The sequence below is a fragment of the Leptodactylus fuscus genome, chromosome 2 (genome assembly GCF_031893055.1).
Source record: "Leptodactylus fuscus isolate aLepFus1 chromosome 2, aLepFus1.hap2, whole genome shotgun sequence".
NCBI lineage: Eukaryota > Metazoa > Chordata > Amphibia > Anura > Leptodactylidae > Leptodactylus > Leptodactylus fuscus.
Genome location: NC_134266.1, coordinates 161,576,588 through 161,648,676, shown reverse-complemented (window position 1 = coordinate 161,648,676; position 72,089 = coordinate 161,576,588).

Sequence of the window (72,089 nt, the reverse complement as noted above, 5' to 3'; positions counted from 1 at the left end):
AGACAATGGCACTATATAGCAGTAGCAAGAAATGAGGGTATTTGTAACCCCAATATATTCTTTGAATTCCCAGTCAGAAACTGGCACTATATGACAGTAGCAAGAAATGAGGGTATTTGTAAACCCAATATATTCTTGGAATTCCCAGTCAGACAATGGCACTATATGGCAGTAACAAGAAATGAGGGTATTTGTAAACCCAATATATTCTTGGAATTCCCAGTCAGACAATGGCACTATATGGCAGTAGCAAGAAATGAGGGTATTTGTAACCCCAATATATTCTTTGAATTCCCAGTCAGAAACTGGCACTATATGGCAGTAGCAAGAAATGAGGGTATTTGTAACCCCAATATATTCTTTGAATTCCCAGTCAGAAACTGGCACTATATGGCAGTAGCAAGAAATGAGGGTATTTGTAACCCAAATATATTATTAGAATTCCCAGTCAGACAATGGCACTATATAGCAGTAGCAAGAAATGAGGGTATTTGTAACCCCAATATATTATTGGAATTCCCAGTCAGACAATGGCACTATATGGCAGTAGCAAGAAATGAGGGTATTTGTAAACCCAATATATTCTTGGAATTCCCAGTCAGACAATGGCACTATATGGCAGTAGCAAGAAATGAGGGTATTTGTAACCCCAATATATTCTTGGAATTCCCAGTCAGACAATGGCACTATATAGCAGTAGCAAGAAATGAGGGTATTTGTAAACCCAATATATTCTTGGAATTCCCAGTCAGACAATGGCACTATATGGCAGTAGCAAAAATAGTGGGTGTATATAGCCCCAATTCTATTGCTAGGGGACTTGCAGGGTATTTCTGGGGTGAAGGTGGGGGGGCACACTGTTGGAACGGGGATTTGGGGTGTATATATAGGGTATACGGGAATACACTGTCAGTGTATTCCATTCAGGATGCTGGGAAAGCTGGGTTGCGGCGATTGAGCCCGTCAGTGCCACGTTACACTGACAAGCTTCTCCCTGGAATTTAGCTCTTACAAGAGCTGTTGGTTGTCTTCTTCTTCCTATCTAGCCTGTCCCTGCCTACCCAGAATCTAAGCCCTAGCTAGCTGGACGGAAACCTGCGTCCCCGGTGAATTGCAAGCTCAGAATAACGCGAACCTGGGCGGCGCTGTTCTTTTAAATCAGAGGTCACATGTTTTCGGCAGCCAATGGGTTTTTCCTACTTTTTTCAACGTCACCGGTGTCGTAGTTCCTGTCCCACCTACCCTGCGCTGTTATTGGAGCAAAAAAGGCGCCAGGGAAGGTGGGAGGGGAATCGAGTAATGGCGCACTTTACCACGCGGTGTTCGATTCGATTTGAACATGCCGAACAGCCTAATATCCGATCGAACATGAGTTCGATAGAACACTGTTCGCTCATCTCTAGTTAGTAGCAATCTTCATTCATTCTCCGACTCTCTAATATTCAGTCTGCTGCCTGATGTTTGAAACAGCAGAAACTGATTGAAATCCCTTTATAAACTTGTTTTACCTGTGCCAATACAGACAATAATGTGTGTGTGTGTGTGTGTGTGTGTGTGTGTGTGTGTGTTTTATTCCCATTCAGGTTTTGTCGTGGTTTCTTTGTTTTTTTTCTCTACACTAGAAAAACATGAGTAATTCCCACCAACCTGAAGACTATTCATTTGATACACCTAAAATGTATCGCTATTTTTCATTTTGACCAATGCCATTCTGATTTTACATCTCCCATGAAAGGTACATTATTTCTGACTGCTTTTTATTTTAGAAAGCCACTTCTTCATCACTTTTCAACTAGGCACACAGCCACAAATTTGTCTACCAAATAACAAGACTGTAGAACTTACAGAGTTATCAAAATGGGCAAATTTTTCTTTTTGCAATATAACTTCCATGTGTGTCTTAAAAAAAATCAATAGTGAGCACCTTTCCCCAAAAGAAGGGCAATGTTTGCTACGTTTTAAATGTTAAAATGCATAAAAGCAGGTAGTACAGTGTATACTGTAGTTAAACCAGGAGTTTGTATCAACTGATAGATATGATCATTTTAATCTTTTTATTTAATAATCAATTACTAATATATTGTAATCCCATGGGATATTTGTATACTGCTACGGCACACAGACTACATAGAAGTACATACAGATCATCTCAACAGGCGTTACCTGATGTTGGAGACCTGGAGAATAGGAATCATTGCTGCAATGTCAGAATCTGAGGACTCCCAGAAAAATATTCCTCTGATGCCTTGCACAAAGTCACCAATGCCATCTTTATATCAATATTGGGGAAGAACAAGGCAGCTGTTCAACCCAAACCAGCTGTCACCAACCCGCCAAAAGATATCATCTGCGGTATGCTTGCTTGTGCTCACACAACTGAAATTTTGAGGGCTACTAGAGAACACCTCAACCTCACTTTTGAGGACATGAACATTCAGGTCTTCCATGATCTAGTACCTTCAACACTACTTAAATGTCGCATGATGGGTCCATGGCTGAAAACTTTATGGGCCAAGTCTGTTCCCAAATGGACTCTGGATCCATGAAAATGGTCATTGAGTGAACTTATATACTCTGAGAAACTTAGACACTGCCTGGATGATGCTGGAGATCCTTTCTGTACAAGTACCATCATGGCTGTCCATCCTAGAAGAGGTGATCTTCATGCAGATAGAGCAGAGGACAAACTCTCCCCATGCTTCAAGACGCTTCAAGTATGTCACTGAAAGGGAAGATGATATCAATGAAACAGATGGAGATGACGTGTAGAGACCGTTGATACTCTAGGTTCGACTTTAGTTTATGTGGTTCACCCACTACAGTAGCCTTTTTTTTTTTACTTTTCTTTATTGACATATCCCATGGTTAGTCCAACAACCTAGTTTCACATGCATTTACCTCTCTTGGTAATTAGTTTAATGTTCATTACTGTTCTCCTTAACAGAACCTTATATTAGTTGGCTTTAGTCTATTCATTGTTGGCCACGACTGTCCTCATTCCTGACCACTCTGGGTAGCAGATAGCTCATATGGTTCTTATTAGCACTCTTTTTGGTGGACATGGTGGACCTCCCATAGTTTCATATATCCTTTTTCTGTATGGCCTTGATACCAGATTGGGAACAATTGTGTTATATTATTCTTTACTTGCCTGATCCTCTGAATAAAGAATTAGAAAATACTCAGATGGCGTTTTGTGAGTAATCTTGTCCAGATCTCTTTCTTGGAAACTTCTTCCATAACGGGATCCCTGCTTTATTTACATGCAACCACTGCCATATACTGGCCCATCTGCATCATGGCTGATGCGCTGTTTCCCCTATACTCCAGGAGTACTGAGAGTCTGAGGAAGGTCTATAAGACCAAAAGTGTTTACATTACTCTACATATTATATATAATTAACTGATACTGTGCATTACATGTGCAACTTAAACAGTGGTGTTGTTCACATTTTCTCTACACACTGACTTGGTGAATAATAAAAATTCTGAATATTGCACTATGAGTGTGAAGTCTCTACACTTGAAAGCTGTTTTCCTGGTACAAAACAGACACTTTCAATTACAGAAGTACTACAGGCCTGCCCTTCCTGTTTCCCAAATATCAGGATCTTGATAACTTCCTCCTGAAATTGAAGGAATGTTCCTGTCCTGCCTGTGTGGTAACACATACAATTATACAGTACCAGCTAAATAATACACATGGTCAGTTTTTGTGCTAAATCCTTGTTTCCTCATTGCACTATACAGGTTCAGTATTTGGTCAGTTAGATCAACCCCTCAAATGTACCAAATATAGGCAGGGGTGCTGTCATTATCATGAATTGGATTCAGTACAAGGGCATCCCTTTTGTACTTATACTTGACCAGCAACATGTTTTCATTATATAGCGCCCTGCTCTCACCCCTTCTGGTGGGTTTTGCAGGCCTTTTTATTTTTTTTACTGTTTTTGCAGTCTTCCACAAGTTGCAGTTCCAATTAAATTGAGGCACCTAAAAAGTGGGATGCTGGAACGTAGCCGCCACGCAGGGGGATTAAGCGGCCGGCTGCCGGCAAAGTCTGTGTACCGGCCGCTTCCTTTCATTTCTATGGGAGCGTCCTATTCAAAACAGCTGTTTCGAATAGTGTTCGCTCATCTCTAGTAATGAGTCAACTCGCAGCACTGGAGGCGGTCCCCAGCACTCAAACAGAACTGGGGGCATCCCCTGTGCTGCGAGAAAACTCTCCAGCACCACCTTCTTGTTGTTCTCCGCCTCTTCTCTCCTGCCACAGGAAAATGGCTGACTGCGCATGTCCATTGGCCATTTTCCTGTGGTCTCTCCAGTTCTATTCCGACGTGGGTTTAGTTAAAAATAGGATTCTAATGATAGAATCCCTTTAATCAGTATTCTGAGTCAAAGACAAAATTGGATTCTGCATAATGGAGAAGTAAAAGTTTGTTTCCTTCAGACTAGTGCCCAAGTTTTCACGTCATCTATAATTATATTCACTTTATTGTAAGAAAGGCCAGTCTTGCATTAACAATATCTTTAAAATTTTATTTGTTCATAATTGAATGAGCTATACATACGTAAAGGGATTATACTGAAATTTAATACCAATACATATCTTGCATTTTGTATATGAAACATGAAAAAGGAAAAAAAATAAAAAAGAAGAAAAAACATATTGTTCAAAAACATTTAATAAAAAATTCACTGCGCTAGAAAATGGATGTGACCTTAAGGGAGAAACTTCTGTATTATTACTGTATGTAGTTAGTAATAAAAACCACATTACAATTAAAGACTATTTTTTATGGCTAAACCCATAGCTGCAGCATTCTACAAAAATGTTAAAAGCAAAAATGTCACAAAATACTAGCTTATTTTAATAGAACATATTTCAAGTACATTACTTAGTGATTTTTTTGTCCATATTTTCCATTTCTCCAGCGTAATATACTCTACCCCAAATTACATCGAACAAACAAAAAGACATATGAGCACTATTCAGTGTTTTTTTCAGTGAAATTTTTCTGAAATACAGGTGATTGAAGTCAATTTTATAAATTATTGCCTTATGTGAACCAAATAAATACATATAACAAGATTATCCATACACAGCTACAGCCCTAGCAGAACTTGGATTCTTACATGGGTCACAATGACCTACTGCATCTGTCATTTTCTAAAGCAATGCAGTAAAATAACATAATACATTTACTTCCGTTTATTTTTGCATCTATACTCACACCGAAGCACATACATGAATGAGGACCAAGGGCTAGGTCCACAAGTTCAGCGGGTGCACGATGCCACACAGACACACACAGCATTTTAATTCCCAGGCAGCGCCGCACCTCCCATGAGGCGACCTGAAGCGACCGCTTCAGGCGGCGCTATGCCAGGGCCCCAGGGAGGGCGGCATGATTTCTTACCTAAGCCAGTCCAGGACAAGCTGTCCTGGACTGGCTTAGCACCGAGCGGTGGATTAGGGATTCCACTGGAGCAGCGCTGCTCCAGCAGCCTCCCCTCACGCTCAGGCAGAGAGTAGGTCTTCTCCGTGCCTGTTCTCTGCCTGTGAACGACACTAAGCCCCGCCCCCTTCGCTAAGCCCCCCCCCCATCCGCTCCACCACGCCCCCTCCTCCCCGGGGGAAGGGGGCGGCTTTCTATCGTTTGCTTCGGGCGGCAAAAGGGGCAGGTTCACCCCTGTTCCCAGGACAAAGTTTACTGAATGAATCAATGAAGAGAGATATGGTAAAATATGTAACAAGGTATAAACAGATAAGAAATACTAAATAATATGGAACAGATTATTGCAGCAAACTAACACTATACTCCTAGTATCCACAGTTACTTAAAGGGATTCTACCATTAAAACCGCTTTGTTTGTGGATAAGACGTCGGAATAGCCTTTAGAAAGGCTTTTCGTCTCTTAACTTTAGATGTGATTTCCGCCGCACTGTTCCTTAGAAATACCGTTTTTTACCGGTATGTAAATTAGCTTGCTGGCAGCGATTTCTAAGGAACAGCACGGCGGAGATCACATTTAAAGGTAAGAGACGAATAGCCTTTCTAAAGGCTATTCCGATGTCTTAGCCACAAAAAATGAGGTTATAATGGTAGAATCACTTTAACAGGTAACAGATACAAGTCCTTTAAGAACACGGTTTTCCTGGATTGGTCCCTCGTTGGGGTGCACCCTAAGTATTGCGTAATACTATTTGTAATCCACAGGAAAATGGTGTCTTCACTTAAGAGTACAGTTATATCCTTTGCTTCAGCTCTCCACTTAACAGACATCCTAATTTTTCGGATGATAAGGTGTCAGCGAAAGAGTCCCTTATATATCACCACAGGAAACACATAGATGCGGCCAAGCCATACTTACAAGTCCTTCAGGCCTTTCTCTCATGTGGTCTCCTTTACCTTCTAAGCTTCAGAGGTTTCCAGACTCAGTCCCAAAACTTGCACCCCAGTCACTGTGTCCCCAGACTCTGTCCACAACCAGCATGTCAGCATGTCAGCTTCTCCAGCAGCTCAGCACAGCACAGCTCAGGCCTCCATCCAGCACATAGCCTTTACTCTCTGCACAGCACATTCACTCACTTTCTGTTCCCTGCTAAGTGATGATGCAGTTGCCTATCTCCAGTGAGAGGCATTAAAACTGCAATCCCAGCACACTGCCAGGCTTGTCGGAGTCCAAAATGTTCCAGTAATTACCTGTAATCAGACTTTGCAACCTAGAACAATATTTACATTCACAAGAATTAATTGCATTAATTCCCTATAGGCATTTATCAATTTGCTGCCACCTACTGACCAAAGTTAGTTACTGGCGATTTATTACTTCACACCCTTACATACACACAGTAGTAAAATGCCCCCTACCAGAAGAAACCACCCTAGCTACTTTGCATATGGAGTCTCTGCTTTCTAAAGCAATGTACACTCCCAAATGCACATAACGGTGATACAGAGATGGGTGAGCTTCTCAGGATTTCAATATGAAACACACCTTAAAATGGCTTAAACCATAGTGTAGAACACTCTTAGGGTGCGTTCACACGGAGTAATGTGCCACGTGAAGTGGCACGTATACAGCGTGTGAGACTTTGCGCGCCGTAAAAGCTCCCATTGACTTCAATGGGAGCCAGGATCGTATATGCCGCGTTATTTTGCGGCCGTGATTTTGTGGCCGCAAAATCACGGCCGCAAATTAATGCGGCATATACGATCCTGACTCCAATTGAAATCTATGGGAGCTTTTAAGGCCCGCAAAGTCTCACACGCCGTATATGTGCCACATCACATGGCACGTTACTCCTTGTGAATGGACCCTTAGGGAGCCTTCACACGATGTAACGCTGCACTCATTCTGATCGTAAAAACACGTTCAGAATGAGCGCGTAAAAAGCAGCTCCCATTGACTTGAATGGGAGCCGGCATACGTGCGCTCCCATTGAAATCAATGGGAGGCTTTTTTCCCTATTGCTTTCAATGTATTACACGAGTATCACATTGAAAGCAATAGGGAAAAAAGCCTCCCATTGATTTCAATGGGGAGCGCACTTATGCCGGCACCCATTCAGATAAAGCCCAACTCGATATGAGACAGCTCACCTACCTCTATAAACCACATACCTTTGTTATGTATGTTACTTTTGTAGATGTGGAGAAAAATAATTTTAACCGGTTAAGGACCAGGCCCAAAAGTATGTTAAAGACCAGGCCTTTTTTTTCAAAACTGACATGTGTCACTTTAAATGGCAATAACTTTGAGACGGTTTAACTTACACAAATGATTTTGAGATTGTTTTTTTCGTAACACATTATACTTCATGTTAGTGGTAAATATTAATCAATATTTTTGTATTTATTTATAAAAAAACTAGGAAATTTGATGGAAATTTGGAAAAAATTGCAATTTTCAAAATGTGAAATTCTCTGCTTTTCAGGCAGATAGTCAATACCACCCAAATACATGAATAAATATTATCTCCCATATCTCTGCTTTATATCGGCATCATCTTTTGATTGTCTTTTAATTTATTTTGGACGTTACAAGGCTTACAAGTGTAACAGCGATTTTCTAGATTTGCAAGAAAATTCTCCAAACCAATTTTTTAGGGACCGCTTCAGTTCTGTAAGGAATTATAAAGGCCTATATAATAGAAACCCCCATAAATCACCCCATTTTCAAAACTACACCCCTCAAATTATTCAAAACAGCATTTGGGATGTTTGTTAACCCTTTAAGTTTTTCATAAGAATAAACATAATATGGAAGTGAAATTTAGACATTTCATTTTTTTTCATTAATACATTCATTTAGACCTAAAATTAACACATTCACAAAGGGTTAAAGGAGAAAATGCATCTCACATTTTGTTATGCAATTTCTCCCGTACACAGAAATACCCCACATGTGGGCGTAAACTGATTTTTGGGTACACAGCAGTGCATGGAAGGGAAGGAGCGACACTGGGTGTTTGAACAGCAGATTTTGCTGGAATAATTTTCAGGCACCATGCCTCATTTGCAGAGCCCCTAGAGTACCAAAACAATGGAAACCCTCCAAAAGTGACCCCATTTTAGAATCTACACCCCTCACAGAATTCATCAAGGGGTATAGTCAGCATTTTGACCCTACAGTTGTTCCACAGATTTTACTAACATTGGGATGTGTAAATGAAAAATTACTAAAATGTCACTTTATCCCCAAAGTTTTAATTTTCACAAGGGGATAAAGGAGTAAAAGCCCCCCACAGTTTGTTAAACAATTTCTCCTGAACACGGCAATACCCCATATGTGGCTATAGTATGCTGTATGGGTACATTGCGGGGTTCAGAATGGAAGGAGCGCTATTTTGCTTTTGGATGGCAGATTTTGCTGGAATTATTTTTAGGTGCCATGTCGCATTAGCAGAGCCCCTAGAGTACCAATACAGTGGAAACCCCCTAAAAGTGACCCCATTTTGGAAACTACACCCCCCACAGAACATATGAAAGGGTATAGTGAGCATTTTGACCCTACAGCTGTTTCACAGATTTTATTAACATTGGGGCATGAAAATGAAAAATTACTTTTTTTCCAATAAACTGTCAATTTAGCCCCAAATTTTTCATTTTCACAAGAGGATAAAGGGGAAAAAGCTCCATAAAGTTCGTTAAACAATTTCTCCTGAACACGGAAATGCCCCATATGTGGTAATAGTCTGCTGTATGGGAACATGGCGGGGCTCAGAATGGAAAGAGCGCTATTTGGCTTTTGAAGGACAGATTTTGCTGGAATATTTTTCAAGTCCCATGTCGCATTTGCAGAGCCCCTAAAATATCAATATAGTGGAAACCCCCTAAAAGTGACCCCATTTTGGAAACTACACCCCTCATAGAATTTATCTAGGGGTTTGGTGAGCATTTTGGCCTCACAGCTGTTTCACAGATTTTATTAACATTGGGACGTAAAAATGAAAAATTTCTTTTTTTTCACAATGTATCGTCCATTTAGCGCCATATTTTTAATTTTGCAAGTAGTTAAAGAATTAAAAGCCCCCCACAGTTTGTTACAAATTTTCTCCTGAACACGGCAATACCCCATATGTGGCCATAATCTGCTGTATGGGTACATGGTGAGGCTCAGAATGGAAAGAGAGGTATTTGGATTTTGGAGGGCAGATGTGGCTGGAATAGTTTTGAGGGGCCATGTCACATTTGCTGAGCCCCTAAAGTACCAATACAATGGAAACCCCTCAAAAGTGACCCCATTTTATAAACTACACCTGTCATGGAATGAATCAAGGGGTATTATCATTTTGTGCCTAAAATGCTTCCAAAAAATGAATGTCCAAAATGAAAATTGAAATTTTGAAAGAAATATGCCATTTCGGTGCCCAATACGTTGCACCCACTTTGTGTTGTCAGAGACCTGCACTCCTAAAACTATTAAGGGGCCATCCCGAGGGGCAAAAAAATATATATGTGGGTGTAAACTGCTGCTTGGGTACACAGCAGGGCTCAGAAGGGAAGGAGCACTGCGCTTTTTAGCTTTTGGGGTACAGATTTAGAAGGACTTTCTGGGGGCCATGTTCCTTTTGGAGAGACCTGGAGGTAACTGTAAACCCCATTTTGTAGGGGCAAGTTTAGGGTCTCTGCAAAAGTGTCATGGCATCCAAAAACCAAACCATCTGTGCTCCATAAACCCAATAACCCTTCTGTGTCCGTCTGTGCCCTAATATCAGTTTATAACCACTTATGACATTACGTACGTTATCCCGGGTACACCAGTGTCATACATGTGCCCTAATATCAGTTTATACCCACATATGACATTACGTCCGTTATCCCGGGTACACCAGTGTCATACATGTGTCATAAACTGTAGTTTGGGCACACAGCAGGGCGCAGAAGGGAAGGAGCGCTATTTTGGTTTCTGGAGCACAGTTTGGTTTTTGGACGTCACTTTTGCAAAGCCCCTGAATTGTCAATAAAGTGGAATCCGCAGACATGTCACCCTATTTTGGACACTAGCCCACTGATGGGATTTATCAAATGGAGTAGCGAGAATTTTTAACCCTTGAGTGTTGCATTTATTTAGTTTCCAGAAATGAAATCGCAACTGATAATGAGAAGTTAAAAATGAAAAATTTCCAGAGATTCGCCATTTCAGTACCCGATATGTTGTGCCCAACTTATGTCAGCAGAGACACTCCAAAAACTGGTAAGCGGGTGGTATCCCGGGCACAACAGCTTTCAGAGCGTTCATCTCTGATACAAGTCGGACACAACATATTACGCACTGAAATGACGGGTTCCTGGAAAAATGGTCATTTTCACCTCTCACAATCAGCTTCGTATTCATTTATGGATAATAAGTTATAGCAAAACTTGGGGGTTAAAAATGCTGTCTGTACCCCTGGATAAATCCTTCAGGGGTGTAGTTTCCAAAATAAGGTCACATATCAGGGGATTCCATTTTACTGGCGTTTCAGCTGTGCAAAAGTGTCATGGCATCCAAAAACCAAACCGTCTGCGCTCCAAAAACCCAATAACCCTTCTTCCCTTCTGTGTCTGGCTGTGCCCTAATATCAGTTTATTCCCACATATGACATTACGTCCGTTATCCAGGGTACACCAGTGTCATACATGTGGCATAAACTGCAGTTTGGGCACACAGCAGGGCGCAGAAGGGAAGGAGCGCGATGAGGCTTTTGGAGTACAGATTCAGATGTTTGGTATCTGGACGCCATGTCATGTTTGTAGAGCCTGTAAGGTACCAAAAAAGTGGATTCCCCAAAGGAGTGACCCCATTTTGAAAACTGCACCCCTCAAAGAATTTCTCAGGGGGTGTAGTGAGTATTAGTATCCGGACGTGACTGCACAGCGGATGGCGAAGAGGGAATGTATAAGCGGTGCGGAGGACATTGCAGACACCAAATTCCCTACTATGTCCCAGTAGCTCCTATGATTGGGGGAGTCACTCTGGGGGTCACTTTGGGGGTCACTTCTGGTGTCTGTTCCCTCATAAGCTGTAAATCTGGGGTGTCCACTGATATTCGCTCACACAGCTTATATATTCCCTTCCTGACGCACCCAGTTGTATTCTAATAATTTGGCGATTTTGGGGTTTTTTGTCTTCACATTGGTAGATGCTATATTTTCTTTATTCTTTTGGTGACGTGGCCATATAAGGGCTTGTTGTTTGCGGGATGAGATGTATTTTGTAATGACACCATTTTTGGGTGCCTACAACATACTGAATACATTTTATTAACTCTTTCTTGCTGGATTTAAAAAAAAATAAATCAATCCTGGCATTGAGTTGTACCCTTTAAATTTTGCGCCATGCAGCGTACAGTATAAGTAACATGTAGCCTTTATTCTGTGGGTCAGTACGGTTACGGCGATACCTCATTTATAGTATTTTTTATGCGATACTAATTCTGTAGAATAAAAACACATTTGGGGACATAAATCAGTGATTTTTGCATCGCCATCTTCTGAGAGGCGTAACATTTTTATTTTTCGGTTGACAGTGTTGGTTGAGGGCTTATTTTTTGCGGGACAACCTGCGCTTTTTATTGGTACTGTTGTGGGGTGCATATGATTTTTTGATCACTTTTTATAGCATATTTTGTAAGGTGATATGGTGAAAAATCATTACTTCCGGCGGGTTTTTTCCGTTTTTTTTTTCAGATGTACACCGTATACATTAAATATTATTTCAGTTTTATTGTACAGGTTGTTACGGACGCGGCGATACCAAATATGCATTGTTTTTATTAATTTTTAGTACTTTTTTTTATATAATTCATTTTGTATAGAGAAAAAGGGATTTTTGGGCTTTATAACTTTATTACTTTTTTCATACACTTTATTTTTTTTAACTTTTTTTTTTTTTTTAACTTTTTCATGTGTCCATTTAGGACACTTGAATCAGTTGATGCTTTGATGAAAGCACCAACTGATTCTGTATAGTAGCTTGCAAGACACGAGCAGGACATGAGCCTGCTCGTGTCCTGCAAGCTGCAGAGGAAGTGAGACACATCGCTCACTTCCTCCATCGGTCGGCAGGATCAACCAGGTATGTGGGGGCTCCGGTAGTCTGGGGTCACTGGCCAGACCCCAGACTACCTTCTACTGACATCGGCACCCCCCGTTCTCGCCGCGGGGGGTGCCGATCACCTTCAATCTGCGGCGGATCCCTTTCGATCGCGCCGTGATGTTTCACGGCAGGATCGAAAGGGTTAAAACGTTCAGTCGGAACTGAGTCCGACTGAACGTTGTTGAGGGGGTGGTTAGGTGTCAGTAACACCTAACCCCTGCCCTCCCCCCGCCCCACCCCCTGCCTAGTGAGTCTCTGAAGACCGGCCGTAAATTTACTATCGGCTGGTCTTAGAGACCAGGACTGCTGGCCGTAAATTTACGGCCAGCGGTCCTTAACCGGTTAAAGACCTATTTAATTGAGGCAGTTGGTGCACTGATTTAGGCCTTCAGCTCCCTGCAACACTGCTTTTGCCACCCAGGCTACTTCCATCTTCCGCTTACACCACTCCACGCAGTGATATTTGATCCTTCCACTGTTATGACACCATCCTGCTTGAACAGCAAGAGCAGCGCTCCCATGCTGAAAGTCTGCTCCCACTGTACCAATTGCTTCATCTGTATATCATGTTAAAGTTGTTTTTATCAAAATCTATAAAAATGACATCCATAAATGTATGGTGTTTATCAATGTAATGTGCTCTATAATGAATATGTTAGGGGGAGGTAATAAACTCCCTTTAAGAACCAGTCTATTTTGAGCCTTCAAGGTCCAAAACACAATGCAGGGAAATGACCATTTCTTCTACGCCAGAAAACTGATGTGCAATTTTGGGCACGGACACCTCAATCCGACTTATTTACAAAAACTCATGCCAGTATATCCTACCTGCTGTATATTGCCATTATGGTGCTAGGACATGCGACAGATTTGAGAACAGGATGCAGCCGTATGTTCACACGGAAACAGGAATTCCTCTTCATTTTCGCTGCGGTCTATCCACGACGGGATGTTGATAAAGTGCTTCAGAATTCCGTCGCAGCATGCATCTACTAGATTCGGACTATTCAAGATGGAGTCTTGAGCCATGGCAAGGTCGAGCAATACGCTTCTTTTTTAAGTGTTCTGTTTAATGGGAGGTGGATTCAAGGAGGAATCTGCTCTATCCTGTGGCCTGAGTGTAAAATAACAATGGTACCACACACTCCCGTGTAGAAATGGAGGTGCAAGCAAAAATGCTTGGACATAAAGGCAACTTATATTACCTGTATATTTTGTGTATTGTACGTAACCCCCAAATGTAAAGCACCATAGAATTAATGGTGCTATACAAATAAACAATAATAATAATAATAATAATAATAATAACTGGATGACAGAGATGATAATAATGAACGAAAATGTTATGATGACCATGTGCTAGGTATGAAATGAATATGGCTTATCCACAGAGACATTTACAGGAAGCAATGAAACAGTCTTTCCACGCTTGCCTTAAATCTACCCCAAGCAGGTCTTTTGGATGTTGGGGCTTTACATTGGGTGGAACTAAGGCATCTGACACCATACGCTTCCTACAATGTCACCTTGTCACCATGACTCTGTTGCCCAGACTTATCTGTAATAGAATCCTCATCAGACACACATTTGTAGTCAATATGACATTAGCACTGTAAGGTCCACCTACCACTGGCTATTGGCTGAGAGAATGTCAGGTGGTGCTACAATGTCAGACACTCTCTGTGTCATAAACATGTATCTACTCTGTATTTCCTGTTCAAACATTTAGCGATGGCCTTTTTTCATAGCCGGGGCCATTTTTGTTAGTCGGAGACTAATTGCCATTTGTTCAGTTTTGTTTAAAAAAATCAAACAATTTGGAATATTTGGGAAGAACCCGGCTTGTTACAAAGTTGTTCGCCCATCTCTTCTCCCAATGTATAGTTTGTGTACCAAGTAAATGGTACATCTGCCTTTAAAGAAAGGGAATAAAACAAAATGGAAGCAATGTATCATTTATAGTCCAGACATTAACCTAAGTGTTTAAACAACAGGATGTTTTCTCATAAACTAACAATGTTGTATTTCACCCATTCTCTGTCTTTCATAAAAAATAAACCTTCACAGGATTCATGGTAGAATCTACAAACGTTGCATTCAAATGACACTCACTTATCTTTCCAAACAGAGAAACATAAAAATGACATCTGTTCATCACCATGACAAATGTGCAATGGCTGCAGCAGGTCCATAAAGGATCCCATTAAACAAAATAATCTAAGGACTTAATGTTTCACACTTAGAAGTTTTTAAAGTTATATGATCAAGATTCAATTGCCTTTCATCTCCCCAAAGAATAAACATATTGAGCAGCAGAAAGATTTGCTATATTTGTTTCAAGGAAATACTACGCCAATTTAAAGCTAATGTGAAAAGTGAGCCTATTTGACCTAAGCCTCATCTGCTATGAATCAGGATCATCCTGTCTTGTTGTCTGTGAAGAGATACCCTTGTGTGATTATAATGATGTATTGCAGATGTACAAACTTCCAGTTTCCTTCCTAAAAATTAGATAAAGCTGCATTCTTAACTGTGGTAAGTATCCACTGGAAAATAATGACTCTGAAATATTATTCTCAAGTATTATTGCCTAAAGCATTTGCTGCTACTGATTTCTACCTTTGTTCTGTAAACAAAACATAATGTTCTTATTGTAGATCACTCAGGAAATGTCATTTTGAATTCTTATCCATTGTAAAAAAAATAATAAAATGTTTCATTATGCTTTATATCAAATAGCAGCCTCCTATTTGAATCCGGTTTTTTTTTTATTTATGTGTATTTTGTCAGCTTTAAATGCACCACGGAGCACAAGCTATTTATAATGTTCGTTCTGGACAGAAAGTTCAGTAAAAGCACTTTTATTTTATATCCTGCACATAAGAATAATTCAAAGACACAAATATGGGTATATGTAATGCATACCATTCAATGGAAGACAATATATATCAGGTCAAGTTTTTTTAAAGCTTTACGGAACTTGAGATACAGTGTTAATAACAATAATTGTCCATAAAAAAATAATAGCGTTTTATAGAATATAATTTATACAGATCATTGTTTTGATAATTGCTTTCTAACTGTCTAAAATACAAGAGGAGACAGCATTACATCTTAAAAAGCTTCTTTTGGAGTCAAAAGTGCATACAGGGATAATGAGGACAGATCTGAAGGTTTTTTTTCCTCTTACAACTGTCATGCTGTTTTTTACTCTTTGGGAACCTGAAATAAATATTGAATTTTGTTTTTACCAAGGAGTACCTGCCAAATTTCTTTGTTTGCACATTCACACTTTTTGTTGGAGCGGAGAATTGGATTCACCCAGAGGTCTGGCACCCGGAGGTGAGCTCCATACTTTGTCTCTTTCTAATCAATCTATAGGGAGCTACCTGCCAAAAGGTGGTGCTAGAGCAAGTTTTTCTTTTTCTATCAGGGAGAAGTTATTTGAATATTCCTTTCTCTGTTATCCTGTATGTGTATTTGGTTCCAAAAAATAGAATAAAGAAACCTTTTATTCTGGAATGCTTTCACTACATATTGTATTCTGCTTCATTTATTCCTATGGGTGGTCCTTAATTCCTTGAGAGAAAGAGTCTATGCTGTATCTACCTTTCTTGCTATTGTAAGTTATCTTGTAAAGGCCTGTATATCAGTAAATGTATATTAAAATGCTATACCATATGCCACAAAAACTGTCAAGAATGTATCACTAAGGGGGTGTTCACATTTGCCCCCGTGTCCGCCCGACGGGCCTTTGTCCTATTCCCCAGAGAAACTGCATTGGGGATGGCTTCCAGGCAGTCAGTTTTAAAACCCATTCATTTGAATGGGTTTGAAAAGCAAACCACCAGTGTCTGTCTGTATGCAGCCTCTCATGGGGAAACCTTTTTTTTTTTGGCCTGGACACAAAGTTGGACATGCAGGACTTTGTGTCCAGCCTAAAAAAAATAGCCCTGACGCAGTTTCTCTTGGGAATAGAATGGAGACCCAGCGGGCGGACACAGGCTTCAGGAAGGAGAAAAACTTCAGACTTTCCTATGTTGACTGTTCTGCCCACTGGATAAGAATCTGATGCTAAAAGTGTTATCATCTCATTGTACAGGTTGTATTAATGGTTTATTCTAATTAGAGAGGTTATAGCACCAGGTAGTGGTCCTTTAGTTATATTGCCTGTTGAATTCCCCTTATGAAGCACTTGCATTATGGAAGCCACAATGCACTCTGGGTAAAGCAAGGCATTCTGGGACATTTGGATGCCATCTCTTACTTACTCTTAAACTTCATTATCCCTTCATTATATCTGGTAGGAATTATCTCTTATTTCTGTGTTCCTGTATTTATTGTCCAGAACTATTAGTGAGCCCGGTACAGCTTAGTTAGTAAGTTTTACCATGTTAAACCATTAGTTTAACATTTTACCATGTGCTCTTCACCGTTGATTATAAGTGTCATGGCTATGTTATTCATGCTCTGTGCTTATACCTGTACTATTTGTATTCTTATAGTTTTAACACAAATGATCACAAATTACCATTACATTATTATCATCATCATTATCATATCTACATCTTGTTGACCAAGACTACAGAAAAAACTGTCTGTTTATTTGGAAGACAGAAAAAGTTAATGCTGTATGTCATTGTGAGAACATGTAAGAAGACAGAACATTGACTTTAAAGTTGGATAAAGATTGTAGAAATTGAACAGGCACATTTATGGCCAGATACATCAATATTTTTTTCATATCAGATGTCAAACACCCGGTGAGGTACATGAAAGTGTGCATCATGGGAACAAAGTAAGCTTGCTGTAGTGAGCCCCGAACTAGCACCAAGTTCAGGTTGGCAAGCGCTGGGATAAAAAAAATTGCCGTATCTGAATAGCTACATTGAAACAACTGGAGGGACTCAATGCTTAAATATTGAGAATACTTGAATATTTTGTTAGCCTTCATGTTTCATCTGAAGGTAAGTTATTGATACCTGTCTATACCCTTTATATTATTTTTTTTTGTTCAGTCAGTTTGTCCCCTGATGATTCTTCTAAGTAGGAGCGAAACATATTCATGCCGGGACAGGACATATTGGGGGTAGTCTTGTGTGTTTTTAGGGAACTTGAGATCAAGTAGAAGTTCCCTAGGGTATCCATACCAGGGTAAGGACGTCACACTTGTGTTGTGCTTTGAAGTATTGCTTAATTTATGCACAAAGTAGAATACTCTACTTTGTGAATAAATTAAGCAATACTTCAAAGCACAACACAAGTGTGACGTCCTTTTCTTCAAGTATATTACGGGTTGGACCCTACGTTCACAAACCAAGATCCTCCTACTGCATCTCTCTATACCCATACCAGGGTAAGGTTCCAGTCGGTGTAACAGTTCTATAGAGCTGTGGCTCTGAGATAGCCACTAGGGACTGTGTAATGTCTTTAGGGACTTCTAGGATCAGTACAAGGTCCCTGTTTTTTTTTATATTTTTTACCCATGCTCTATTACATCCCAGGTCCTATTTGAATGTTCACAAAAGACTGTGATAACAGCAGCATACCCTTGTACCCAGGGCCAGTATCACACAGTGTAGCCTAGGGCAAAATTAAAAGCAGGGCCCCTGCTATACAAACAACATCATTTTCTTCCAGTGGGAACCCCTTTACTAATTCCTCTTTTCTGCCTCTAAAACAGTAATAACAAGCCTCATTTTCCCTCATACAATTTAAATGACCACCTTTGTACTGACTAATAGATTTTTGCACCCAGTCATTTGTCATAATAGCGCCTAAATAATAGTTACCCCTATAAATAATAGTACCACTTACCACTTATTATCACTAATAGCCTCCTTATAAATAATAGCCCACTTAACAATTATACTCCCCTTATAAATAACTCCCCCCTTATAATAGATGCCTTATATAAGTTCCCCCTTTTGTAGTGCTCTTATAAATAGTTCCTCCATTATAAATAATAGTCCACCTTATAAATAATAGTTCACCCCATATATAATTTCCATTTCTAATAGCCTCCTTAAATTTAAGTTTGTTTCCCGCTTATATATAGTAACCCTTATATATAATAGTTCCTCCCTTATAAATAAGAGCAACCTTATATATAATTATTCCCCCTTATATAGTGTTGGACTGAGGGGCCTAGGGCCCACCAAAGGAATTTATTTTGGGGGTGTATCCAACAGCTTACTCCTAATAGCCTACCCCACTCCTTCACTGATCTCTTAAGTATGTGCTGACTATCCAGAGTTAATGAGTATGTTGCCTGTGTCGTCATCCCCTCTGCAAATCACGTTCTGATTTAGCCATGTAATTGGGTGTATATACATTAGCAATTGTGAGTGATATGTTGATAGTAGAACCTTTAAGAAATAATTTTACATTCAGCATCTGAAAGTTGTTGACATTTCAATAGGATGGTTTTGTGGACCTTCACAGTGACACTTTTAGAGCCTGATGTAGGATGACAACTGTGAAACCATTGATCCAATTGATTCTTCAGAAGAGTCAGGATCTTAGATCCTTTAAACTATGTTTCCTGGAACGTTAGGATGCCAGTATTCAATCTGCGTGCTAGTTTCATAATATCTATAGTCTTTTATTTGACAAGTTCATGCCCTTTACATTAAACATAATGACAACTAGTGATGTCATGAATTAGTTAGTATAATATTCTAGTGATGTGTACCAGCATGTTTAATTTTCTATTTGTCCAATTTGCATAAAAGTAGAAGCCCGAGGGATGGATATGCATTGAAGAAGGGTTTGTGAAGGAGGGATAGTGTTTCTTTTTTTTGGAACAGATACAATCACATTTACTATAGCATAAGGGAAAAGACATCCAAACATATAGGGAAAGGTAGGTTGCCTAGATCTCCACTCTAGGAATGGCAGCCACAAGTAAAATGATAAGGACGGTATCTAATTGTTAGGATCGGGTCTCGCAGGTTCCCATCACGGCGCACAGTGCCACCTGTGGGCCAATCCGAACCTCGCCCTCGGCGTTGTGCAATAGGATGTAGCTTACTTTTTCTCATAGGAATGAATTGACCAGCGTTGTGTACAGCATTCGGCCAATCAACACTGGTTATGCCGGAGACTTGTCTGTGAGGAGGCAGAGCCTAAGATCAGACCACAGCAGTCTCCATTGTGGTCCGATCTTAGACTCCGACTCCTCACAGACGAGCCTCCAGCAGGACCAGCGTTGATTGGCCGAATGCTGTACACTGGCTAATCAACACTGGTCAATTCATTCCTATGAGAAAAAGTCATCTCCCTCGTAACAGCAAGCTGCCAGCTCTCCTGTCTAGCAAGGACGAGCCTGCGGCAAATCAAAGCTGGTTCTGCAGCAGGCTCGTCCTTGATAGTCGGGAGAGCTGGCAGCTTGCTGTTACGAGGGAGATGACTTTTTATCAGCGCAACTGCAAGCGCTGTGCAGTTAAAGCGCACGGACCTCATAGAATATAATGGGGTCCGTGCGCTTTAACTGCACAGCGCTCCTCCTAAACACTCTCCTTCTGCTATTCGTGGACTTGGTGACTCTCCTTTAGTCGAATAGTGGTTTCCCCTGAAATGAGCATTTTTTCCCATAGACTATAATAGGATTCGATATTCGATCGAGTAGTCGAATATTGAAGCTGTACTCGTAACGAATATCGAATCTCGAATATTTCACTGCTCGCTCATCTCTACTGATGATAGAACATGAACTATCACCACAATCACAGTATAGGTAGAGGAGGTAGAATAGCTGTAGAGCCACAGTCAGGTTCTCAATGTCCCTGCAACAGACCCTAGCTGTCGCATGTGCCCCCAGATACCAACCCTTCTTAACAAAAAACATCAGTCCTCCTCCTATCTTACTGCCAGAAATATTTATGTCCCGTTGATGAGAGCTATCATCATATAATCATGTTTCCATTAAACACATTAAATTGCACAGCTGAAAATCCTTCCAAGTACATACTAGTGACAATTTCTCCTTCATAACAATAGAATGCACATTTCCTGTCATAATTCAAGGTACAAAGGGCTATACTTGAAGATCTCTGCTTGATATCTACTTGAAGATCTCATGGAAAGTGGAGTTTTTAGGGTCACCATCAAGTCCTATACATACTTTTAGTGAGTGTGTCAGACCCAGCAGTTATCATCATATCCCCAAAGGCACCCTCAGAATAAAATAAGAAGAGGTTTGTTGGGCAAGTAAAAGCACGGGCCCCAAGACTCCAGATGCATTGATATAGCCCCCTAACAGAAACAGAACTCCAATGTAAAGTAGTATCCCACAAGGACCCAGAATGCCCTTTGCGATCTGTTGCCTCTTTGTGCAGGGGAAAATCTCACAGAAAGCAAACTTCCAATGTTGGGTATTGGCGGCAGTGACTGCATAACATGGTTGAGTCCAATTAGCTCCAATATAGGACTCGTCACTGGCCTGTCCATCTTAAAAACAAAGGCAGTGTACGGAAAAGTGGGATTCACACATGCAAATCACAATATCCATGCTTCCATGGGGGGGGGGGGGGATATACAAGTGAGCAGCATACAGAAAGCAGACCAGGAAGTGGATTCACTGGCCTCACGGATGACAGATGCTCCGGCCTCATAGGCAGCCCAATTGTACTCTTCTTGATCCAGTTTCTGTCAGGAAACACAGCTACAAGCCCACATATCCTTGAGTCCTAAGTGAAAAAGGCAAACGGTGTAGCAGCTTGTCACAATAGAAATTATAGCAGTACAGCAGGAGACCAGTGAGTCGAGCTTCACGAGTCATGTATCCTCCAATCTTCACATCCTCAACTAGTGAGGGAATAGGGTTTAGTGGAACAAAATAGGGTGTAGTGCAGTGGTTCTCAACCTTTCTAATGCCATGACTCCGCAATACAGTTCCTCATGTTGCCGTGACCCCAAACCAAAAAATAATTTTGTTGGCTACTTCATAACTGTAAGGGCTAGTTCACACAGGGGGCGGTATAGCAGATTTATAGCAGATTTAGGCACTGAGAGTGACGCGGAGAGCCTGAAACACCCCCCATCTTGCTCACACACAGCCTGAACCCCACTGTCATACTCACACACAGCCTTAACTCCACTATCATGCTCACACACAGCCTGAACCCCCCTATCATGCTCACACACAGCCTGAACGCCATTATCATACTCATACACAGCCTGAACCCCACTATCTTGCTCACACACAGCCTGAACACCTCTATCATGCTCACACACAGCCTGAACACCTCTATCATGCTCACACACAGCCTGCACCCCTCTATCATGCTCACATACAGCCTGCACCGCTCTATCATACTCACACATAGCCTGAACCCCACTATCATGCTCACACACAGCCTGCACCCCTCTATCATGCTCACACACAGCCTGAACCCCACTATCATGCTCACACACATCCTGAACCCCTCTATCATACTCACACACAGCCTGAACCCCTCTATCATACTCACACACAGCCTGAACCCCACTATCATGCTCACACACATCCTGAACCCCTCTATCATACTCACACACAGCCTGAACCCCTCTATCATACTCACACACAGCCTGAACCCCTCTATCATACTCACACAAAGCCTGCACCCCTCTATCATACTCACACACAGCCTGCACCCCTCTATCATGCTCACACACAGCCTGCACCCCTCTATCATGCTCACACACAGCCTGCACCCCCTTCCCTTCCCCCCTCTTGCTTACACATGCTGTCTCTTCTCTCCATCTTACCTTCCAGTCTCCATTCACTGCAGCTTCTTCTTCCTGTGTAACTCGGCACTGTACTGAATAGCTCCGCCCACACCAGAGTCCGATCACATGGTCATGACGTCATCACAGGTCCTTCAGCCCACTAGGATCTACCCTGCTGCAAAAGGTAAGCGCGGCTTCTCAGCGCGGCTTCTCAGTATTTTCCGATGGCTTTAGGCGACCTCTGTGTTTTGGTCGTTCGACCCCCGCCAGGGTCGCGACCCACAGGTTGAGAACCGCTGGTGTAGTGGATATTAGACAAGGACAGAAGCATAAAGGTACAATAGTACACCATATAAAGGACACAAATATCACAGCAGGAAGTGAAAAAAAAAGAATAAAAAATCATACGTAGAATATGTGCATTTTTTTTCTCTATTAATATATTACAAAACCGCACATTTGCTGTAAAATAATACTAACATATAGGAAATTATAGATACAGAATAACAATGCAAATATGAAGACATACTCTAACAATGAGAAGACAGCTAAAATGCTTTCATTAATAAATATCTAATGGTTATACAACTCTAATATGTGCAATGTGCATAGCAGGTTACTCATTCATATCCATCTGTTCTTTAGATATGTCCGTCTGTTATCGGAGATTTTACTCTGCCTAGGGACTCAAATGAAATTAACCTTATGTCTGTCAGATGTGATAGTTACGAGATCACTTTACCAAGCTAGCAGAAAAGAATTACCAGTTATTCAATTACATTAACTGTATAGAAGTTATTCATTTGTAGAATATTAACCTTAAATAATGTAAGGTTTTAGAAACCAGACAAATGACATACAACGTGTCTTCTTTCGCCTTTATATGGCAGATAATATAGATAGCTTTTATTACTCTGAATTTTAATCTTTAATCCTGTGTTCTGTATAATTGTATAAATAATTTATTTAGCTTTTTGTATTTTTTTTTTTTTTTGTAAGTGCAGAAACCTTTTGTATTAAATTGCTTACCTTAATGTTATTCCCTGTTATTATTAATGTTATGGATCCACAACCTTTTAAAATGTGTTTAACTATTTGACAGCTGGAAACAGTTACCGAGTGTGTGTTGGGTACCTATTAGGCTAGACTTTGTTAGGTGATGGCGGCATGTATCTAGGTGTATGAGGGTTATTTTTTGCCTATTTGCAATCTGTGTGGAAGGTTGGTTGAGTGGAAAACAATGTATTCTATTGCGATTATATCTATGTGATGTGGTGGACAGTATGTATGAAATATGGTCATACAGAAAGGTGAATTGAAGACAAATTATGTAAATTAACCCCTCGGGGACACAGCCTAAAAGTACCTTAAGGACCAGGCCTCATTTTTCAAAACTGATATGACTTTATAACTTTGATATACTTTAAAGGGGTTGGCCACTTTCAGAACAATATTGACAAACAAATGTACAATAAAAAGATATACAATTTTCCAATATACTTTCTGTATCAATTTCTCACAGTTTTCTAGATTTTGGCTTGCTGTCATTCATTCTTTCATGTGATTTACGGTCCATGGTCATGTGATTTATGGTCCATGGTCATGTGATGAGCACACAGGTGCTGCTCGTTATAGTCACAGCCCAGTAATCAGACATTTGCCTGGTAATCAGCTGTGCACCCGTGTGCTCATCACATGACCATGGACCATAAATCACATGACCATGGTCAGACTTTTATCCTCTAGAAGTAACAGAATGAATGACAGCAAGCCGAGATCTAGAGAACAGTGAGGAATTGATACAGAAAGTATATCGGTATATTGGAAATTGTATATCTTTTTATTGTACATTGTTTGTCAATATTGGTCTGAAAGTGGCCAACCCCTTTAACTTACACAGGTAATTTTGAGATTTTTGGCAAACTTCCCAGATACAGCATTTGCAAACTTCTGTCTCTCCTATTCAAAGAGACTGTCTTACATAAAATGTGTAACGTGCCAGAATTTATATATGAGGGTCACAGGAGCTCCTTTTCCCAGTACATCTCGCCAGTGAGGCTGACTAAATGCAGAATATTGAAAATCATTACGGATCACCTGAAAGCTTTGAGGATACCCTACAAATGGCTTTTCCCCTTTGGACTAACCTACAACCTCAGAAGTCGGCATTTCACCATCTCCCATTTTTTTTTACGTTTTATCAAGAAAGATTCTTGATACGGCTTTAAAGAAGGCCAGTCGATTAGGATATAACATAATAGTAGTATAAGGACAAGTTAATGATAGTATATAGCTGATATAATAAATTGATTACAATTGATTCCAAGAAATAACTTGTTATTGAGGACACTTTTGCAAAATGCGAGATACAAAGGTTAAGTACTCACAGCATCACCAAGAAAAAAAAACTGGTGAAGACACAGAGAACCCCTGGGAAAAACGACACTGTGAGGAGTGTCCTCTCCACACTGATAAAGAGCTTCTGTCTTCATCAGTGCCCCCCTTAACTTCCTATAACAATTAAACAAAATGGCTGATACTAACTACTGTTGCATAAGCTTAAAATGCGCAGGTGTTGTTTGTTCTTCTCATCTTGTATCATGGAGTGGCCATTTCTAAAGCCTCAGATAAGGTAACCAAAACAACCTCCAATTAAGATGATAATAGGCTCCAGCATAATAAGGCGTCGTTCACATCTGCGTTGGTATTCCATTCTGGGGAGTCTGCATGGGGACCCCTCCCCCAAATGGAATGCCAAACGCATTTGCAAGCAGTGTGCCAATGAAAGCACACGGATCCCAAAGACTATAATGGGGTCCGTATGCTTGCCATGAGATCTCTGCAGGGAACATACGAACAGGAAAGTACTTCACAATCTACTTTCCTGCCCGTATGACTCGTGTGGAGATTTCGCAGCAAGCACATGGACCCCATTATTGTCTTTGGGTTCCATGTGTGTTCACTTCCTGAACAGATTACCGAACGCAGATGTGAACCAAGGGTAAACTGGGTGAGAAAGATCTAATACATTTGATAACATAGACCTGTGAAATAAACAAAATAACTAAGATATCATAGGTATGCCAGCCTGTGTAATTTTGTTTAATAACAGAGTTCATACAGCAATAAATTGCACTTAATAAAATATGAGATTGTAAATCCCGACTATGAACAGATAATTTAAAACACATATCCTTAAATTCATGGCATCCACAATTTTAAAGGGGTTGGTACTGCTGCCATACAAGTTTCTAGTATATCGGTGACAGTGGCAGACTTTGTCATACATAAATTATTAGTGTTCATCAGTTGTGCTAGATAAACCCACATTTACTCATTCTGTTTGGTTTTCCATGAAGCCACATTTTCTGTGGTTGACATCCCGAGCTGCACCACTTCTCTGGAATCACAAAATTCGGAATGAATCCAGCGTCACCAAGAATCCTTAAAATGTAGCTTTTATTTTTTCATCTAAAATATTTCATTCAGCATACTGAGGTGGCAGGTACACGTGCATGGAGCTGACTTTTGATGCTACGCGTTTCGGAACGCTACTGGTTCCTTCGTCATGGCATGCCATGATTAGAATCCCCAAAATGTAACCTTCCTCTGTCCCCGCTCCCACATTACCCCACATGATATGATGTCTTTCCAGGCTAACTTTATTTGTCCAAGCTCCACCCACATGTTACAGGACTCCACTAGTGACGGCTCAGAAAGTTTTGTTTGTGTAATGACAGTAAACTCTTTTACAAAATTGTCTGAACACTGTATAAGCAATGCCGCCCCTGCTACCTCTTGTGTCATCCCCTCGACCTCATAGATTGTAAGCTCTTGCGAGCAGGGCCCTCAGTCCCATTGTGTGAAATGACGTTCTTTGTTATGTATCTGTCTGTATTTGAACCCTACAAATTGTACAGTGCTGCGGAATATGTTGGCGCTATATAAATAAAATGTATTATTATTATTATTATTATTATTATTATTATTATTATTATCTCTTCTCCTTCTGAGAGTTGGCTGGGTAGTGACAAAGGCCAAAAGGACTATGCACATGACAATGCCAGTGGACCACCAGATTCAGATTTTGACCTGAGATAACACCTGACTTGGTATTGAAAAGGTTACTGGCATTCGGACTGTGTGTAAAAACTCCACTGCTGCTGTGCGATGACACAGAAATTGCCACTTAAACATTAATTTCTTTCATAGACAGATAGAGCTTGGTACTCACTACTATGATTTCTTACTGTTTCTGTCCATCTAAATTAAATAAATTTATCTAAGCTGTTCTCATCTCCAATATCTATCTGTATTTTCTGTGTTAAAGCAATTTTTGATGTTTTTTCCACCAACCTTGCTGGCTGAGATCAGTCCTTTTCCCCTGTTTTTATCTCTATAAAATGCTCTGGGCATGATCATAAATAGTGCCTGAGTCAGCAATGAGTCTGTCCTCTCTCCATCCACAGCATCTAATGACTGACTGAGAGGTTCAGCTGATTATGGCCTATCTGGGTCATGGACCATGTGATCTCTCCCCCTCTGCTTTATTCTGATGTTTCACATGGCATTTTTGCTGGTTCAACCCAAAATGAGTCACAAATATATCAGTTTTGTCAGAGACTTTTGAGAAGTCTGGTGGAATGCAGTTCATTACATATAGCGCTGTACTGTAAGAGCAGTGAGGACTGCCTCCCTCCCCTCCTGATAGTACTTGTCCATAGACGAGTACTGATGGGGGGGCATTCCTCACCACTCAGCTTCATCGCTTGGCGGTAAGCAACAACCGCTCTCACAGTACACTGCAATAGACTGTGCTATGAGGAGAGGCGTTCCTGACTGACTGTCAGAAACGCCCTTCTTTTTTTTTAATGTAGATTGTGAGCTCCATATAGGGATCGCAATGTACTTTTTTTTCGCCCTATCAGTATGTCTTTGTAGCATGGGAGGAAATCCATGCAAACACGGGAAGAACATACAAACTCCTTGCAGATGTTGTTCCTGGCAGGATTTGAACCCAGGACTCCAGTGCTGCAAAACTGCAGTGCTAACCACTGAGCCACCGTGTTGCCCCAGAGAAATGCCCCTGTGACAGTTAAGATCTACGTTACCCGCACCAATAGCTCAGAACGTGAAAACTGATAGTGCACTGTCGGCTTTCTAGCAGTTTATTACATTGCATGTGCCCCAGGAGGTGAAAGGTCCTCTTTAAACAAGCAGAAGGGAGGGAGCTGAGGTCATACAAACTACAGCAGGGGTAGGCAACCTTTGGCTCTCCAGCATTTCTGGAACTACAACTCCCACCATGCATACTTGCTCTGCTCTGCTCTTCTTGGAGTTACCCACAGAAGTGAATGGAACATGCTGGGAGTTGTAGTTCCACAACAAATGAAGTATTATTGATCCCTGCACTAGAGTCAAGAAAAGCAAGTATCCAGGATTATTTGACAAAGAGTAAGTGTGGAAAATAGCTTGGATTTGCTTGAATAAATGCAACATTAAGATTTTCTCTAAATCTTTCCATATACAGACTGAAACAAAAACATGTCTAATAAAACATGTTGTTCAATCAGAAATCATTGAAATTTCTGAAGCAACAATAGGGCACATCTGGAAGGTGGGAATACTTTCTATACTGTATGCATGTGCTTGATTCCTTCTATTGTAGCTTTCTGTTTTCTTTCCAGTCATATTTAATTAAATTGGCACCACATTTGGTAAACACTAGTATTATCTTTTCTGTTTTTATTTTCTTGTCTTAATCAGTGTAATTTTAGGTCAGGTTACGTAGTGTAGGGCTGAGTTTGTCATTGCTCTTCCCTAATGAAACTACTGACTCATATAACTAATTATAAGGAGAACACATAGAAAACAACTGGATTGTTTGTAATAGAACCATTAAACACACATGGCTGAAAAAATATGCCTCAAATGATAAACTCAGGGTCATAGAAGTTACAAAAATGAATATGTGTATAACAAACTTTTTTTCTTTCATGTAAATACCACGGAAATGATCTGGCTATCGAATATGGAGGCATAAACTACATTCACTTTAGGCTAGTATGAATCACAGTGCTAATAGCTTGTGAAGTGCCTAGATAATATTACTGAATATAGTTCTTATTGTGAACCAAGATCAATTTGCTGAATTGCTGCCATTACTGGATTTAGAAAGTTGCTTATTACAGATATTTTTCCTGGAGTGTTGCTTCATTACTAGCTATGAACTTCTGTCAACATCTTTATGGTACTTTTTACAGCGTTACAGGAAAAACCAAGCTTCCTAAAGCACTTTGACTCCTTAGTCTACATGTAAATGTGGTAGCGTTAGGCTGAGGCCCCATGTCGTGGAAACGCAGCTTCTATTGTTGCAGGTTTTGCTGCGTTTTTTTGAGCCAAAGTCAAGAGTGGCTACAAAGGAATGGGAAATATATAAGTAGTTCTTATGCTTCTCCCTTCAGCTCAATCCACTTCTGGCTTTGGCTCAAAAAACTACAACAAAATCTACAACAAAAGATGCATTTCCGCAGCATGGGGCCTCAGCCTTACGGTGCGTTCACACTACCGTCGCTGTCCGCCCCAGAGTTTCTGTCTTAAACCCCAGGGAAACTGGACAGGGAACGGCTTGCCGGTGGTCAACTTTAAGACCCATTTATTTGAATGGGTTTTTAAAGGTAACTGCCGGTGTGTCTGCAGCCTCTCCGCCTGGAAACCATTTTTCGGACAGTCAGAACTTTCCTCCTGGACACCCAGGATACTGTCTGTGGTGAATTTGATGCTAGAGAACAACTCCCATCCCATGTATGAGACCATGACAGTACTGTGCAGTACTGTCAGTGACGGACTGCTTCACCCCAAGTGTCAGAAGGAGCGCTTTCGGGGGTCGTTCCTCCCTACTGTGGTCAGGCTGCATAATCAACATCAGTCTAAGTGAAGATCACGCCGCACAGAGAACTATTTCTAAATGGTATTGTGAGCTCTGTCTGTGTTTTTGTGATATTACTGTATTATCTATGCTGTTGTAACACACTGAATTTCCCCATGGTGGGACAATTAAAGGATTATCTTATAAGATAAGATAATCCCTTAATAGTCCCGCAATATATCTTATCTTATTATTTTGAGCATCATTTGTATTAAGTTTGAACAAGTAACTGCAATATGCTGCGCTTACACAGTGTACAGTTCAGCTTTTTTAATTTTTTTTTAATTAGATTTTTGCATAACACACAGAGAAACATATTCAGGCTCATAGTCCCTTCATTATATAAAACAGAGTAGTACAAAATTGTGGTTTTAAAGCCCTGTGGTCCCAACATATGCTCTATAACATTTAGGGGAATTTTTTTTTTTTACAAAACAAAAAAACAAGAAAAGGTAACTGAAATGTAACCATGCAGTCAAAGGGGTGATGTCCCCACTTTTTGTACTCACTAGGATGCCAACCCCATCCCTCCGAAGATCTATTTCTCCTGTCCTTCATCCCCTATTGTTTAAATTAAATGTCAGCATTTTAATTAATTCTCCAAGAGATGCCACATTGTCATGTTGTTTAATTTCCTCTACTGGTGGTAAATTAAAGGTTTTACTTTATGCAATCTAAAGCAGTGCTTCTCAACCCGCAGTATGTATGCCCCTGGGGATACGCCCCACTATTCCAGGGGTCACTGCTGCCACCAAGAATGATCCTTAGAAGAATAATGATGGAAGAGTTCATTGCAACTACTAGTGCTCTGGATCAATGTCAGGGATCAAATGGTAAGCTTCATTCAGAATTTATCACTGTTCCGGGTGTTGTACTGATGTCACAAAAGGCCACAAAGAGGAGAGGAAGCATGGAGCAGAGTGGTAAGTAATGTATGCAGCTTAAAGAGGACCTTTCACCGATTTGGGCACAGGCAGTTTTATATACGGCTGGAAAGCTGACAGTGCGCTGAATTCAGCACATGGTCAGCTTTCCCAATCTGTGCCCCTGGGTAAAGAGCTTTCAGTCCCGGTACCATAGCTCTTTACAGTCAGAAGGGCATTTCTGACAGTTAGCCAGGGACGCCCTTCTGCCCAGCAGCGCCTATCGCGTTGTGCTGTGTGAGCGGTGAGGAACGCCCCCTCCCCTCCTGATAATACTCGTCTATGGACGAGCTGTGTGAGCAGAGGGAGGGGGCGCTCCTCCCCGCTCACACTGTACAGCGTGATAGGTGCTGCTGTGGAGAAGGACGTACCTGGCTCACTGTCAGGAACACCTTTCTGACTGTAAAGAGCTATGGTACCGGGACCGATAGCGCTTTACCCGGGGCACAGATCGGGAAAGCCGACAGTGCGCTGAATTCAGCGCGCTGTCGACTTTCCAGCAGTATATAGAACTGCCTGTGCCCAAATCGGTGAAAGGTCCTATTTAACACTCACTTCTTAAATATCACTGAGTGTGGGAGCACTGTGATAGCTATTATATAATATTGTGAGAGCGGTGTATGGAGCATTTCATTATATGTGGGGTTTATTATATGGTAAGGCAGTGTGGAGCCATTATATATTATATGTAGGGGCACTGTGGAGGCCATTATATTATATTTGGAAGCAGAGTGGAGATACTTTGGGGGGCCATAATATTATATGTGGAGTACTGTGGGGGTCATTACATTTTATGAGGTTAGTATGGGGGCTATTATATCACTTTTAGAGGCATTGTGAGGGCTATTATAAATGAGGGCAGAGTGAAGGCCTTTATAATACATATAGGAACACCATGGGAGCCATTTATTATATGTGAGTCACTATGAGGCTAGTATATTACATTTGGGTCACTGTGGGGTCCATTATAGTATACATGGGAGTACTGAGGGGGACATTAGATAACTGTTAATAGAAGCTCTGAACAATGCCTTATGTTCTTAACATTTAGATTTTGTGGGTACTTGGTTTTCTATACCAAAAACAAAATAAATACTAAGAGCAAACATATACCAAAAATGTAAAAAAAAATGTATTAACATTGCAAAAAATACAAAAATTGATAAAGGCAACAGTATACAACAGTACAACATTGAAGACAAGAGTCAAATATAAGATATATTACATTACAATGAATGGAAACACATAAAGGATGGATAGAGGAGGTATCCACTATATAATTAGTTTCCCAGTGGAACATGCAATCAAACCACATAAGGGAAAAATCAATATGGGTGAGTATATAACAAAGCAAGTATAGATTATACCATACTAGTGGGACAGCCCATAATAATGAAGCAGCAATTTAATCAAAACACTGGTGCCACACACTATATGTAAAGTGGCAATGCTATAATAGTAGTATAAAGCAACTCAAGGTATGAGCTTACCCTTAGTCATAATGTAAAAAAACCAGAATTATTTTCAATTGTCTGACTACTGATGAACACATAAAGTTACACGGTAGTTTTCCTATTGCCATTGTTTAAGTCATATTGAAATACTGTGATTTCTAAAATAAATTGAGTAAACCCGGTTTTGCCCATATGCCTAATTTGCTTTATGGAATTGCATTTGTATCCACTCATATCTGTTCCTAAATGATTACACCCTCATAACCTGAAAATGGAATACAATCTGGAAAAGCCATTACTTTCTTGAGATGACATCAGCCAAATTACTAAATTAATGTCATATACAGTTATAACTGAGGAGAAAAATACACCAGTATCTTCCCTGGATTATAGCTTCTCTCTGCCCAGGTTAAAATTTAAATTTCATTTTATAATTTAAGCTTGAGAGCGATGAAAACTGATAACAAGAATGTCTTCAAGTCAAATATGTTTTTACCTTCATATTTAGAAAATATTTTGCAGACAGCTACCTGCTTCTAAACGACCACTGAACCTTAATCTTGTAAGGAAAGTGTTTCTCTTACCTTAAACTATGCTACCAATCATTCTAGACATGTCTAATAGATCAAGCAATTCCAATTTACTCTCATACATTTATTTTATTATATACCACTTTAAATTTATTATCTTTTCTTTTCAATAAAAAAAAATGTGTTCTAAACTATGAAATAATGCCGTAAAGCATAACAGTTATTTCTGGTGACTTCTCAGGATACAATGTTTTGTGGGTATTCTTAAAGAAAAACACTATATTATTGTTATATGAATGTTATAATGAGATTAGCTGCCAAGATGAAAAATCCCTTTTAGGCTAAGTCCCCCATGTTGCGGAAAGGCAGCTTTTTTTTGTTGCAGATTTTGTTTTTTGGCCCAAAGCCAGGAGTGGATCGACGCACTGCCCGCACGAACGATTCGTACAGGCAGTGCGTGGCAGCCCACGGACCCCATTATAGTCTATGGGGCCCGTGCGATTGAACTCCAAAGCGCTTTCAGTTTTCATGCGGACCCTTACAGACAGAACACATCAGCATGTGTGAACCGGGCATAAGTGTAATGGCGCCGCTGCAGAGCGGTCGCCATAGAAACCGGTACCTCCACTGTAAGCTCTTAGGGAGGGTTCACACGATGTCTTTTGGCTCGTAATGTGGCACGTCTACGCCGCGGGAGCTTTTGCGGGCTGTATACGCTCCCATTGATTTAAATGGGAGTGTGGATCATATACACGGCGCTATTTTGCGGCCGCAAAATCACGGCCGCAAAATAGCGCCACGTATACGTTCCCGGCTCCCATTGAAATCAATGGGAGCGTATACGGCCCACAAAAGCTCCCGCGGCATATACATGCCAGATTACGAGCCAAAAGACATTGTGTGAACCCTCCCTTACAGTGGGTAATGCCAGAGCTGCTTCGGCATCTCCGCTGTAAGAGTTACAGCGATGGTGCCCTCTGGAGATGCCTCCCCCCCCCTCCAAGTTTAAAATTAGCCACTGGCCCCATACCTTTAAAGTTGCAGGCTGGCTCCTGCGTGACTAGCTCACAGGAGCCGACCTGTTCTGATGACAGCTGGGAGCCTAATGAAAGCTCCCAGGCCTGTCATCGCTATATTACTATTGCAGCTGGTCTATGACCATCCGTAATAGTAATGTAGAGAATCTCCCATAGACGGCAATACACTTGTATTGCCATTTATGGGACTTGCAATCAAATGACTGCAGGTTCAAGTCCCCTGGGGGGGGGGGCTAATAAAATAGTGAAAAAAAAGTTTTAAAAAATATATAATAAATAAAAGTTCTAAATACATATAAGGGTGGGTTCTCACCAGCACCCAATCTCTGTTATGCAGGTTTCCTTTTTCTGTCAGCAGAAGATGGAAACCGACATTCATTGTCCGTCAGTGAGCGTCTTCTGTTCTCCGTGGCAAAACCATTTTTTCTTTTACCAGACACAAAGTCCTGCATGTCCGACTTTGTGTCTGGTTAAAAAAAAAAAAAAAAAAAAACTGTTTCGCTGTGGAGAACAGAAGACACTAACCGGCGGACACTTTTCAAACCCATGAATGGGTACGAAAACTGCCTGTCGATTTCCGTCTCCTGCCCAGTTTCTCGGGCAGGAAATGGAAACCTGTATAACAGAGATTGGGCACTGGTGTGAACCTGCTGTCAAAGTAGAAAATTACTGTGAAACATACACATTAGGTATCCCTGTATCTGAAAGTGCCCGGTCTACTGAATATAGGGTATCTGCAGTGCTCCTATTCCATTGGGAAGGGGTTAATAGGAGCACTGCAGGTACCCTATATTCAGCCAGGCTGAGTTCCAAGTAGGGGAAAAAAAAAACAGTCCTCAAGCTCAGGGAAGTGGCAGACAGAAAAGCAAAACACCCCCTCCCCTTCCCCAGCACCCAGCATCTACTACACCCAAAAATTCCAGCCATTTTAATTTTTGAAAATTTCCAGAAGCTGCTGCATTCCCCCCCTCAGCTTATACTCGAGTCAATAAGTTTTCCCAGTTTTTTTGTGGTAAAATTAGGGGTCTCAGCTTATATTCAGGTCCGGTTATACTCGAGTATTTACGGTAATTAATTTTTACTCTATTTTCAAAACTAGATTATGGAGGTGGCTAGGATCTCAGTTAGAGAAAACTCATTGATTTAGATGAAAGTAAAATCTAGTGTAAATCTTTCTCCAACAGTGACTCTCCGAGCCTTACTCCACCCAGGAAATATGATGCATGCAAATAATTTTACCCAGAGGCATAACTTTACATTTATCCATATTTACCAATTGGATGCGTAAATACTCAGTCTGTTCAAATCCTGCATAGACCGTTTTGTATAACAGAACTGGTACATCTGCAAAAATAAAGATAGCAATATTAATCCCATCTACTAATAACAAACCCAGCACTAGGGTACGTGACAAGCATGATTCTACCAAAATTTTCCAAAAGTTTTTTTTTTTTTGTTAATGAAACCAAAACCTTTGTGATTTATCCACCTCAGGTGAAATAAGATACACATTGTGATGTTGTCTGGGATAGTGGGCTTTTAGCATCATCCAACAGCCTCTTAGCATCAGTAGTAGTTGGAGACATTACAGTACAGCGTTTATTTTAGAAGACAAACACAGAGCCATCTTAGGATATGCTCAAACTGAAACATTTTGAATTAGCATTTCTGCATGATCCAAAACAAAAGCTTCCATTTGTTACTGGAAAAGAATAAAAAGTGGAGGTTTATCCTTTTATCTCCTATAATCTCAATTACTTAAGTTGGAGCCATTTTTTTTTAATATAGTGGTAGATTTACCATTGACAACCATTATTACTGCATCTTGTTGAATAGTGATCTTAGCCCGTATCTTACATTACTTTACAAAAAAAACAGTCAGTCTGATTGAAGGTTTTTTTTTTTTTTGTTTTTTCTTTTTTTGGGGGGGGGGGTAAAAGGCTTTTTTTTCATTAAATAAATACAAAGCAACTTGTAGTCTGTAGTGAAAAATCATGTTTTGTTAACCAAAGTATACAAAGTTGTTAACCAAAGTATACAAAGGTTTGTTATCGTGATAAAAAAAAGTTGACTTTTCAACGCACTATGTTCTAGTCTAATGCTGACTAACCAGGTTACCCATTTAGTGTTTTGCTATTTCTCCTGCTTTTTCTAGCTTTCTGTAAACAAAGAAAATAAATAAATGAAATAAAACATACACAGTGTCAGAATTGTTGCCTAGCTACTGTATATTATATCTTCAGTATGTAGTGAAATGACTGGAAGAAAACAGTATAGGGTCAGGTTAAAGTATGAGGAGTTGGAAATACTCATACAAGCACTAACAAGAAGAAGGTAGGTGGCAACAGCAACATTACTTCTGGTTTTAGTTGTGCTGCCAATATGGGAATTAGTTGTTTATCAATGAAAAAAGTCTATCGTAGTGAAAATTTTATGGGGATGGGAAAAAAGTTTTTTTTTTTTTTTCACCAGGGTGATGTATGCAGCAAATGTTAAATAGATCAAATCTATGGAGGGAAGACACAAGTGAGATGGAGTCATAGGTCACTCTGGAAGAGGTAGAACCCCTAGAATTAAAATCCCCTGGTATATCCCCTGTGATAGAACCATGTTACATCTGGGTCACTTTAGCCATCAAGGAGGACATACATTTTTGTTCCCTGGCATTGGGAATATAAACTGATACTATTGTATACAGTACAACTACTTCAATATCTCAAAATGGCCTAATAATAAAACTTCACTTTTATTGATGAATCTAAAACTCCAATATGTAACCTATAGTATCAAAATAACAAATGCTCATATTTATTAAGCCCTCTGGTAACAATATAAATTAGCATAGCAATGGCAGGGATAGAGCTCCAATATCAAATGTTAACAAGTGGCTAAATAAACTATCCCCAGTAGAAATATGTTAACTGGAAATAGCAAACATAGCACACTTGTAAGCCTAAAGGGAGTCTATCATTAAAAAAAAATCAATTTTTAACTAAAAGCACATCAGAATAGCCTTTAGAAAAGGTATTCTTCTTCTGCCTTTATTTTGAAAGTCGCATCATCGTTTTTATGTTTTGCCTTTCTTCTTAGTTATGCCTTTCTAAAGGCTGTTCCAATGTGCTTTTAGTTCAAAATCGATTTTTTTTATGATAGAATCCCTTTAAGTTTAGGTTGATATGACGATAATATGTGTATCTAGTGTCTGCCTATCTAAATGTTAGTTACATCTGGCTACACAAATACAGATATTGTCTGAAAATAGGAGAGGACGCACTACACATAATAAATGTAAGATTCCCTGGCACTTCAGATAAAGTATATAAAATTCTCTACCCTCCTAATAGTTGGTAAGTACCGAAGTTTCCAGCAATGTTAGTGCTTTCAGAATAAAGGCAAGACTGCTAAAGAAGGAAAGCAGTGGTTTAGAACTACCATAGAACTACAGGAGCGTACTGCGCCACAAAAAAAGCGTAAATGGCCACAAAACAATGTCCGCCGGCATGTGCACTCGGTTCTGCCAGCAGCCCGATGGCAGAGCTGACTGCGCAGGCGTCGAAGTGTGACCCCAGCCGGAAGAAAATGAGTGACAAGGCTGAAGATGGAGGCGTCGCTGGAGAGAGTTCTCTCGCAGCATTAGGGACACCCCCAGTGCTGTGTGAGTGCTGAGACCCGCCCCCAGTGCTGCGAGAGAACTCATTTGCATACCGACAAAAAATGGGATTTTAACTGAACGGCGGGGTGGAGACAACTTCTAAAGGTAGGAGAAGAACACTTGTGAAGGTCATAAGCTTGTAATGTATGAAAAACATTGTTATCCTTAAAAGCTGAATGCTTGATTATAGTTGATAATGTTTGAAACTGGAATAATGTTATGTGACAAGATGTGGGATACTTTGTGTGTAAGTGAGACATATGTTTGGCTCGCTGCCCTGGAGATACCACGCATAATCAGGAGAAGCAGACTATATATGGTACTGTTAAAACTTTCTGTCTTTGTGTGATTAAGATGTAGTACACCAATCATGAATGATTACAGAACTTACGCTGCTGTTATCTCTCCTCCTTTCTGTGCTACTATTTAACCCTACTTTGCCTCAAATAAACTACGTCAGTGTTCTTCCTCCTCGGCTGAGAGAAGAACTTATACCAACATTGTGTGTCTGGTGTCATTTCCTTACTGCTAGCACTCAGCCTTACTAATTAGGACGATGACAGTTACCCAAGATTACTGGTCAATTGGTCATCAACACGGCCTCTGACCTTATCAGCCTCAAGATTCTAGAAAAAGCAATAGTACACAAAAATGTATATGGAAAATTCCTATATTAAGACACTTAAGTACACCACAACCTTTAAGAAGTTAACATTTTTGTGCACATCCTAAGTTATCTCTTCTTTCTTATTTAAATTTATCTTTAAAAAGGTAATTTAAAATGAATGTTTTGCCTTCCGCTGTAAGAGCCTGTAGTTCATAATGATATAACACCTAATTTTGCATTGAGGGATTACATAAAATGTAAAATATTGTATTTATTGATTTTTTTCCATAGCTCTTGCATCTTAATAGTGGATTATAAATTGTAAGTGATTGATTTACAATCTTATATTCCAGTGAAATGGATAATACAGTACCTAAAGGCAGCAACTAAGATAACTGAATATTATTGAACTGCAAGTGCTTGGTTATTTTTTTCACAAAATTAAGAATGCATTACTGGCTTTACAATCTTTACTGCAACTTTAAATTATTTTTGTGAAAAACAAAGGCTATGAAAAAATGTCAATCGTCAAATACAATAGATATCCATTGATAAAGCAAAAGTGTACAAATAAAAACACATATAGTGAAGTAAGTTACATTTAATTTACATTTTAGATTTTTATGTAGACTTATATTTATACATTTAGCCCATAGGAATACTTTCAGCACTGTTCCCCCTAAGCGGTACACTCTTAAAATGAGAATCTTTGAGTGTAAAGCTGTAGGTAGGATGACCTGTAACATTGGGTTTCCATGTATTGTCTTGTTTGCATTTTCCTGGCATTTTATAAATGTAGTAGAAAGTAGGAGGTACAGCCATGCACTGGGAGTCTAAAGTAGATCATGTCTGGAAGGAAGATTCTGTGAGTGTTTTTGTTTTTCTTTTGATTATTTTCTGTACTTTCAATTTAGTTTATTACTCTTTATTAGCAATGAGTGCTATTATTTAGTCCCTTCCTGTTATTTCCTATTTGAGATCCAGTGATGAGCACGCTTATCCATAGGCCCAGTACCATGGGAAGCCTGAAGAAGTCCCAGAGGGAGAGAATAGCACAGCCATGTGAGCATCCTAGCAAACAGTTGCTGTAGAAAATACAACGAAGGTGCCATTGACAGAGGTCAGAGAATGGATCTGGTAGAACCAGGAGGAGTGTGGACAGAGCTATGCAGACCTGGGCAGCAGAATCCTGATGCTGAAATGCCCAGGAGGCATCTTCAAGGGTTCAGGAAGAGCCATCACACAGCGAGACAGTGGACAATCTGTAATAGCAGACCAAAACCATCAGGAGATGATTTGGTCCAGACCAGTCTGGAGAAAAGCCGGGATCCAGCGAGAAGCGAGGGAGAGTAAATGGAAGTCATCTACTGGTCTCACACCACCATATATAGTGATGAAGTATTAGTGCAGAATGGAATACTTTTGCAAGCTACTGAATAAAACATGGAGGGGGTGGGGAGCAAGGGGTGAGATGGCTCCAAAAGACAGCCACTTGTTGAGAAACAAGAACAAAGTCCCAGGAGAAAGTGGGGCTCTTTCACTAAAATGGAGATGCCCATATCATGGCCCCAGGAATGGGGGGGAGCTGTGGTCATGGGGGCCCTGGAGGAATCCCTGGAGGTGACCTGCTGGAAGGACCAGCAACTAACTACACTAACTACAACTAACTTCACTAACTATAACTGCGTTTTCTTCAACTACATCCCAGGTACAGGTTGCCAGTCCTTCCAGTGTATCATTTGAACACCCTTGGGTGTCAAGGTTCCAGCTGCTGTCATCCACCCAGAGAGGAACCCTCTGTAAAATGTGATCTATGGTGGTTGTGACTAGTTTCACAAGCCTACAAGACAGATTTGCATATTCTTAGTACTACTAACATGCTCAGCTGGGCTATTACACTAAGGAATTGCCGAGCTGAGCATGTTAGTAGTACTAAGGAATAGCCCAGCTAAGTGTGTAGGAGATGTAGGAGAGCTAACAGATATGCAGCAGACTAACACGCTCAGCTTGGCTATTCCTCAGTACTACTAACACGCTCAGCTCAGCTATTACACTAAGGAATAGACAAGATGAGCGCATTAGTAGTACTAAGGAATAGCCAAGCTCAGGTAGTTGTGTTAGTACAGGAAGAGTAGCTGGAGGGATGGTTGGGTGTAGTGCAGAGCTCTTTCATCTCTGGTGTCTGGAGTAGCCGGGCTAACCGCATGGGCTCTGCTATATCTCACTATAGAAATGCATTGACCAGCGTTGATTGACCAGTGTACAGGCATTCGGCCAATCAACGCTGGCCAATGCATTCCTATGGGAAAAAGCTCGCGCATATCGCAAGCTGACAGGGATCCCGACAAGATAGAGCCCCAAAGAGCTACTGAGTAACATTCCCCCCTAAATAAAGGTTATCCCTAGCTAACCCTGCCTGTAGATCTGTCCCTGTCTCACATTCATATAGTTCACAGTCCCAAATTAGTCAAATGGTAAATCCACCATTCGTCTAAATTGGAGGTTATCTGTTTCTGGCTGCCAATTCCTTTTTCCGATTTTTTTTCACTGCCTACGTTGTCATATTTCCTGTCCCACCTCCCCTGCGCTGTTATTGGTGCAAAAAAACGCTCCAGGGAAGGTGGGAGGGGAATCAAATTTTTAGTGAGTTTGCCACGTGGTGTTCGATTGGAATCGAACACCTCGAACGGCCTGATATTCGATTGAATATCAATTTGATCGAACGCCGTTCACTCATCTCTAGTAAGGACACATCTCTATTTACAGAAAACTCCAGTTCTACTAATTGAAATGTAACATAGAATATATTTTCATAGTCCTGTTATCTATACGTAAAATATATTTCTATTTACAAATCATAAAATATCCTACAATTTTGCATTTATATTATATAAATTATATTATATTATTAATTATTAGATTTCTTTTACATTGTGTTGCATGAGCCAACATTGCTTTTAATTACCTTACATTTTAAACTTTGATCTACCTGAACATATTTTCTTCAATATGAAATTTGCAGAAAAAAAAATCTTCCAGTAGAAATTACTTCATCAGTAAAATAATAACAAGTACAGAGAATGACAACAATGATAGCCAGTGGCATGAAATGAACAACAGAATACCATAAGTATTTTGATCTTAACAAGAGAAGAAGACAATAATAAGGATAGTTATTTTCTCTTAGGGTATGTGCAAAAGTTTTTATTATATTTATAAGATTCTGAAAGAACTTGGATGAAATTTTACATGGAATGTATACCATATTGTTATATATCAGGGATATTCACCAGGCGGACTGTAGCTGCCAGCTGTTTTGATCCTGGCATCATGGACCTTCATTATGACAGCAGCCAGGACAAAGACTCACCTCCCGAGCACTGTGCCTTGATACATTACAATAACCACATCAGTCATCTCTGCTGCCTGCACAGAACAAATGGAATGATTGCAGATCCCTGGTGAAATTACTGCAAGGTAAATGAAACTAGGGGATAGTGGTCAAGAGATGAATGTTTCTCCCTACTACTGTATTAGTGTCCCTTCTATATATTTATACTGTGTGAGTGGCAGTGATAAAGAATAGTGAGGGGCACTAAGGAGCATTACACAGGGCATTATATTGTGTGGGGGCATTAATGATCCCCACACACATTATAATGCTCATTACACTATAAAGCCCCTTAGTGCCCCTCATGCAGTATAATGCCATGTTAATGGTATCGCACACAATATAATGCCATGTTAGTGACCCCACAGCATAATGCCAAGTTAACCCTCACACAATATAATACCACATTAGTGGTATGCAAAATATAAAGCTTCTTATTGCGTCCACATGGTATAACGCCACATTAATACTCTGACACAGTATTATACCACATTAATACCTCCCCAATCATTATAATACATGTTAGTTCCCCTCAATATAAAGCTCCTTAATGTCCCCCAAACAGTATAATGTTATGTTAGAGTTCCTCACAGTGTAATGTCCCAGTAATGACCCTGCACACAGTATAATGTAAAATTAATGATCCCACAAACAGAATAAGGCCATGTTCATGCCTCCTCCCACACAAGCTCCTTAGTGACTCTACATGCCACATATAGTTCTAGTGCCGTCACACTGTACATTGCCACATTTCTCCTCACTAGTTAGTGACATTGACCTCTCTACTCTATTTGGCCATCAGGGAAGTTAATATGACTTTTCTTGTCTAAATCTGGTCTATATCTTATAGGCAGACACATCTTATCTTAAAAATACAGTAAATACTTAACATCTTCAGCTTTTACTTAGCTTGGACTTTCATTTGATGGTTGAGCCCAGGGGTCCTTTACTAAAAGTAGTTGAGTACCACTATTCTATACCTTTGTGTTAAAATCTGTAACTATTTAATTTTCATGTTAGTACTAACAAAACTATTAAGAAATATATTCAATTCACAGATGGGCTATTGCTCAATTATAATGTTTCACAGAGGGAGCAACTAAAATGTAATTTTTAATAAATAACAATAAAATTGACCTAATTGAAGTGCAAAGGCCACAAGTTTGTGTGGGTTGAGGACTCTATTGTGTACTTTGCACAAGAAATATACTGAGCAGGAATAATGGATTTTGATTTGTTATATTGTTATTAGGGTTGAGCAATCGGATTGCAATCGGCGATCGAGTAAATTTCACGATTGCTATTGGGTTCCAATCCAGCCTAAAAAAGATTGGGAATTCTTATCCCGATTGCTCAACCCTTACTTGCAACTTAACTCAACTTAACTGTAACTTACCTTCACAGAACCGCTGCCGCTCCCTGAAGCTCCAGGCCGTTGTTCTCTGTCCTCTCCTCTCTCAATCACATCCCGACAGAGTGCCGTGCACGCCCCCACCTTCCTAGGCTAGTGTTACTGATGCTGGGAGTAGGCAAGCTTGTTGTGGCTCAGGAAAGTGTGGACAGGTACAGGGCGGAGAGACATGAGTGATTCACTAGGGAGGCAGGGGCATGTACGGCGCTTTGCCGGCTTCTGAATGAGAGAGGAGAGAAACGGACAGAGAACAACGGCCTGAAACACCGTACACACCAGGAGGGGAGGCAGCAGTGGTTCTGTGCAGGTAAGCGAACAGCAAGGTGGACTAAGTAGCCGGCGGATTTTTTAATCACTACACAGCGTGGAGTCCAAAAATTGAAGCTTTCAATTTTTGGACTCCACGCTGTGTAGTGAATAGGATCATTTTTAAAATCCGATTTTCAATCATTAAAAAATACCATTGACTTGCATTAGGATCAGAATTAGGATTGGGATCCGGTTCGGATGGAAAATGATCGGAAATCAGATTTTAAAAACGATCCAGAAATTTTAAGATCAGCTCAACCCTAATTGTTATACATCATAGAGCAACACACTGCCAAACTAACAGCAAACTTTCAGTTTGCCTAATCACTATTTACTGGATATTTGAGTTCAGAAGCCATTTTGGATCCAGAAGTGGCTAGCTACACTGTGAGAACCTACATTTATGATAGATTGCAATGAAGCCTATTCAAACGCAAATCACTTTGTAGAGTAGGGTTACATAGTTACATAGCAGATGAGATTGACTCAGTCTATCAACCTATAACTCTACATTCCCCTACAGTGTTAATCCAGAGGTAGGCAGAAACCCCATGAAGATAATGACAATTACTCCATTTCAGGGCAGAAAATTCTTTCCCAACTCAAATCTGGCAGTCAGTGTAAAAACCCTGGATAAACGTGTCCTTAAAATATGGAATTGATAACCTGTAATATAGTTCTTTTCAAGAAAGGCATTCAGTCCCTCTCTGAACTTGTTTAATGAAAAGAGTCCCATAGACTCACTGTTCTTACTGTAAAGAATCCCCATCTATGTTGCTGGTGAAACTTTCTCTCCTCCAGACATAGAGGATGTCCCCTTTCACTGTCACTGGCCTAGGAGTAAAAAGATCATTAGAAAGTTCTTTATATCGTCCCTTCATGTATTTGTACATTGTTATTATCTCTCCCCATAGATGTTCTTGTCTAAGCTGAATGACCCCAAGTTTGTTAATCTGTCGTTGTACTCCAATCAATAATCCCCCAATAATTTTGGTTGCCTTTCTTTGCACTTTTTCTAGTTCAGATATGTCTTTCTTGTATACGAGGGCCCAAAATTGGGCACAATAAGTGTGGCCATACCATTGATTTGTATTGAATTATAACTATGTTCTTGTCATGAGGGCAATCTGTTCTATGAGTGTATAAGCCTTCATATGTGGTATTTTATTATTTTTTCTGCTGCTAATAATCACATTATGGTTGCAGCGCATTTTACATTTGTCTCTGAAGCTGGAGGTGTGTTCAATAACTCCTCCAGTCCACCTTAAACTGCGCTGCTCGCTTAATCCACCTCACCCCAGATCCTCATCGGCTGCTCCCCTCTGCCAGTCCCTCCACTGACTACCTATAGCCCAGCGAATTGAGTTCAAGCTACTAACGCTAACATACAAAGCCATCCACAACCTGCCCCCTCCATATATCTCTGAACCAATCTCCCGCTACCTGCCCACACGTAACCTCAGATCCTCCAATGACCTCCTACTCCGCTCTGCTCTCATCCGCTCCTCACACAACCGTCTCCAAGATTTCTCTCGTGCATCCCCCATACTCTGGAACTCCTTACCACGACACATAAGACTGATCCCACAATCACAGGCTTCAAGAAGGCCCTGAAGACTCACCTATTCAGAAAGGCCTACAACCTCCAATAACACTATCACCTCACTGACATCTGTACAGTCTCCCCCTCTCCTTCTGTCTCTACCCCCTTCACCCATAGATTGTAAGCCCTTGCGGGCAGAGCCCTCTACCCCACTGTGCCAGTCAGTCATTGTTAGTATTATATCTACCTGTATATTCTGTGTATTGTATGTAACCCCCAAATTGTATGTAACCCCCAAATGTAAAGCACCATGGAATTAATGGTGCTATATAAATAAATAATAATAATAATAATAATAATAATAATAATAAGCAGTATGCCTTCCTCCCCTATCCAGTATAACTAGTTTGGTGTGTTTGCATGTAATTCTGCCAAGATTAATGGTACAATAGCAAATAGTTACAATCCAAATGTGTACCCCCAAAAGAAAAAAAAAAAAAAAAAAAGTATAAAACTTAACCTTTAATATATCTGATTAAAATGTTAATATCCACTTTTGGTCCCCTGGTATAAATATTTTCTCCGGGTTCTAATACCATAAACCCTATTCAAGGTCATCATTCACTCTGTGATATGTTTGCATGAGCAGTATATCATATAGAGACTAGCAGGTGGTTAGGGTCATTTGAGTGCATAGTATATATCCACTCCCAATCCAATTGCAACAACTCAAAAAAGACAACTCCTGTTATCCTGAGCCGTCCAAATTAATCCCTAAAAAAACTCTCCTAGGTGGGTGTCGCACTGATAGCCCAAGTTAATTATGTGCTAATTTCTATGTACTAGTTCAGACCAGTTTTAGCTCACCAGCCGATTCCCTTGCTCCACCCCAAACCAGAGTAAATGATAGTGCCTATTTCTAAATCACAGCAGGATACTGATATCTCCTACTTATAAAACTACATATCTATGCCAGCTAGTTTGATATGTCTTCTTAATGCTTTTCCTTATTGTTGATAATTCATCAGGAGACTATGTTCGCTGCGCCCCAAAAGAAAAATAAAAAAAAGTCTGTGGTGATAACTGCACTTCCCAGGACCCTGATGCTGGGTCCTGGTATTCATAGAGGCTAACGCTGCTACTGAGCGGCTCCGCTTTCTTATAGAAGCACAACGGAGCTAAACTCCACCCACCCCAATCCTCAACCAATCCAGTGTTGCCGGCATCTGCATCATCCTTGACGTCAGCAAGTGGGAGTGTCGGGGGGTGGAACAATCACTTGCGCAGCCTGAAAACACATCAGCATCCCTCTGACATAGAGGTAACTTTCTTTACAATAATAAATGGCAGTTTTCTTCTAATGTTGTTAACTCACTTTCTTGAAACCGGCATATATCTCCCAACACTGATGAGAGATGATGTTTACACGATGTTACAGTTTGCTCATTCACCATTCTCAATATAAGTCCCATCCTGATTATGTTAACCCCTCACAGATCTTTAATTCACACTCATATTTATGCCAAGTCAGTTACATATATCATACGGTATGCACCGCTCAGGCATACCCACACCAGCAATGTTAATCCCGTTTCTCCAGGGTACCGAATGTAAGTATGACTACGCCTTAGATAACCGCACCATGTGTGTATATCACCCACCCAGACTGCATAGTGTTAATAAATTGACACGTTGGAGAGATTTTTCAGGCAGAAAGCAGTAACAATTTTAACTAAAGTGCATTACATTTTGGTACAAATTGATATACTCTATTAAGTGAGGCTTGTGTTGTAAGTGGAGAAAGGTCGGTCTAAGCTTAAGAAAGAGTAATAATATATTGTCTAGAGACAGTGTGCCATCAGGACAGAGATCTTGTAGTTGTATAGTACTGAGGCTAGTCGATAGTGGTAGGAAGTATGCTTCAAGTCTATTTAAGGAGCGGTCAGACTTGCAGGAAGGAGTGGTAAAGGCAAAGGTGCCAGCTCTTCAGCCATTTCCTTCCAAACGTTAATGCATCCTCTGATACTAGGGTCCAATACCAAAGCTTTAGAGTGAGATAACTGAGGTAGCCAAAGGGTGGCATAGAGAGTCATAGGCATTAGTGAGTGCACCAGGTGGGTTGGGAGAGGAGAAGATGTTGGAGATACTAGATTCAACCACCAGCTCAGTTGTACAGCTTGATAATATTTAAAAACATCTGGTAGACCAATTTGACCATCAGTGCATTTTTTTTACCAGTTATCACTAGGCCGATTGTGGGGTTTGGCCTCTTTAGATGAATCTAATGAAGATGCTATGGATATTTATGAAGAATGCAGATGGGGATGAATCAGCAGCATGTTAATGCGAAACAGTATTTTGGGGACTTTGTAGATTTGTAGTAGATTATTTAGTCCAAACCAGGACAGGGGTAATTTGTCGTATGTAGAAGTGAGAGATTTAAGTTCAGCCAGCAGAGAGATGAAGTTAGTTTGATAGAGGATGTCAAGACTGGTGTATCCCCAGTTATTTAATTGAAGAACTTGTCCACAAGAATGGGGTGGATTGTTGTATTCGTGTTTTCACCGCAGACGAGAGGATGATGTTTAAAATTTCTGATTTTGTGAAGTTAACGTTATAAGTTATAGAATTTTCCATATCTCTCTAGGAGTTCTACAAGAGTTAAGAGGCTGTCTGGGGTTCGTCATTATAAAGCACACATCATCCTTAAACGTATTAGCATGAAGCGTGTCACAGTTTACTGGCATCCCTTTTATGTGTGGGTGTTGACGGATGGCCTGCAGAAGAGCCTCTAGTGCTAGGATAAACAGAGATGGTGAGTGGGGGAAACCTTGGAGTATGCTTTTATTTATGTCAAAGGTAGAGGAAACTGTACCATTACCTTTGAGACATGCATGTGGCTTGGAGTAGAGGGAAAAGATAGCACTAATAAAGGGTATAAGTAAACCACATTTCTCTAAGGTCACTACCAGAAATCTCCAATGTAATCAATCAAATGCCTTTTCGACATCTACTCCAAGAAGAATCAGGGGGGGTTGGTACGTCAAGCTAGATTAATCAGGAGCAGTAGCTTGGCAGTGTTATCACATCCCTCTCTGCCATGTGCAAATCCAGAAGAAGGGCTAAGATTTTCAGAAGAAACGCTATGATTTTTGTCCAGATTTTGACTTCAAGGTTCAACAGTGAAATTGGTCTATAACTGCCACAAAGGGAGGAATCCTTCCCTTCTTTTGCTGCAAGAGTAATAGGCACCCCTGATCTTGTCTAGGAAGTTGTGCTCCTTGTAGTAGAGCATTACACATCAAGGTAAATTGGGGGGCAAAGACGGACTGGAATTTCTCATAATAAAGAAACAGAAGGCTGTCAGGACTAGGACTCTTCCCTGTGGGAAAGCTATTTAGAAAGTCCTTTATCTCATTAAGTGTTATAGGGAAAACTAGTTTCTCAGCAGGGAGAGAGGGAAGAGACACTTCAGCAAGGAATAACATTATGATTCTGCATGTTCATATAAAAGGAAACAAATTCCACTGCGATATCAGTCAGAATTTTGATGGAGGAAATAAATGTTTTGGCTTCACCTCTACTGATTAAGTTGGTCATGAGACGACCATCCTTGTCTCCATGAACATACATTTTTTGGTAGCATAGATGGTATTTGGCGGCATTAGCATTAAGGTTGGAAATTATTATTATTATTATTATTATTATTATTATTTATTTATTTATTTATTTATTTATATAGCACCATTAATTCCATGGTGCTTTACATTTGGGGGTTTACATACAATACACAAAATATACAGGTAGATATAATACTAACAGTGATCGGCTGGCACAGTGGGGTAGAGGGCTGTTTTCTCTTTGGACTGAGCTCTTCTTGAGCTTTGAAGGCGCTATGCAGTTATGGGTGTTGTCAATTGTCTTCTAAGTTGCCTTTTTAGATCTAGAAGCCAGCAAAATGAGAATTCCTCTGATATAGGATTTGTGGGATTCCCATATACCACATTCCAGGAGTGGTTTTAATCTCAAAGAAGTTTGAGAGGTGGATTTGTAGTGACTGTATATTATGCTCATTGCCTAAAAGTACTCATTCAGTCTCCAGTTCCATTCTCTGGTAGGCAACTGCTGTAAAATAATTGTGGTTGTACCAGAGCATAGTAAGAAACCGTAATCACTTCAGTGTTAGATGCAGAAACACAACCAAAGATATCAAGCTAGAAGATGTAGTCCAGTCTGTGATGTGTCATCCCTGTGGGTGAGTAGAAGGATAAATCTTTGGTGGTCAGATGGAGGGTGCATCAAGTGCCAATTTCAGATCTTGAAACACAGCCATGAGTGTGCCAAGCAGTTTCTGAGAGTGGGAAGTGGTGGTTGATTTAGAGTCAACAAATGGATTCAGGGTTACATTGAGGTCACCACCTAAGATAATCTGACCCTCTGCAAAGGTTCTCAAGGTCCTTAGTATTTTAATCATCCAAGGAATCTGTCCTTTATTAGCAGCGTAGATATGGGCAAATGTGTATTTGACCAAACCAATTTAGTCCTTCAGGAATGGCGCTCTACCTTCAGGGTCATGCTACTGCTGTTGGCAATGAAAGGGAATTGAGTTGTGAAAAAGCATGGAGATCCTTTTGTTTTGTAATACTGTTTTGTCATTTAGTTTCCATTCCATATAAATAAGAGCTGTCTACTTGGTGAATGTATAATGAACCCTGAAATACTAAATGAAAAATTCAATGAAAACTGTGACACAGTAAATGTTAACCAATTTTCTAAATGAGATAACACATATAATTTCATACAAAAGCTTTCTTATACTAAAATGACCATTATAATTTTAAGTCCCCTCTTTCACTTCAACATAAAATGCAAATGCATGCTAAATCCCATTTATGAAAAGGTAAAAATCCCATTTAGCCCTGTATTACTAGACCATCATAAACCACCTTCACCTACACTCAGGGCATTTTCATTCCCATTCATTTAATATGTCTTTTTTAAAGGTATTATTGAACTTGTAATTTAAGCTTTCTACACTGGACAGCAAGTTTTCAAAAAATGTATTAATTCTTTTTAATAGAAGATATTATTTGAAAGATTAGGCAGTTACGTTGTGACTGAGCATACAGGAAATGGCCTGGGTTTAGCAATTACATTTACTATAAATGACTTTATTGTCATAAATATAATTGTCCAAATTGACAGAAATGTTACTTTTCCAGTAAGTTTTACTTATCTATTTTATTCAGTTAAAAGCCAGTATAATCTTTAATTCAAGCTATAATTTTACTGCTAATATGTGAATGAAGCAGTTAGTTTCAGAAATAAAATACAAAGTTTTCTGTTTTTAGACTTGTATTAAATATACTTTAATACATATTATTGTTTCCTTTTTGATAATTATTTCATATACATTTGAGCCAATAAGTATATCATGCCAATAACCTTTACAAGTGAGAATAATAATTGACAGCCAGCGATCTCTGGGGTTTTGGAAAGGTGAAGCCACCTAGTCTATTAATAAATGCACTACATCTATGTAACCTCAGTGTTCACACAGTGATTTCTTACAACTACAAATTTCTCTCTGTCAGATTTCAGCAGCTGCAATCTGTTATTTGCTTAAGGCTGGTTAGATGTAGAAATAAATAAATGATTCTTCCCCGGGAGGACTTGCACTGTGTTCTTTACATTAACTAATATGTATACTGACTTTCTATTTCTATTATCGGTCAGAAAGTCTTCTACAGCTGCTTAAAGATGTATCTAGGAATAGAGTATAGACACTAAATACAAACAGTAAATTCCAATATATTCATTGGAATAACTTTATATTTTCTAATATGATACTTTTGCCAATTTCAGACTATTATCCTTACATCATATGTTATGCAAAAAAGGTTATAAATCTGGCAACGAACTATTAAAATTAGTGTTTGCCAATGTTTGTCAAATGTTTCCAAGAGTCAAGGAAACCTTCTAGGACCAAATTTAAAATACCTCTTGGAGTAATCTATGGAGCCTCAAACATAATGGAGAAGTTAGAAGATGAGTTATATAAGCAAACTGAGTTTACAGGACAAATGAATACAGTGGTCTTGATAGGAGATGACCAGATATTGACTGGGGTCATGGTTCTGTATTTTCTGCAATGGGGAGAAAATACCTCATTTTATTGTAGGATGATTGTATGGTAGAGTATGTAGAGGATCCAACTAGTGGAGATGCTCAGCTGGAACTAGTCATTTCTAGTAATAGTAACTGTCTATGAAAACTTTGTTAACAATTACCATAATCTAATCACATTGCACCTTAATTGTAAGAAACAAACAAAGGTAGTGTAAAATTCCCTTAATTATAAATAGATGATAAGTGGGGGAAATGGAAATTCAGTACAGACCAAAGCTGGGCAACAAGTATAAACGTCCTAAATTACCCCCCCCCCAAATGTACACATCTGAAGGGGTAGCTGTGGCCTTTGATAATGAAAAAGCACTTAGAGTGTGTGTGTGTGTATATATATATATATATATATATATATATATATATATATATATATATATATATATATATACAGTGTTGGCCAAAAGCATTGGCACCCCTGCAATTCTGTCAGATAATACTCAATTTCTTCCAGAAAATGATTGCAAGCACAAACTCTTTGGTATTAATATCTTAATTTATTTTGCTTGCAATGAAAAAACACAAAAGAGAATGAAAAAAAAAAAGTCAAATCATTGATCATTTTACACAAAACTCCAAAAAATGGGATGGACAAAAGTATTGGCACCCTCAGTCTAATACTTGGTAGCACAACCTTTAGACAAAATAACTGCGAACAACCGTTTCCGGTAACCATCAATGAGTTTCTTACAATGCTCTGCTGGAATTTTAGACCATTCTTCTTTGACAAACTGCTCCAGGTCCCTAAGATTTGAAGGGTGCCTTCTCCAAACTGCCATTTCAAGATCACTCCACAGGTGTTCTATGGGATTCAGGTCTGGCCACTTTAGAAGTCTGGCCACTTTTTTGCTGGCCACTTTAGAAGTCTCCAATGCTTTCTCTCAAACCATTTTCTAGTGCTTTTTGAAGTGTGTTTTGGGTCATTGTCCTGCTGGAAACCCATAACCTCTGAGGGAGACACAGCTTTCTCACACTGGGCCCTACATTATGCTGCAAAATTTGCTGGCCAAAAAGCTCTACTTTTGTTTCATCTGACCAGAGAACATTCTTCCAAAACGTTTTTGGCTTTCTCAGGTAAGTTTTGGCAAACTCCAGCCTGGTTTTTTTATGTCTCTGGGTAAGAAGTGGAGTCTTCCTGGGTATCCTACCATACAGTCCCTTTTCATTCAGACGCCGATGGATAGTATGGGTTGACACTGTTGTACCCTCGGACTGCAGGGCAGCTTGAACTTGTTTGGATTAGTCAAGGTTCTTTATCCACCATCCGCACAATCTTGCATTGAAATCTCTCGTCAATTTTTCTTTTCCATCCACATCTAGGGATGTTAGCCACAGTGCCATGGGCTTTAAACTTCTTGATGACACTGCGCATGGTAGACACAGGAACATTCAGGTCTTTGGAGATGGACTTGTAGCCTTGAGATTGCTCATGCTTCCTCACAATTTTGCTTCTCAAGTCCTCAGACAGTTCTTTGGTCTTGAATAAAAAAAAACAAAAAAAACACAAGCAGTCCACAGCCAATATATATGGCAAAATGTAGATTTCAGGTGCACGGATCAACCCCCCGGACTGGGGCACCAATTGGACAGAAAAAACAAAACAGATGGATCCAGCTCCAATGCAACAATTTGTAAAACTTAGCTTTTAATAGAGCTTCAATAAAAACATAGCGCTTTTACCAGTATGCTATAATCCAAACATTGTAAAAATGGGTTAACCATGTGCAAGGACAAAAACCATGAAAAACATGGACAAAAACGAGACCTACATTGTGCAGGAAACCCGCTGATGCGTTTTGAGGTGTTTGTACCTCTTAGTCATCGCGTGTGTGTATTGTGGGGGAGGTAGGCTCAGCGGTAGCAGCAGCGGACCCAGACAGTCAGAGACAGACACCAAAATCAGTTTGAACAGGGTTTTAGCCCTGTGTGTTTATTTTGCAAAAAGGTGTTGGCAAACAAAAACAGGCCTTTACTTCAGGCAAAAACAGAAACATAAATACCTGCCCGGCTAGGCGACTACCTACACAGATGCACTCTGTCTATACGTGTGGCTTGCTTCAATCACACGGACAAAACAAATCAACAAGAAACAAGCTGTGGAGCACCCACTGGTCTCACCAGTTTTCAGTTTGGTTGGACAGGACCTGGCTCCACCACTCTCCCCCAGGAACTGCCCAGGACTGAAGTTTTGAGAGGCTTTATAGGCCTGTGATTAGGCCTAACTGTTCCCACCTGTACACGACAGCTCCTTCCTGCAGTAGGATGAGAAGAGGTTAACCTGCTAGATGCCTTGCTACAGCTATATGAAGCACTCACTCACCACACATATGAGAGGACTCTGGGGGAGATATAGCATCCTTCCAGGACTTTTCCTGTCACTTTCTTACAGTATATATATATATATATATATATATATATATATATATTGTCAGGGTCTGGGGTTGCTAGGTGGGGTGGCATAGACACCAAAAGTCCGTATTCTGTAGTACAAAACAAAGGTAGAGTTTATTTTCACTCAAAAATGTAGTGCAGCAACAAAAGGAAACAATACAAAACTAAATACATGGCCGGCTAGGCTCTAACTAAACATAGAATAGGTAACCTCACCTAGAATAACAGAAATCAACAGCCATTAGAATCATTCAGGACACAGCTCCAAAAATATGACCTCTCTGTTTGCTCTACAGCCAAGCTCTGCCCACAGTCTGCTGCTGGAGATGACTTCTTAAGCCTTCCTTGATGAGCAGACTCTCTGCAGCTGAGTCACTGCCAGAACATCCCCAAAGTGTGTACTGGAGGGGGTGGAATGACAGGTCCCACTACCAACCTACCTGCCATTCCAAAAAATCCAGCCCAGTAACTGGAACTCTGAAATAACCATTAGCAGACAATAGTTATCCACCTGACCAGCCGTCGGCTTACAATATATATATATATATATATATATATATATATATATATATATATATATATATGAGAGAGAGAGAGAGTGTCTGTAGGTATAAAGTAAAATAATCTGTGCAACTTTTATATGTGTTAAAATACAAAGAGATAAAACCATAAGACTGAGTTAGAGGTTATAAAAATAAGAAAGTACTAAAATGGGTCATATATTGGCCTTAATCTCAATATGGTAAGATGCAATAAAGTAATACATCTACCTGATGGATTCAGACAAGTGAAAACAAGTATTACTAATATATATATAGCAAATTAGGTAGCATGTTAAAATTCAGCAAGTAATGTGAGCTCAACATAGAAAGTAGCACAATGGCATATGCAAACAAATTAGCACCAACCCTAAAAATCTTCCAGTTGGGTCGCTTTTTCCTGGGGGGGGGGGGGGATCTAACTGTAATTATGTAAGATCATATATAAACCAAAAAAAATAAACAAAAACTTACACCTATCTCCTACTATTTAGCCTGTTTTTGGACAAATGAGACATGTGTCTTTTGACCCCAGGAAACGTGATCCCAATTACCAAAAAAAAAGGATAGAGGTTCTTTAATGGTGGCCAAAAAACACAACAGGTAACGACCCTCACAAGGGGATTTTATAAGTATATATCTTTTTATTGTATTGTTTTTACTGTATTTTTTTGCTTTCAAAGTAGGATAAACTCTCATAACTTCTTTTTCCCATTACTCTTTTTGGTATTCTGTTTCTGACTGTTTGTCAAGCATCTTTCTTATTCCATAGAGATTGGATGAGCAGAATTGACACTGAAAGATTTCCCATTATCTTACACAGTGTTGTCCTTTTGATTCAGATGCACACTTTACTAAACCAAAATATTCTGTGCTATAGCCTCAAATGCATTTAGGTCACAAAAGTTCTGTTAGCTGAATATTATTATTATTATTATTATTATTATTATTATTATTATTATTATTATTACAAACACCTATACCTCTCAGCTAAAATGGAAATAACACCTTATTAATCTACCAAAAGCTATTTTGTTGTTGTTACCAGAAATGCAAAATCTGGGATTTGTGATTATATATATATATATATATATATATATATATATATATATATATATTTTAAATCATAAGAGCAACACGGATACTTTTTATACTTTGACATTTTTTATTTTGTCTAACAAAGGGTGTTACTTCTTTTAACCTATAGGTCAAAAGATTGTAGATTGTAGGCGTTTGTAATTTCTTTATCACACATTTTCATTCAATAACTTTTTATTTTTCATAGTAATAAACATACAAAAGGAATAAGTACATTATTATAGTAAAGTAAAGTAACAAGAATGATAAATCATCATTTTAAGTCCAGATAAAGTCCAAATATGTAACACGGGTGAGAATGGATTTAGGGTATAATCCATATAGGGTATAATAGTCTTTGGGGTCTCATCTTCTGCTTAGTTGGTGGCAGGTGGACACATATTGGGCAGCGATCTCCACAGTTGACTCCTCTTCTCCCAGTAGAATGTAGAACTTCCTCTTCTCATCCAATCAAATTAAAACAAGTCAGAGTAGCTTTATTGTGCCAGGGGGAATGGTTGGTATAGTGGGTGGGTGGGTGGGGGGGGTTTGGTTGGGACATGTGGGGGTGGGTAATTAGAGGGGGCAGAAATGGGACATCCGGGAGTAAATGGGTGATTAGAGGGGGTGGTAATGGGGTATAATACTCCATGGGGTTTCATTTTCCCCTCATTTGGTAACAGCTGAACACATATTGGGCAGCGATTTCCACAGTGGACTCCTCTTCACCCAGTAGGATGTAGAGTTTCCTCTTCTCATCTGCTGATGTGAAGTCTGGGATGTAGGCAGAGAATCTTTGGAAGTAGACGGCCCTCACAACTGAATATTTGGTACAGAGTAGCAGGAAGTGGACCTCGTCTTCATCAGTGCCGTCTCTGTACCTGACATCAATAAATATTGACCTCATTTCATCTGCCGGTTGGTTTCCATTCCTTCTATATGACCATTTGAGCGCGGATCCTTGCCTTCTCCTTCCTACATTTACTTTCCCGGTCCTCCGGTGTCTAGTCTTGGTACCGCTGCCACTCTCACCAGAAGTGATTTTGCTTGTATGGAAATTTAGGGTGTTGTGATCCCATCACAACCCCACCAGGTGAGAGGCCCATTGGTCATTCTCTATTTACATCTACTCATTAATTGTAATATTACTACACTTAGTGCGCTCGGTGTCTCTCTCCTTTTTTTTTTTTTTTGTCAGAGTATAAGAGGACATATTCAGAGGTAGGATCTGAGTTTTGTTTTCATTGATCTTGTAGTAGACGCATAACTAAAGTTTTGTGGGCCCCGTTGCAACATTTCATCTTGGGCCCCCTACCTCATTCCTACAGTGAATTCTTGATAGTGATGTTTACGTGTGCTAAAGAGTTTAATCAACCTTAGTGTGGTTAGGTTAATCTGTGGGTCTACATGACTTATGGGCCAGATGGAAGCTGCAATCTCAATACTGATGCCACTGCTTATGGGCCCCCTCAGGCTAAGGGGCCTGGTACGAGTGCACCCTCTGCACCCCCTCAAGTTACACCCGTCTTGTAGAAAGAGAGCTTTTCGTAGTGTTTAATTAGTTTGATTGCATGGGTAAAAGAGGTGGTTGGATTAGTTAAGGTGAGTATAAAATTGTCTGCATAGAGGGAGATCAAATGGGAGGAGTTGCTCACATCTTCTCTTTGAATTAAGTTGTATCAACGTGTTTGTGCTAGTGGTTCAATGGTCAATATTAACAGTAAAGACGAACATCCATGTTGTGTACCGATATCAAAGCAATCATATAATGTGCCATTTGTGAATACTCTAGCTGAGGGAGAGGAGTAGAAATTTATCATTCCACTTAGTATAGTTCTGGTGAGCCACCAAGGTTGCCTGAAAGGAAGGAACTCGCATCTTTCTAAGAAATCTACCAGGTATAAGGATACATTTTGTTTTCAATGTGTATAACTCTGCCCTCCAAGATAGTAATAGAGGACCGTAGAAGCTGTGAAATATCTGCCTGTAGGATGCTGTATATAACTATAAACATGTTCTTTAAGGTGCTTTCAGAGGCAGGACCATTGGTAGTGTGGAATTAATACAGGCCTCCATCTGAAGAATGTATGGAGGCCTGAGAAGATGTATGGCCAGCATTAGTCTCCATTTCAGATGGCAAGTCCAATGAAACTAAGCAAGTTTTTGCTTCACTGAGTTGGTGATAGGAGATAAGAACTTGGGATCAAAGTTTTTGGCTCTGAGTACGATGCTTTTTGTTGAGGCAGGAGCTTTTGAATTGCAAAGCTGAAGTCCTGTGGGGTGGGAGGTAAATGCCGGGTATGTGTATGCAGAGTGATCAATAGTTGCATTAGCAAGATATCCCTCTGGATCTACAAGATCGGTGGTAAGAAACAGAGGAATGAGTTCTGCAGGATGTAACTGGATGTAAATTATTTTCTGACCATTTCAATGTTTGTTTGTTTTTTGCCTTACACCATGGTGAGTTGTTATTGTAGAGTATGTGCAACAAGGTGAAGGTCCAGATGTACAGGCTGTGGTTACATTATATTGCTATTTGATGCTCAAGGCCCAACGTTTTAGGCCTCCATGGACAGCATTATGGGGTTCTATACCCTAGTAATACATAGCTTGAAGGGGGTGCTATCAGCAAAGTAGAAGCAGGAAAGCATGCAATGAGTCTCCCTGGTGGTAGCATTGAGTTTCAACACTCGTAGCAGAATAACTGTTATCCAAGACTGTGTTGTTCCAGGAGATGTAGTAGGACTGTCAGATGAAAAGATATTGGTTTGGGGTCTAATGGTAGGCAGAAGGGAAGGCAAGGAGTCTCTCCGATGTAAGGGTAGAAACTCAATAATCACCTTCCCATATCTGGAGAAGGTATGATGACTCTGTCAAGAGGAGTAACCAATGGTAAAGTGCTGGGATGCCCTAGAAATATCTATATACAGCAGAGTTATAGGGAGGATTTATTCCGGAGGCATGTAAATGAGTTTTGAATATAGAAGTAGTCCAAAAGGACTGCCGCTGCCCTGTCTGGACAGGTACCATATTGTCGCAGGAAATGGCACTGGGGCCTGCAAGAGAGAGGCCATCAGTTTCAGGTATCTTACTGACTAAGGCACATTGGGACTAAGGCACATTGTAGGAGTGGTGCACAATTCAACTCCGGGCCATAATGTGTGGTATTCTGGAGCAGTGTCCTCAGCGTTAGGGGTTGAGATGAGGGCCGGCAATTCCAGGATAGCAGTTGGTTGCATGAGATGGCAGATGAGGACTGATGTGACCAGCGCTGAGCAGTGCACAGTAAGTGCAGGTTTCAGAGGAGGTAAGATGTTTGGAGTGGTAGGTAGGCAAATCTTTAGCTTGGCAGGTCTGGTTAAGGAGCAACAAGGAGAAGCAGGCTTGGTTGGTGGTCTTCCAACAGAGCAGGAGTAGGCCACAATGTACAATAGTTGCTGGAAATTCCATGTAGCACATCTGAAATACACTTAGAGGACAACTCCATGGGGGCATGGGGGATAACTCCAGGTATTTTGAAAGAAGTGTGTAGTCTTTAAGATGTCAGCGATTAGTTACAGATTCAGCATGGTAGGCTATGGAGCACAGAGCCATATGTCTTTCAGCTATGCCGAAAGCCATGCCCCCTTCCTTATCACACATTTTAGACTGGGTTCCCACTAAAATTTGTCTCTCACAAGCGCCAACCACTGGACCAGAAGTTCCCTCTCCACGCTCCAACCTTGGTAACTATGTGTTCCTTTTCCTCCCCCAATGCTGATATGGCCCATACTGCCTAGAAATCTGGCTGCCAGCTTCAACTTCCAAGTTAAAAGTTGTTGTCTTTGTGACCTCCATGTTCACGCTGAAATCTCAATATCTTCTGTATTGTCACTAATCCTTCTTCCCCTCTTCCTTGCAGAGATATTCCCTCCTAGACCACAAGGGGCTCAAGCCACCTTCAGAACCAATGGCTAAGGCAGTCTCCACTTCGCACACTGGGACCTGACTATCACTGATATTGCCTTGCCCTCATGTTCCTCATCTGCTTGTCCTCATTGGCATTATCACAGCTGGTCAAGTACTGAATCTCAAATGAGTATTTGCTAATCTACAAGTGCTCCAGGGCTTCAGGCTTGGCAGTTTCCAAATGTATTAGCAGGTTGTTATCTATCAGTAACATAACTTTGGTGCCCAACAGGATGTCTCCAAACTAGTTTGTCAGCACCCACACAACCACCAACACTTCAAGTTTTAATGAAGTATGGTTTGTGTTTTTTTACTCACCATATACAGTATGTGTCATACGTAGTGATAATCTCTTGCCTGTCCTGCACCCATGTCAGCACTGCCTCTAGCCCTTTCAGGTTCTAACTACAGCACAAATGGTTTAGAAAGAGTTGTTTATTGGTGACCAGGTAAGCAACCTCTTCAGCTCTCTATTAGCTCAACCAGACTCTGCCATCCATGAGTCTCTGGAATATGGAGGCTGTATTTTTCAAGCCAAATGGCATCTGTATAATCTGCGCCTGAATAAATGGCATTTGTTTATTCATTTATATCTAAAAACATAAATTGGATAAGGCTTAAACCCTATTGGGCTACCAAAGCATTTATAAGACTATAATGGAAACTTGGTGTTGGAGTAATTTAGATTGATATCACACAGCTACAACCCCCTCCCCCCCACTCTTTTCATACTAAATGACAAAGGTGAAAGTTGTATAGCTACTAGCTCGAAACTAACCAGCCTAAATTAACCTATGTAAAGTCATTCATTTCAAAGCTGTCTAATCTCTAATGCATATTAAAAATCCCAAGGGAATTGTCATTGTAAAAAATGTTCTATAGGCTCAAAGGTAGTGGAATTATTTTCCTTCAATGTTTGCTATGGATGCCTACCTTACTGAAGGCCATCTGTGTGTAGACATGTACAAAAAGAGAAAAACATGGCCCGCACATCCCAATCTTATACATTGATCTAGTAGTGCTTCTCAGCAAATTCTACAATACTGAACATGAGGTTCTTAGTATACATATTGATCAAGGTGTATAAGCCCACTAGCCACTTCACGGTGACCTCTTTATAGTGGGTCCCTACTCTACTGGGTGCGGTGCCGCACAGCGACCGCCACAACCGCAACACGGCGCCCACAGGGCGAGCGACCCAGTGGCCCGGCAACACCCCTGCCACCAGACCAAGCCCCCAGGGCTCCGGGCCGCGCCGCCCCATGGGCACCGCACCACAGAAGCAGCAGACACCACGCAACACCACACCATGTGAACAGATCTCAAAAATTCACCTTACCATATTGCCCCAGTCAGAGGACTGAGAGCTAGTAGGTGGGTCCCTTTTTGCAGTCTCCTGCTAATTAAAAACACCTGGGCAAAATGGGGGGAGTGCTGGTACCAAGGCAAAACAAAAAAAAAATGGTGAAGGAAGAAACTTACCAGACATGTACAAAAAGAGAAAAACATGGCCCGCACATCCCAATCTTATACATTGATCTAGTAGTGCTTCTCAGCAAATTCTACAATACTGAACATGAGGTTCTTAGTATACATATTGATCAAGGTGTATAAGCCCACTAGCCACTTCACGGCGACCTCTTTATAGTGGGTCCCTACTCTACTGGGTGCGGTGCCGCACAGCGACCGCCACAACCGCAACACGGCGCCCACAGGGCGAGCGACCCAGTGGCCCGGCAACACCCCTGCCACCAGACCAAGCCCCCAGGGCTCCGGGCCGCGCCGCCCCATGGGCACCGCACTACAGAAGCAGCAGACACCACACCATGTGAACAGATCTCAAAAATTCACCTTACCATATTGCCCCAGTCAGAGGACTGAGAGCTAGTAGGTGGGTCCCTTTTTGCAGTCTCCTGCTAATTAAAAACACCTGGGCAAAATGGGGGGAGTGCTGGTACCAAGGCAAAACTAAAAAAAAAATGGTGAAGGAAGAAACTTACCAGACATGTACAATAAGAGAAAAACATGGCCCGCACATCCCAATCTTATACATTGATCTAGTAGTGCTTCTCAGCAAATTCTACAATACTGAACATGAGGTTCTTAGTATACATATTGATCAAGGTGTATAAGCCCACTAGCCACTTCACGGCGACCTCTTTATAGTGGGTCCCTACTCTACTGGGTGCGGTGCCGCACAGCGACCGCCACAACCGCAACACGGCGCCCACAGGGCGAGCGACCCAGTGGCCCGGCAACACCCCTGCCACCAGACCAAGCCCCCAGGGCTCCGGGCCGCGCCGCCCCATGGGCACCGCACCACAGAAGCAGCAGACACCACACCATGTGAACAGATCTCAAAAATTCACCTTACCATATTGCCCCAGTCAGAGGACTGAGAGCTAGTAGGTGGGTCCCTTTTTGCAGTCTCCTGCTAATTAAAAACACCTGGGCAAAATGGGGGGAGTGCTGGTACCAAGGCAAAACAAAAAAAAAAAAAAATGGTGAAGGAAGAAACTTACCAGACATGTACAAAAAGAGAAAAACATGGCCCGCACATCCCAATCTTATACATTGATCTAGTAGTGCTTCTCAGCAAATTCTACAATACTGAACATGAGGTTCTTAGTATACATATTGATCAAGGTGTATAAGCCCACTAGCCACTTTACGGCGACCTCTTTATAGTGGGTCCCTACTCTACTGGGTGCGGTGCCGCACAGCGACCGCCACAACCGCAACATGGCGCCCACAGGGCGAGCGACCCAGTGGCCCGGCAACACCCCTGCCACCAGACCAAGCCCCCAGGGCTCCGGGCCGTGCCGCCCCATGGGCACCGCACCACAGAAGCAGCAGACACCATCACACCATCTGTGTGTAGTCCTACAGGCAATTTTCACATCATGGTACAATGTACTTCGTGTAGAAAAGTAATTTAAAATGTCTGAACATGCACTTTGTTACATGTAAAGTGCTGGTTTAAAGCTTTTTAGAGATATTAATGATACAGTACAGAATGCCTAAATGAACTCTCTAATTCATTTCTGAATGAATTAGGATTTAGAGTTACGTTCTCTTTAGTCAAAGTATAATGACTGTCACACATATACATGTTATTGGCACTTAAAGTCCACATAAAGCTCACAAGTTATTATTATTCTTAACAAGCATACTTCACTAGAGGTAAAGAAAAGATCTGTGGAACATATTTGAGTGTTTTTTTTTTTATCCCTGACTTTAAATTAATATGATCAACACTTTCAGAAGAATTGAAATGAACATACTGGGTTAGATTTACTAATACTGCCTAAGGCCGTAGCTCCATGCTGTAAAAGCAACGCAATATGGCCGCGGTGGAAATGCCACAGTGTTTAACAGTACCTGCAAAGTGGATAATCCAATTCACATATTGCAGAGAAATATCTGCAGCAGAAATACTGCAATTTAAAAAAAACGCTGCGTTTTTGTAAATAGCCGCATGTCAATTATACCTATAGAAACACTTTCCATATTGGTATCCTAAGGATAGAAAGTTCACTCTGCAAATTTTCTATGAAAAGCGCTGTGAAAAAAAAATGGGATCCATTTCCGCTGTGGTCTTTTCCACAGTGCGTTTAGCCTAAAAAGTAGACAATGCAAACTTAGACTAGACACTTCTAATACTAATTGATAAATCTGCATTATTAGGCTGTCCTATTAGATGGCTTTGTTTATGCCAAAAAAGCACCATCATTTGGCACATTTTTGGCACAAGGTGTTGTAACTGAGGACACACACTTTCATTGAAGCCACAACCCTTTTTGAACATGTCATGTCTAGTTTCTCAATCATTTGATAAATGTTAGGTATGCTACACAGTTCTTTTTGGCACAAATTACTCCAGAATTCTGACACAGGTGAAATTAAATTTTCTTCCAGGATTCCCTTGTATTTAGCTCCATCCATCTTTCCATCAACTCTGCCCAACTTCCCTGTCCCTGCTGAAGAAAAGCATCTCCACAGCATGATGCTGCCCCACCATGTTTGACATTGGGGATGGTGTGTTCAGGGTGAAGAGCTTGTTACTTTTCCACCACATACAGCGCTTTGCATTTAGGCCAAAAAGTTCAACTTTGGTCTCATCTGACTAGAGCAACTTTCTTTCACGTGTTTGCTGTGTCCCCTATATGGCTTGTGGCAAACTTGAAATGCAAGGCACTTCTTATGCTTTTTCTTTCAACAATGGTTTTCTGCTTGCCACTGGCCAGATTTGTGGAGCGCACAACTTATAACTGACCATGTGCCTCTTGGCTGATTCTCTGTTTAAGGCTCTCCTTGCTTGATCTGTTAGTTTAGGCAGTTGGCCATGTCTTGGTAGGTTTGCAGTTGTAGAATACTTTTTAATTTTTAAATGATCAATTAAAAAGTTCTCCTTGGTATGTTCACATCTTGGGAAACGTTTTTATAACCTAACCCTGTTTTAAACTTTTCCACAACTTAATCTTTGACCTGTCTGGTGAGTTCCTTGGTCTTCATGATGCTGTTTGTTCACTAGTTTTCTCTAACAAACCACTGAGGCCTTCACAGAACAGGTTTATTTATAATGAGGCTAAATTACACACAGCTGGACTCTATTAACTAATGAAGAGACTTCTGAAGGTAATTGATTGCAATGGATTTTATTTAGGGGTGTTGGAGTACAGGGGGATGAATACTTTTATGTCACACTTTTTCAGATTATATGTATCATTTTCCTTCCACTTCACAATTACTACTCCTTTGTGTTGGTCTATCACTTACAATCTTAATAAAGTACGTTTAGTTTGTGTTTGTAAGGTGACAAAATGTGAAAAAGTTCAAGGGGCGTGTATACTTTTACAAGCCACTGTAGTCTGCATTTCTGTATAATGGGTTAAAATATCAGCAATGTGGTCACAGAATCCTTCAATACATTAGAAAATATTGAAAATGATAAATGATAAAGAATTTAGCAAATAATTTTGCATTGATGACCAGGTACACAGAGAAAATTATTACATGTCAGCAAGGTGAGCATTCAATCTGTCCTTGGTATTAGTGTTATATCCTACTCATAAAAAATCAATCCCGACCAAATGAAGTACGGTCTATAAATTGAGCTCATCAGGAATATTCAGTCTCACCCCAGTATTAGGGTTCCTGGTCCTTGTCACCAATACCTTCATTTACAAAATATATTCTGAAAATTCATATGTCGCCTGTATTGAAAATAGTCCTCGTTGGCTATTTTTTAGCAGACAACAGAAAAAGAATATGTAGTTAGTTTTATTCTGTTATCTAGTGACTCATAGTTTCTTAGTGTATTTAGCAGAAAATTCAGAATTTTGCTAGCAATATATCACTTAATAACACTGGAAATCACTTTTTCCTGCTGTAAAAAGTTAATATGAGCACATCTTCACACTTTTTTGGCTGCATATGCCAGAACTGTTCTGAAAATAGGTATCTAGGGAATACAAAGCTTGGCAAGATTTTCATAAAATGATTTGCATGGGTCGTTTTATGAAGATTTCCAACTTTCAATTTACACCAAATAGCATCTTTCATATATGTCACGCTTCTGCATGAAATGCATTCACAGTAGCTTGGGAAGCTTTTGTGCTGCCTGGATGTGTTTTAAGTGCACAAATTTATGAAACATGGCCAAATAAATCAAAGATCCTGAGGGGTGAATGCACAGGGGAGGTGTTGTGAATAAATATATGTATTTATAAAAGTTGATAACTCAGCACCTTACATACACAGTCTACTCATTAATAGAGATGAGCGAACAGTGTTCTATCGAACTCATGTTCGATCGGATATTAGGCTGTTCGGCATGTTCGAATCGAATCGAACACCGCGTGGTAAAGTGCGCCATTACTCGATTCCCCTCCCACCTTCCCTGGCGCCTTTTTTGCTCCAATAACAGCGCTGGGTAGGTGGGACAGGAACTACGACACCGGTGACGTTGAAAAAAGTAGGCAAAACCCATTGGCTGCCGAAAACATGTGACCTCTAATTTAAAAGAACAGCGACGCCCAGCTTCGCGTCATTCTGAGCTTGCAATTCACCGAGGACGGAGGTTTCCGTCCAGCTAGCTAGGGCTTAGATTCTGGGTAGGCAGGGACAGGCTAGGATAGGAAGGAGAAGACAACCAACAGCTCTTGTAAGAGCTAAATTCCAGGGAGAAGCTTGTCAGTGTAACGTGGCACTGACGGGCTCAATCGCCGCAACCCAGCTTTCCCAGGATCCTGAATGGAATACACTGTCAGTGTATTCCCGTATACCCGATATATACCCCGATACCCGTTCCAACGGTGTGCCCCCCCACCTTCACCCCAGAAATACCCTGCAAGTCCCCTAGCAATAGAATTGGGGCTATATACACCCACAATTTTTACTACTGGTATACAGTGCCATTGTCTGACTGGGAATTCAAAGAATATATTGGGAATACAAATACCCTCATTTCTTGCTACTGCCATATAGTGCCAGTTTCTGACTGGTAATTCAAAGAATATATTGGGGTTACGTGCACCCACAATTTTTACTACTGGTATACAGTGCCATTGTCTGACTGGGAATTCAAAGAATATATTGGGAATACAAATACCCTCATTTCTTGCTACTGCCATATAGTGCCAGTGTCTGACTGGGAATTCAAAGAATATATTGGGGTTACGTGCACCCACAATTTTTACTACTGGTATACAGTGCCATTGTCTGACTGGGAATTCAAAGAGTATATTGGGAATACAAATACCCTCATTTCTTGCTACTGCCATATAGTGCCAGTTTCTGACTGGGAATTCAAAGAATATATTGGGGTTACGTGCACCCACAATTTTTACTACTGGTATACAGTGCCATTGTCTGACTGGGAATTCAAAGAATATATTGGGGTTATAAATACCCTCATTTCTTGCTACTGCCATATAGTGCCAGTTTCTGACTGGTAATTCAAAGAATATATTGGGGTTACGTGCACCCACAATTTTTACTACTGGTATACAGTGCCATTGTCTGACTGGGAATTCAAAGAGTATATTGGGAATACAAATACCCTCATTTCTTGCTACTGCCATATAGTGCCAGTGTCTGACTGGGAATTCAAAGAATATATTGGGGTTACGTGCACCCACAATTTTTACTACTGGTATACAGTGCCATTGTCTGACTGGGAATTCAAAGAGTATATTGGGAATACAAATACCCTCATTTCTTGCTACTGCCATATAGTGCCAGTTTCTGACTGGGAATTCAAAGAATATATTGGGGTTACGTGCACCCACAATTTTTACTACTGGTATACAGTGCCATTGTCTGACTGGGAATTCAAAGAGTATATTGGGAATACAAATACCCTCATTTCTTGCTACTGCCATATAGTGCCAGTTTCTGACTGGGAATTCAAAGAATATATTGGGGTTACGTGCACCCACAATTTTTACTACTGGTATACAGTGCCATTGTCTGACTGGGAATTCAAAGAATACATTGGGGTTATAAATACCCTCATTTCTTGCTACTGCCATATAGTGCCAGTTTCTGACTGGTAATTCAAAGAATATATTGGGGTTACGTGCACCCACAATTTTTACTACTGGTATACAGTGCCATTGTCTGACTGGGAATTCAAAGAGTATATTGGGAATACAAATACCCTCATTTCTTGCTACTGCCATATAGTGCCAGTGTCTGACTGGGAATTCAAAGAATATATTGGGGTTACGTGCACCCACAATTTTTACTACTGGTATACAGTGCCATTGTCTGACTGGGAATTCAAAGAGTATATTGGGAATACAAATACCCTCATTTCTTGCTACTGCCATATAGTGCCAGTTTCTGACTGGGAATTCAAAGAATATATTGGGGTTACGTGCACCCACAATTTTTACTACTGGTATACAGTGCCATTGTCTGACTGGGAATTCAAAGAGTATATTGGGAATACAAATACCCTCATTTCTTGCTACTGCCATATAGTGCCAGTTTCTGACTGGGAATTCAAAGAATATATTGGGGTTACGTGCACCCACAATTTTTACTACTGGTATACAGTGCCATTGTCTGACTGGGAATTCAAAGAATATATTGGGGTTATAAATACCCTCATTTCTTGCTACTGCCATATAGTGCCAGTTTCTGACTGGGAATTCAAAGAATATATTGGGGTTACGTGCACCCACAATTTTTACTACTGGTATACAGTGCCATTGTCTGACTGGGAATTCAAAGAATATATTGGGGTTATAAATACCCTCATTTCTTGCTACTGCCATATAGTGCCAGTTTCTGACTGGTAATTCAAAGAATATATTGGGGTTACGTGCACCCACAATTTTTACTACTGGTATACAGTGCCATTGTCTGACTGGGAATTCAAAGAATATATTGGGAATACAAATACCCTCATTTCTTGCTACTGCCATATAGTGCCAGTTTCTGACTGGTAATTCAAAGAATATATTGGGGTTACGTGCACCCACAATTTTTACTACTGGTATACAGTGCCATTGTCTGACTGGGAATTCAAAGAATATATTGGGAATACAAATACCCTCATTTCTTGCTACTGCCATATAGTGCCAGTGTCTGACTGGGAATTCAAAGAATATATTGGGGTTACGTGCACCCACAATTTTTACTACTGGTATACAGTGCCATTGTCTGACTGGGAATTCAAAGAGTATATTGGGAATACAAATACCCTCATTTCTTGCTACTGCCATATAGTGCCAGTTTCTGACTGGGAATTCAAAGAATATATTGGGGTTACGTGCACCCACAATTTTTACTACTGGTATACAGTGCCAATTTCTAACTAGGAATTCAAAATGCGCAAGGCTCCCGGAAAGGGACGTGGACGAGGCCGTGGGCGAGGTCGGGGGAATGGTTCTGGGGAGCAAGGTAGCAGTGAAGCCACAGGGCGTCCCGTGCCTACTCCTGTGGGGCAGCAAGCATTGCGCCACTCCACAGTGCCAGGGTTGCTTGCCACATTAACTAAACTGCAGGGTACAAACCTTAGTAGGCCCGAGAACCAGGAACAGGTCTTGCAATGGCTGTCAGAGAACGCTTACAGCACATTGTCCAGCAGCCAGTCAGACTCTGCCTCCTCTCCTCCTATTACCCAACAGTCTTGTCTTCCTTCCTCCCAAAATTCCGAAGCTTTACAGAACAATAACCCAAACTGTCCCTGCTCCCCAGAGCTGTTCTCCGCTCCTTTCATTGTCCCTCAACCTGCCTCTCCACGTCACGATTCCACGAACCTAACAGAGGAGCATCTGTATCCAGATGCTCAAACACTAGAGTCTCCTCCATCTCCGTTCGATTTGGTGGTGGATGACCAGCAACCCACCCTCATCGACGATGATGTGACGCAGTTGCCGTCAGGGCATCCAGTTGACCGGCGCATTGTGCGGGAGGAGGAGATGAGACAGGAGTTGGAAGAGGAAGTGGTGGATGATGAGGACACTGACCCGACCTGGACAGGGGGGATGTCAAGCGGGGAAAGTAGTGTGGATGTTGAGGCAGGTGCAGCACCAAAAAGGGTAGCTAGAGGCAGAGGCAGAGGTCAGCAGCTTAGGCGAAGCCAGGCCACACCCGGAATCTCCCAAGATGTTCCAGTTCGTACCCAGCCCCGAAAAACTCCCACCTCGAGGGCACGTTTCTCGAAGGTGTGGAGTTTTTTCAAGGAATGCGCCGAGGACAGATATAGTGTTGTCTGCACAATTTGCCTCTCGAAATTGATTAGGGGCTCTGAGAAGAGCAACCTGTCCACCACTTCAATGCGCCGTCATTTGGAATCCAAGCACTGGAATCAGTGGCAGGCAGCAACGGCAGGACAAAGGCCGACTGCCGTTCACGCCACTGCCACTGCCTCTGCCTCTGCCTCTGCCACTGCCACTGCTGACTGTGCTGGCGATGCACTCCAGAGGACGAGCCAGGACACCACTTCATCTGCCTCCGCCACTTTGTTGACTTCTACCTCATCCTCCCCTGGTCCTGTCTTATCTCCTTCTCCTGCACCATCAAAGGCACCATCAGGCGTTTCTTTACAACAACCCACCATCTCTCAGACATTGGAGCGGCGGCAGAAATACACTGCTAACCACCCACACGCGCAAGCCTTGAACGCCAACATCGCTAAACTGCTGGCCCAGGAGATGTTGGCGTTCCGGCTTGTTGAAACTCCCGCCTTCCTGGACCTGATGGCAACTGCGGCACCTCGCTATGCCGTCCCTAGCCGTCACTACTTCTCCCGGTGTGCCGTCCCCGCCTTGCACCAGCACGTGTCACTCAACATCAGGCGGGCCCTTAGTTCCGCGCTTTGCACAAAGGTCCACTTGACCACCGACGCGTGGACAAGTGCATGCGGACAGGGACGCTACATTTCACTGACGGCACACTGGGTGAATGTAGTTGAGGCTGGGACTGCTTCCCAAACTGGCCCGGTGTACCTCGTCTCCCCGCCTAACATTCCTGGCAGGGACACGAGAAGAACACCCCCCTCCTCCTCCTCCTCTACCGCCTCCTCCTCCGCCACCGCCTCCTCCTCCGCCACCGCCTCCTCCTCCGCTGTTAGATTGACCCCAGCTACGAGTTGGAAACGTTGCAGCACTGGCGTTGGTAGACGTCAGCAGGCTGTGCTGAAGCTGATCAGCTTGGGGGACAGACAGCACACTGCCTCCGAGGTGAGGGATGCCCTCCTCGATGAGACGGCAATATGGTTTGAGCCGCTGCACCTGGGCCCAGGCATGGTCGTTTGTGATAACGGCCGGAACCTGGTAGCAGCTCTGGAGCTTGCCGGACTCCAACATGTTCCATGCCTGGCCCACGTCTTCAACCTAGTGGTGCAACGTTTCCTAAAGAGCTACCCCAATGTTCCAGAGCTACTGGTGAAAGTGCGGCGCATGTGCGCCCACTTTCGCAAGTCGACAGTAGCCGCTGCTAGCTTAAAATCTCTCCAGCAACGCCTGCATGTGCCACAACACCGGCTTTTGTGCGACGTCCCCACACGCTGGAACTCAACGTTTCAGATGTTGAATAGAGTGGTTGAGCAGCAGAGACCTTTGATGGAATACCAGCTACAAAACCCTAGGGTGCCACAAAGTCAGCTGCCTCAGTTTCACATCCATGAGTGGCCATGGATGAGAGACCTTTGTGACATCCTACGGGTCTTTGAGGAGTCCACAAGGAGGGTGAGCTCTGAGGATGCGATGGTGAGCCTTACAATCCCGCTCTTGTGTGTTCTGAGAGAATCCCTGATTGACATCAGGGATAACTCAGATCACACAGAGGAGTTAGGGATAGCATCCGATCCGTCACAGCTGGAGAGTAGGTCCACACATCTGTCCGCTTCACTGCGTTTAATGGAGGAGGAGGAGGAGGAGGAGGAGGAGGAAGAAGAGTTGTCCGATGATGTGATGGTGATACAGGAGGCTTCCGGGCAACTTCGAATCGTCCCATTGTTGCAGCGCGGATGGGTAGACATGGAGGATGAGGAGGAAATGGAGATTGAACTTTCCGGTGGGGCCAGAGGAGTCATGCCAACTAACACTGTGGCAGACATGGCTGAGTTCATGTTGGGGTGCTTTACAACCGACAAGCGTATTGTCAAAATCATGGAGGACAACCAGTACTGGATCTTTGCTATCCTTGACCCCCGGTATAAAAACAACATCTCGTCTTTTATTCCGGTAGAGGGGAGGGCCAATCGCATCAATGCTTGCCACAGGCAATTGGTGCAGAATATGATGGAGATGTTTCCAGCATGTGACGTTGGCGGCAGGGAGGGCAGTTCCTCCAGTAGGCAACCAAGTTCTCACCGGTCCACACAAACGAGGGGCACACTGTCTAAGGTCTGGGACACCTTGATGGCACCCCCTCGCCAAAGTGCCGCCACGGAGGGTCCTAGTGTCACCAGGCGTGAGAAGTATAGGCGCATGTTGCGGGAATACCTTTCCGACCACAGCCCTGTCCTCTCCGACCCCTCTGCGCCCTACACGTATTGGGTGTCGAAGTTGGACCTGTGGCTTGAACTTGCCCTATATGCCTTGGAGGTGCTGTCCTGTCCTGCCGCCAGCGTCCTATCTGAGAGGGTGTTCAGTGCAGCCGGTGGCATCATCACTGACAAGCGCACCCGTCTGTCAGCTGAGAGTGCCGACCGGCTCACTTTGATAAAAATGAACCACCACTGGGTAGAGCCGTCATTTTTGTGCCCACCTGTGTAAAGCACCCCAACATGAAACTCCATGTCTGTACTCAACCTCTCCAATTCCTCCGCATCCTCATACTCATCCACCATAAGCGTTGCACAATTCTGCTAATACTAGGCTCCCTCCACCCTGATTTCCCCCAACTCTGCTGGTTAGAGGCTCCCTCCACCATGAATTTGCCCAAACTGGGCTGTTTAGAGGCTCCCTCCACCATGAATTGGTCCAAACTGGGGTGGTTAGAGGCTCCCTCCACCATGAATTGGTCCAAACTGGGGTGGTTAGAGGCTCCCTCCACCATTAATTGGTCCAAACTGGGCTGGTTAGAGGCTCCCTCCACAATTAATTGGTCCAAACTGGGCTAATTAGAGGCTCCCTCCACCATGAATTGGTCCAAACTGGGTTTTTTAGAGGCTCCCTCCACCATTAATTGGTCCAAACTGGGCTGGTTAGAGGCTCCCTCCACAATTAATTGGTCCAAACTGGGCTAATTAGAGGCTCCCTCCACCATGAATTGGTCCAAACTGGGTTTTTTAGAGGCTCCCTCCACCATGAATTTGCCCAAACTGGGCTGTTTAGAGGCTCCCTCCACCATGAATTGGTCCAAACTGGGCTGGTTAGAGGCTCCCTCCACCATGAATTTCCCAAAACTTGGCTGTTTAGAGGCTCCCTCCACCATGAATTTGCCCAAACTGGGCTGTTTAGAGGCTCCCTCCACCATTAATTGGTCCAAACTGGGCTGGTTAGAGGCTCCCTCCACCATGAATTTGCCCAAACTGGGGTGGTTAGAGGCTCCCTCCACCATTAATTGGTCCAAACTGGGCTGGTTAGAGGCTCCCTCCACCATGAATTTCCCAAAACTTGGCTGTTTAGAGGCTCCCTCCACCATTAATTGGTCCAAACTGGGCTGGTTAGAGGCTCCCTCCACCATGAATTTGCCCAAACTGGGCTGTTTAGAGGCTCCCTCCACCATTAATTGGTCCAAACTGGGCTGGTTAGAGGCTCCCTCCACCATGAATTTGCCCAAACTGGGCTGTTTAGAGGCTCCCTCCACCATGAATTGGTCCAAACTGGGGTGGTTAGAGGCTCCCTCCACCATGAATTGGTCCAAACTGGGGTGGTTAGAGGCTCCCTCCACCATTAATTGGTCCAAACTGGGCTGGTTAGAGGCTCCCTCCACAATTAATTGGTCCAAACTGGGCTAATTAGAGGCTCCCTCCACCATGAATTGGTCCAAACTGGGTTTTTTAGAGGCTCCCTCCACCATTAATTGGTCCAAACTGGGCTGGTTAGAGGCTCCCTCCACAATTAATTGGTCCAAACTGGGCTAATTAGAGGCTCCCTCCACCATGAATTGGTCCAAACTGGGTTTTTTAGAGGCTCCCTCCACCATGAATTTGCCCAAACTGGGCTGTTTAGAGGCTCCCTCCACCATGAATTGGTCCAAACTGGGCTGGTTAGAGGCTCCCTCCACCATGAATTTCCCAAAACTTGGCTGTTTAGAGGCTCCCTCCACCATTAATTGGTCCAAACTGGGCTGGTTAGAGGCTCCCTCCACCATTAATTGGTCCAAACTGGGCTGGTTAGAGGCTCCCTCCACCATTAATTGGTCCAAACTGGGCTGGTTAGAGGCTCCCTCCACCATGAAT